We start from the raw sequence: 72,089 nt of genomic DNA on the forward strand, positions 1-72,089 counted from the left end.
TATAGTGTGTAAAAGGTCACAGAGTCCTGACAGGAAACTCTGCACGCTTTGTGTAGAGAACAGGAAGCGGTGCAGACAGAAAAGTGAAACTAGGCAGAGTGCACTGCAGAGTTGTTTTGAACGAAACTATGCGTGACTATGTGTGACGTATGACTGATTATGTTATGCTCGTTTTAGCTTGTGATGATTCAGACCTGTGGATGCTGGCTAGCGTCTGCAGCTCTCCTTTTCCGGGAATGTAGAATAAAGATGATTTTGTGAGCTTTGACCACACTGAGTTGGTGAAAGAACTTAAAAGAAGCGGATTTGATAACAGTAAAAACGGATTCAGCTCAAATATTCAGACAAATATTTACTTTCAAACGAGAAAACTGTGCATGCATGTTTATGTGTGTATTTATAAATGTACACATCAACATAATTTTCATCACAGTAAAAATGTGACACAAAGCAAAGATCTTACTTTTTCAGTGGGGCCTTCCCCTCTTCAACACCCACTACAACCTCCTTTATTATAGGATTCAAATAAATCAAAGAGCATGTGATTAAATAAGAACTGAAGAAGAAAAAACATGACATATCAGGCTGTCCCTTTCTCCTTCTTAGAGTCCAGCAAAACATGTTTGCACTGGTTGCTGTTTGAGAAAATAATCTGTATAACTTGTAAAGTTTTTACAAGACACTTCTCCTTCTCTTTGCAATCTCCAACTCTGGTTTGCAAAAGTCTGAAAGTGTGTGAACTTACAGTCCTCTAAATGTGACACCTACAGAATGTGTTTGAGTTAGCAGGTAAGGCTAAAACAGCTAAATCAAACATAAACATGGTTACCATAGTTATAATAATAAACTTTATAATGTGTTGCTAACATTTTGCTTGTTGTGATGATTCAAATTTGTTCAGTAAACTTCATCAAAATGAACACGTGTCGACAGAGGCATATATTTGGATCTCACATCTTCTTATTAAATGAAGCTATTGTCAAAAAAACCTGAAATCTGGGACTTACCCAAACTAATAATTCATATATTACTTCCACTTACTAATTTAATTAATAGGTTTGTTTCAAATTATTACGTAAAATAAAAAAACCACAATGCACATATGCAAATAACAGTAGCCAGCTGCTGCCACAAGATGACAGCAAACTAAAGGTTCACAGAGAGATTTCTTTACTTTGGGACATTTAATCAATGTGTATTATTACACTTGATTAAATGTTAGAGGATATAGATGAAGCACGAGAGGAGAATGTATGAAAGATTTTGTTGAAATGTCCTGGAGCTGTATGTGAGGCATTCAGGGAACATCGGTCATTTATGTGGAGAGAAATCTGTCTCAAAAGTGTTACAAATAAATACAGTATGATCAACAAATATAAACTAAGATTTAAAAAATATGTGCAGTGATTGATGCGCTCTCAGGCATGTGCTTCAATCCACACACAAATACAAAACATTCTGACCAGACGTACAACTGTTTCACAAACTCTATAAAGCATTCACACTCCAATGGATGCATCAGAAAGAAACTTGGGATTATGATCTTATCCAAGGATATTTCGCCTGCAGACTGGAGCAGCCAGGGATCAAACCAGAAAACTTTCTGATCAAAAGCTGACTTGTGCTAAATCCTGAACGGCAGCCACCCCATTTTAGCCATCCAAGATTAAATGGCACATTCTTTAATTACAGAGTTAGGGGTTGTTACATGGAACTCAAAAGAAATGTTGAACCCATCTCGTGTCCTGTGTCTTCTAAAGCTGTCTGTACTTTTACCTCCAAAGTTCATCAGCAAACAGTTTGCAGGCCTTTAATTATCAGGCTGTACTCAAGCACTTGAATTCAACCTAAAAGCTGTACTGTCATACAGAACCGGGTACCCTCCGCGGAAACTATAGCTAATGTCACAACTGGATCTGATGAGACAGCTATGATTTCTGGACTCAAAGTAAATAATCCTGAATCAATTTATACAACATCAGTTTGTTTGTTTTGCTTTCATAACAAATAGTTTGAGCCATATACAAATACAGAAGTGACAAATGGAAACATATTTACAATCCAAAGTCAGACTAACGGTTTTCAGTAGCACAGTCTTTTATTTACAGTCTGCTTCTCCTGGTGATAAACCTCTATCACATGTTTGGATTAAAAATTAGGCCTATATAGCTGCTTGTTCCATCTTAAGCAATATTTAAAAAATACTAAATTCTTCATTGATTTGAGCTGTGGGGTTTGCTATACACTGGCAGAAAATTGTAGAGTAAATGATGAAAACAAAGAAACCAAATAACAAGATCCTTGAATTCCATCTTTTTCATTAACAGAAACTCCAACAAATTTGTGGCCAATTGATGATGTTTGGGACATGAACAGTCCAGTCCAGCAGGTGGCGGTAATGCGCCTTAAAGCTTTAACCGCCCAAAAAATCCAAAAGAAGAAGAAGAAGAAGCTGAGTTCCCGCTTTATGGCGTTTTTCTCTTAGTTTATTGTCAAGACTGATTTAAAGGTAAGCACCGAGCTAACTGATCCGAGTTTAGTTCATCTTGAGTTTAGCTCCTGAATGAGTCTTTCTGTTGCTCTCCTCGGTGTCTCTTCTCAAGTTTTGTGAATCAGTTGAAAAAAATTCTGACTAAATTGACTCAAGTTGCTTTAAACTAATTTACAGAAAGATATCAGAAAAATAATTTTATTAGAAGAAAGCTTTTAAATTAGCTCATTGTAATCAGAGTTTCTGTTATTTTATTAGCCTGTTATTAAGCGCTACTTAGCATCTCTGTGGCACCTGCACAGTTTATGAATGCAGCCTGCTAACCAAGCTAGCTAGCGCCACCCTTCATCCATATATGGTCACTTCCGGCTCCAAAAGACCCAACATGTTGGCGTTAAAAGTGCTATAATGAAATACATTTATGAGAAACGTAAAAATAAATGTATTCCAGGCTAAAACACAGCTGCCTTTGTCTTATCAGCGCAAAGTTGTGTCGGCCCACAGGGCATTTGATTGTAAAAACTGGCCTCACTCTGAGAGGCCTGTTATTAGAATCATTTCAAAGACTATTTGATATATTCTGATCAGTATTCAGTAAATGAGCCCAATTATCTGTTAGCAAAATAATAAGGATTGGCCAGAGATACCAGAGATGCATTTTTAAAAACAAATACAGCCTCGAACCCTAAGAGGGGATCTGTGTTCTAATTTTATCACATTTAAAAGTACTGCAGATTTTTTAAAGCTCCAAACAAAACTGAAATGGAGGAACAAAGATATATAGAATAGCAGTAGCGGTTTTAGATACGGGCGACACGGGCGGTTGCCCGGGGCGGCATCATGGTGGGGGCGGCATCACGGCTCGTTCTCATGCTGCCCCGACATCATGCCAGCGCATATTGGGAATGGCATTGGTTTTCTATCGCCCATTTGCTGGGAGTAAGGGCACCCTCCGTTTGCGAGGTGCGCCTGCTGCTTGCGGCACAGGGAGGAGAGGGCGGGGCGGCGGGGGATTCTCTAGCTGGCTGGAGCAGCAAAAATGACCAACTTGCAAAATAAAACAAATTACAAACAAACCAACAAACACAAAAACACCAGACATTATGATACAGACTTATCATTTGCACCGATGTTTTTTCAAAATTGAAAAATGAATTATGATGTCTGTTTAGTAGCCGTTTGCATACAACGTTTGCATACAATGCATACTCTGTCTCTCTCTTCGTGTGTGTGTGTGTGTGTGAGGGGGGGGGGGGGGGGGGGCAGAGGGGGTGTTTGCCCAGGGTGCCAAACAGGCTAGGACCGCCACTGTAGAATCGAATAGTCTTTTATTGTCTTTGTACATATTCAGCTAAATCATGGGTGCTCCACACCAACTGTGCATGGAATATAAGAGGAGTATATACAAAGAGGAGAAAGGCACACATTAGAGGACAGAATGCTTGAAAGTAGTACAGTGGACTTGATACAAGTAGAGAATCAGTGTGACTGAGTGATGAGGGTTACTCAGATCATGGCTCAGATTTCTACACCCACTCAGATGGGATAATCTTCCACGGCACACCTGATCATTTCTCATGGCACACGTATATATGCCGCGGCACAGTGGTTGGGAAACACTGTACTCTCCATTGTAATCCATTGATTGTTCTGTTCTCGTTCTTGGCCAGGGCTTTTTTTTAAAGAGGAATTGCTCTCCTGGTACTGGTGTGCCATACTGCTTGGTATCAGTGCTCAAACCTTTTGTGTTTGTTTCAAACAAGTTGTCCACCCAAGGAAGCTAAAATTTGTTCTTTGTGTTGTCAGATGAACATATGAGACACTTTGACTCTTCAGTGCAGTGTGGAGCTTAACAAAGTTCTGTTTTCTGTCCCAGCTGATCAGCAGGAGGAGAAGAGTCTGACGGAGCAGCAGAGGAACACTTAAGCTACTTGGACTCAGCTCAGCCACTGCAGAGAAAACAATGAGCTCAACACAGAAGGTGACAGATACTAGTGTTAAGAAATACTCCATTAAAAGCTGAAGTACTGATATATATTTTTTGCTAAACTAACTGAACCTTGTGCTATATTATTGTAATGTAATAATCACGGGGAAAAGGGTCACAGCTCACAATCATTTCTATTGAAAGCTCCAGTCGATTTTCTTAATGTACAGGCTGTGATCAGCTGACCTGCTGCTCTCTGTGGAACTCAAGGCACACTTTAGGTCGCGGGCCAAACAAGATAAACATTTATTGAACACACTAAAACAATGTTTTTTAAACATAGATATGAATAAAAACAGACAGGAATATTATTCCAGAATAAATAAACTTAAAAAATCAACTTTAACTTTAAATGTTTTGATCTTCATAAAAATATATCCTGTCGAAATTATGCAAGTTAGAAATGTGAACATGCTGCCAAAAACCCAGAAAAAATAAATGAAAACATACACAAGGTTGGAGCTGCATGTAGACAGAGCTGGGGCATTGCTGCAGGAATGGAACTAATAAACTGTGCGGGCCATTCAGTGTCGTACTTTGCCTTGAGTGTATCATTACACTGCAGCTCCATCTGAATCTGCACAGGTGCAGTTTCCACGTAAAGAAGAAGCTTGAAATTCTCTTTTTGTGCTTCACAGTCACCAAAGCGCCGTGCGAACTCAGTGCGCTCAGTTTATCAGCAAAGTGCGCCGACTTGGTCAACAATCATTTTATTCCATACAATTCAACACTTTTGAGCATAAACCATCTGGAGGGGAGATGAGCGCGGGAGGGTGTCCGCCTGATCTCAAAGTGTCTGAGCGTTTCTCACATTCTTATAGCTTCAGCCCCCCTCCACCTAGTCATAAACTGACAGATTTCCTTGCTGACCTCAGAAACTCTTATTGAGAACTTTTTCCCAACTTAGCCAATGGACCTCTCTATGATAAGGAATGTCAGCAAACTCTGAATCTATTTCTCACATAAAAGGATGAAATTGACGGTGATTTAAACCTTTCAGCTCAGATAAAATTTACGGTTTGCGTTACATGCTCCATTTTGAGGACTTTACCACATAGCCTGGTGTATGATGCAGGATTGGATTTCATATTTAGGCTCCACTCAATTTGATCTTTGATGCCCACAGTGATGCAATAACTCCCCTCAAATGCCTTAAACCAGAAGTAACAAGCCTGTTTTGAAAATCTAAGGAGTAGAAAATACAAATATATAATTTTTTTAATGTAGCTGTGAATTCATCCAGATGTCAGCAGATGTTTCATGAGTTGTCCTGGCTGATTTCCATTCTCTACACTGACAGTACACTGTCTTTATATTAGACACTATTAGGGATGGGTATCGTTTAGGTTTTATCCGATACCGGTGCCAAACCGGTACTTTTGAAACGGTGCCGGTGCTTAAACGGTGCTCAAACTGGTGCTTAAAGAATGGAGAACACAAAATTGGTCCAAAAACCTCTCATGTTCAGCTGTCTTTTTTGTAAAAAGATAACAATGTTAGCCTTTTCTGCAGCTATAGGGCATATATGGTATCACTCTTGGCTGGAAGCAGTGCTTAAACAATGGAAAAAACACAAACTTTGTCCAAAAACCTCTCATGTTTAGCTGTTTTCCACTTTTTCTTTGGTCATTTTAGCCTTTTTGGCCAGGGTTAAGGGAGTATCAAACCAGAAGACAGCCGCATGTAGCTATGATGATGTTTGCTAGTTCACCTTATATGCATTAATGTAATAACGTGATTTACTCAACGTAAATTACACATGAACAACATTAAGCTACTCACGCAGAGAAGAACGGCTGCTGCCATCATCATCCGTCATCATTTCTGCTACACTGGCAGGGCTAGGGGCCAGGACTTTCCTCTTCGGGTTCATGTTGCTAACTCCGGGTCCGATAACAGGCAACCCACCCGCAGTAGATGTGCACGGTGTGAGGTCTCGCAGCAAGCTATTAAATATGGCGCATTTCTCGGCTTATAAAAAAAAAACCGCTATGCGTCGGCAGGTGTGTCATTGGATTTGAGTTGTTACCTCCTTTGACAGTATCAGCTTAAAGCACTTGTTGCAGGCTGCTGAGTTTGCATATTTTGCTGTGAAGTACAGCCAGACTTTTGACCGCTTCGCCTTGGGCATTTTTAATCTGTAGCTCTGCTCTAAAAGAACGTACGTACCTGGACCCGCCTACTATCCTCGGAAACGTAAAATGATTGGCTAGAATCTAAAGTGTATCACAGCTCAGGGGAAAAAAAGCACCGGAATGTGCGCTGCTTTTCGGTCTGGTTACTACCGTTTATGTCAGAACCGGTGCCATCATGGCACCGGATACCGGTACCCATCCCTAGACACTATACTGTTGGTATGTGGGTGGAGCTCAGTGAATGAATGTCAGCATCATGAGCTTAAGTTTAAGTTAATCTCTGCTACACTTTATGTAACCTAACTCTGACATGAGCACCACAGTCACTGTGCACTCGTTACACACTGTTCTTTACTTTAAATCCATCACATTACATTAAACTTGCCTGCTTATCCTGCACTAACTTGCAGAGGATTTTACTGCAGTCTTTAAATCACATTGTGAGACATTGTGAGACAAACTGCACACAACAGTTTGTGTGTTTGCTGATGTTTGTTGGGCTGATAGAATCGCTGGATTCGAAATTACCTGCCACATAAAAAATATTACTCCATTTATTCTCACTTGTCTTCTGTATTGTTAACTAGATGTTGAAATACTCCGACCGCAACTTATCAGCACCTGCAGTCGTTCAGATTCTGTGCCAGAAAACATAAACGCTGGCCCATTTTAACCCCTGATTATGGGACACAGTTTTCTGTTACATTTGATTTATTATTATCGAATAAATTAGACAATTATAGAAATATATAATAGGAAACAGCAACAGGAAAAATACAAAAGTACAGACCTGGTAAACATTTATTACTATTCTGAGTGTTAGCATTAATATTTGTGTACAAGCAGGAGAGATGGGCATGATTTTAGAGTGTTTAAACAATGATTAATTATCTTTAACACCAGGTTGGATGTAATGTAGGTGGGGAAAAGAGACCTTTAAGGTGTTTGGTGCCACACTCCACCTTCAGGTTTAAAACTAGTGTTAATGGAGGGAGTTTGAAGCTTCTGTTTGTTTAATGACTGCATTTCACTCACTGCCTCTGTTTGTATCTCTGTCACTGCAGGACCAACATAGACCGAGAAGTCAGAGCTCTCAGGAGGCCGACAAACCTCACAGAAGAAAGAGAGAAAAAAAATACACCTGTGACGAGTGTGGGAAGGATTTTACCTGGAAGTTTAAACTAAAACAACATCAGCTCATCCACACTGGAGAGAGACCGTTCAGCTGTGACTTGTGTGGAAAGTCGTTTTCCTGGAAGAATGCCCTGAAAAGACACCAAGTCGTCCACAGTGGAGTTAAAGCTTACAGCTGTGATCAGTGTGGCAGAGCTTTTACTCGAAGTAGCCACTTACAGAGACATCTAGTTACCCACTCTGGAATTAAGGCATACAGCTGTGACATCTGTGGAAAAACTTTCAGCCAGCTATGGAGCCGAAATATACACCTACGCATTCACTCCGGAGAAGATGTGTACTGGTGTGATCAGTGTGGCAAATACTTTAGAACAGATGCACACTTACAAAGCCACATGTTTACCCACAGTGAGGAGAGACCTTATCAATGTGACCTGTGTGAGAAGACTTTTAAAGCTCCACAGTACCTGAGAAAACACCAACAGAGCCACACCAGAATGAGACTCTACAAGTGCAGTTACTGTGAGGTATGTATTTTTATTTTATTCTTGTAAGTTCAGTCTGACTGTTTGGAACAAGTCTGCTCATTAAATTGTTTTAGCATGTTAGCACTTTTACTGCACCAAAGAGTAGCTCTGAGCCATTATTCAGATTTTCATTTCACTTATGATTTTTGTTTACACGATCATGAGAAACTGAAAATGCTGAAAATTGATATGTTGCTGTTATTTAATCTTCAGGCAGCTTCGTGGTATATCATGGTGTTATTATTTCTGCATAAATGGCCTTTGGTTTACAGCGGCTCATTCCTCTGTCAGGTGTAAATAGAATAAAATAAAACATAAATTAAGTACAAAACCAAACCATTCAGTAATCTTCTCTTATGTATAACAAAGTTGTATCGTTACGTAATGGTATTGCAGTATTGTAGTCGTAGTATCATTGCTTCCTTATAGCTTTAGTACTTTTAAACATTAGTGTTAAAATACCCATTTAATGTTATAATTACAGTGTCGTTGGGGGTAATAGTGTTTTTCTTGTATCACGTCAGCTGAGTGTTATAACTGCACAATTACAGTGTTATAAATACAGTATTAAATCAGTCTTATTTCAGTGTTATAGTAGTTTAGCATGGGTACCTTAAAAACAGTAGTGTGGTATAGGGCTGGGCGATATATCGAGTTTTTAAAAAATATCGATATATTTTTATACGAGATATAAGATGTGACAATATCCTTTATATCGATATAGTCTATGTTACGTTATAATTATAGTTGTGGAGCCACAAGTTTGCCTCTCTTTCGTCCACTTTTGTCTTTACGCAACTTTACTCGACCTCGCCTCTCTCCTTCACTGAACACAACTCACCCTCCTCCCCCATCGCTTCACCTGCAGGCAACGACAAGATGAACACAGCAAATCTCCATTAACGAGTTACTGCGCATCGCCCCGTGCGTGGGGCTGGACAGCGTCAACGTGTTAACGAGCTAACCATGATAACGAGCTAACCATGCTAACGAGCTAACCATGCTAACGCCATGCAGCCCAGAGGGGCTGCACGGCCTAAAATCCTTTCATTCTCTCAAAAGTTGACAGCGCGCCTTTTGTATGAATTCTGGTTGTGCTTGATCACCGCGAACCGATTTTATGTGGTACACAGCGCTCAGCAATCTGTCAAAAAATGTTTTAGTACGACTTTGGTAAGCTACGGAGCTGCACCGCTTGATGGATTGTCGGATCCATTATGGCTACCGAGGAGCCTCGCGGAGTGATACGTACTGTGCTTCAACATAATAGTGCCATATTGTGTGTATAAGGACTAGGGCTGCATGATTTTGCATAAAATGAGAATCACGATTTTTTTGCTTAGAATTGAGATCACGATTCTCTCACGATTTTCTTTTCCAGTATAAATATTTATTGTGCTTATTAACTGCACATCAACTTCGTAACAGTTGAGACTGAACATAAAAACAATAAATAAACATAAAAACAACAAATGTCTCACATTTTGTTGTTGCCGCAAAATGTTGTACTGCTTGAAATTCCGTCTCCACCGTTGCTCGACACTGCGTGTATAGAGCAGGTAGTGCAACAATAGAAAAATAGTTGCGGGACGGCACTGTGTAGCGTTTGTCTAGGGTGTTGATCATTTTCCTAAATCCCTCGTTTTGCACAGTGTTGATGGGAGCCATATCTCTGGTCAGGTGATAAGTAATAGCCTCCGTAATTTCTTTGTGCCTGCGGAAGTTCGACGTGTATAGGGAAGCACTGTATAAGGTTCCTGTTATTGATGTTTGGGTGGTTGACCGGGACGGATTTTCTCCAGTCACTTTCTCGTCATCCCTGACGTGCTCTCCGTTGTATTTTCCCTGTCAATTTTAGCATCACACGGCACAGCTTCTGTATCACGTGGTATAAGGCTCCGCCCTCGCGCTTGTTTTCATGCAGATTACATCCCGGATCAAAATGCGGTACAATCTTTTTCTTTTTTCTTTTTTTTTAAATCGTTGTCATTTGGAAATGAGATCGCACATAAGTATGAATTGAGATCGCGATTTTCTAATTTTAATCGTGCAGCCCTAATAAGGACCATAAATGGCACCTGTTAAGAGAAATGGTTACGAAATGGATTTCAAACTCCAGTCACGCAGTAGAAGTTGGGAACAGAGCAGCTGTGACATCTGTCTATGTTATTATGCTCAGCGTCTTTTAGTTTACATTTTGACTGCACAATTGTGAGCTCTTTGTTATGCACAAAAACAACATAGTTTTCTTTTATTTATGGAGCATTATTATTTAATAAATGCTCATAATTTATTTTTGAGTAATTTTTTTCATGTACACCTATGCTGTATGTTCATAAAAGTGCCTGTGTGACATCTGGGACACAGCTTTGACTAAGAACTCTCTTTTTGTTCTTACTTTATGGCTTCAAAAAAATATTGAGGTATATATCTTATATCGATATATATATCCAGCTAAAAAATATCGAGATATGAATTTTGGGTCATATCACGCAGCCCTAGTATGGTAGTACTTAGGTATAAGTCAGATGTTACTTTAATATTAAATAAGTATTCCTGTAGTATTATGGTGGTAGTATTGTAGTTATTGTAGCCCAGTAAACTGAGTGTGTTAACTGAAACAGTAAAATGTAATTGGACGTCTGCAGAGATATTTCAGGCAACTTTCAGGATAAAAGTGTCGAAGGACTGACTTACACTGTCTTTGTGTCTTTGTTTAGAAGCAGAGCGACACAGATGGATCCACTTCTCAACCCTGTCATCGCTGTGGTGGTGGGAAAGACTTTCGTTGTGACATCTGTGGAAAAACTTTCAGTCAGCAAGCCAGCCTGAAAATACATCAACGTAAACACACTGGAGACAAACTGAAAGACTGCAAAGAATGTGGGAGAAGCTTCCCCACATCAAGTGACTTAAAACGACATGAACTCTTTCACAGTGGGGTCAAAAAGCACCTCTGTGATCAGTGTGGGTCATCCTTCACCACTGCAAGTCACCTTAAAACACACAAACGAGTCCACACAGGAGAGAAACCATACAAGTGCAGACACTGTGACAAAATCTTCTCACGTTCAAGTAATCGCAATGAGCATGAACGTACACACATGGAAGGAAACTACAGCTGTGAGCAGTGTGACAAGAGCTTCAGTAATCTCAGTTCATACTCTGCACACAAACGATCCCACGTTACTAATAAACTGTTTCACTGTTACCAATGTGCCAAAACATTCACTTCATTATCTGCTCTGTGCAAACATCAGCGTGATCACGCAGGGCTGAAATCGTTCCCATCACAGGACGACAGTGAATCTGAAGAGAGAGAAACATCCTCTTCTGGTTTCAGAGTCCAACTTAAAACCCTGGAGATCAGGCTCCACAGAGTTCAGATCGGCTCTCCTTAAAGATCTAATGAGGCTATGAATCAAAATGTTCCTGTAGTTCAATGTTAATCTTTATAAATTGTTCTTCTGTAGTGTTTGTGTTCAGTGGTTACGTTTTTTTTCAGTGGTTGGATGAAAAATCAGTTTCCTGTTCTCAAGTTTTTATTGAATGTATTTTATTAAAGTTCTTAAATAAAGTTAAAAAAAAATGTTAAATAAAGAATTGGTTTAACGACAAAGATTTTGAGCCATGATGTCATTTCCTGTATTTCAGAGTAAAGACTGAAGTAACAAATGGAAACATGTTTACAGTCATGGAATAAACACTGATGGGTCATCTGTAGGAAGTACTATTGCTGACCTGACAGATTCGACCTTGTTTACAGAGAAAGAAAGGAACTGATTACATGTGTCAGCAGAGGCTTTCAGGGTTGTTTAGAGTAGAGCTGATAGTCTTAAAGAGAACATGGGGATTATGACAATTTACAACAATGATCTGAGAAAAACATCTGTTTCTCTCATTTTCACTGTATTCTGATCAAATTTCCAACATTCTTTTAACATTTCAAACGAAACCTGCCAATTGTCTTTCTTCCACTTTCACTCTGCTCTTCTACACTGACGCCTGACCCTCACAGGGTTTAGGGTCTGAGTACAGGTTTCCTGGAACTGCAAAAGCAGCTCATCTGGGGTGGATCCAGTAAGTAATCTTAAGGTCGGTAAAGATTTTCTTTTTAAAAGTGGAGGAGAAGAGAGCAGCGGCGAGGTGGAGCGCGAGCTTTAAACTCATGCACAAGAGAAACTGTCACGGACCCGGTTCCTGGGACTCGGGGTCCGTGAACGGTGTGAACCTTTTATTGTTATTGTTATCATTATTATTGCGTGTATGTTTGCTGCACTGTGCTCTTGTGTTCCATGCTGGTGTGTGTGTGTGTGTGTACGTGTGTCTGCGGGTGTGGCTGGAGGATGAAGGACAGCCACCTGCAGGCCTGATGGGTGTGGCCCTGCCAGCTGCTGGTCACGCCTAGGTTCCCACACACCTGCTTCTGATCAGGCTCGTCGGGGGAGCTACTTAACAGAGCAATGGAGCTTCCTCCGGCGCAGGATCGTTGAGTTAGACTCCATGTCAGTGTCGCAAGTACTGTTAAGTGTATGCCTGCTGGAGTGGTGCCATAACGGCTGCGTCTGTTGGTTTTTCCTCAGGAGAGCGGAACACGGGACTGCAGGACGCACGGGGTGTGCGTAGGCACAGGAGCAGAGAGCACGGAATACCAGCACTTGGGAGAAGGCACGACACGGAGTTGAGGGAACACTCGGGAGACTTATTGTGTGGTGTATATTTACCCCCACTGTAAATAAATGCACTGTTAATTGCACTAAGTCCAGCGTTTGGGTCCTTTCTCTAACATTCCCCACGGCTTGCCCTGGCAAACCGTGACAGAAACAGGTTTGTGATGAGAGAACACTGAATCCCACATTTCCAAATATAAAACAGATAAACCATATGATAACACCAGGTCAAGAGTGACTGATGAACACTGAGAAAACCTCCAAACATCAAATCAATTTGAGCTTAAACAGAAACACATTAAAGGTAATCTTGTTTTTTATATTAATCACCAGAGGTTGTCGCATAAAAAGAGACGACGTCTGTCAAAGTCAGGGGTTAAAAGTGGGACGGTGTTTTTGTTTTGCTAACTCTCCACGACACTCTAAACTTCAGGCTGCTCATCTACAGTCAGCCTCCTCCATTGCCCCTTGATGCCCACTCACACTAGTCAGCTTCTACGACAGGTGGGTGGGTTAACTGCAGTTATTCTAGTTTTGCATTTTCATTTTTTTTTTCATTTTTTCATTTGTTTTTAATTTAGTTTAGTTTCACTTACTTTCTATTGTGAGTTTATGTATTTCAGTTTAGTTTAGAGAGCAAGAGAGTAATAATAACTAACTGAGGAAATAAAAGTAAAACCCTTCAAAGTGCTGCAGAGAAAGAAAAGATTTCACTCTTGTCAGTCACCTTAAATGATAAAAACTGGACTTCACCACAGGCTCTAACTTGGCTGTCCAATTTAAAATCACTTAAAACCAAGGTCAGTAATAACAGGTTAAAGACAAACTTCCAGGTGTCCCAAACATAAACATCCAGGCCCATGTGAGGAGGACTCACAAGGACCACTAGGTCCAAACACCAACACCTCTGTTTTCTTATCATTAGAATTTAAGAAGTTTAAAGCCAACTAAGCTTTAATGTCATCTAGACATGTCAAGAGAGGTTTTATGGAGAGTCCATCCTTCTGCTTTAGCGGCAAATAAATTTGACAGTCATCAGTGGAACAATGAAAAGAGATCCCATGCCTTTTAAGGATGAAACCCAAAGGCAATATATACAGTACAAGCCCTACAATTGACACCTTTGGGACGCCACATGACAGAGAAGCAGACGATGATTTGGAACCGAGAAGCTGACAGAGAAAGTTCTGTTTGCCAAATAAGACTAAACCAATTAAGTGCAGTGCCACCAGTAACCACTAGATCATTTAATCAAGATAATAGGATGTTTTGGTCTACTGTGTCAAAGGCAGAAGTCAGGTCAATCAAGACCAGAACAACGTGGTTACCAGAACCACATGCCAGGAGGATGTTATTAAAGACCCCTAAGAATGCAGATTCTGTGCTATAAAGGGTTTTAAACTGGATTCTGGATTTATCAGAAAATCAGTTCAGTTAGATCTGTTTCAGGGTGGCTGAGTGGTCTGAGGTGCTGTGTTTAGTGCTCACTGTCCCCTGGAGGTGTGGGTTTGAAACCCACTTCTAGCAGTTTCTGCTTCTTTTTTTTCTCGGTGTTCACATCTCCTCATTCCTGAAATGGTCTGCTCACATTCACGTCCAGTCCAAAAAGGCTAGGCAAGCGCCTGTACCGTCTCCAACAACTCAGGAAGTCAGCAGGTTTTTCAAGTGGTCCTCAGAACTTTCTATTCAGGCGCTGTGGAGAGCATCCTCACACAGAACATCACTTCCTGGTGTGGGAATAACTGTGTCCAGGATTGAAAAGCAGAGTGATCCGTGCGTCAGAACGCTGCTGTGTTACAAATGCAAATACAGTATGATCCACAAATATAACTTCCCTACAGGACATTTACACCAGGAGATGTTGGTCCAGAGCATCTCTGTCACGGTTCTGGGTGATGTTGACCCAGCTTTCTGTTTCTCATGTTTTGGTGTTTTTCTAGATTATGATTTATGATTTGATTTATCAGTGATACTGTTTTGATTATGATTATTATTTAGTAGGTTTTGGTCAGTGTCAAGTCTGTCTCTCTCTGTCTAGTCCGTGTCTTAGTAAAGTGTGTTTTGTTTCCTGTTTTACTTTGAAGGTTCTTGTTCCTGTCTGATGTCAGTGTTCCAGCTTTGCTCTCCCTGTCTCGTTAGGTCTTATTCCTCCCAGCTGTGTTCCCCTTCTGTCTCTAATTCCTTGTTGACTCCTCAGTGTATTTAAGCCCAGTGTGTCTTTGTGTCAGTGTCGCTTTGTTAACGTCTTTTACCCTCTCTCCCTCTGTGTGTTCTGTTTGCCAACCTGTCTAGTTATTCGGTACTCCCAGTTTAGTTAGTGTTTTTCTGTTCTGCCTCTTCCCAGCAATAAAGCTCTGTATTTTGAGTCTCTTCCACCTCCTCGAGTCCTGCATTTTGGGTCCTCTCCTCCTGCCTGCCTACACACAGACATGACAATCTCAGATATTAAAGGACTGGTCCCATCCCAGTAACAAAATGTTTCAACTTCTGCAATCAGGCAGAAGGTTCCACACCATCGGGGCAAAAACAGAGAGACTCAAGGAGGAGCTTCTATCCTCAGGCCATACGAGTCCTAAATCAGAACATGCCCCCACTCCCCTCATAGCATCAATAAGTGACTGAAACAAGACCTTATATCAATCTGTTCACACTACCCTGGTCGCATTACTGTTTACACTTCTCTGGTCACTCTGTTGAATGACTCTGTTTATATTACTCTGGTCACTTGTTTACTTGCACTGCTCTGTCAATACGTTGCTGTGCTAATATGGCACACGACACTTTAACACTCTATTTGCACAATGTACATTTTCAGATTTTTGATTTAAAATTTCCAGACTTTTAAAATTAATTTACTTATTGTATATAATGTCTTTTTTTTTTGTACAGTAAAAGGAGCAGTTCAGCAGACATTTCACTGTTTGTTTTTGTAATTTAATGACTATGCATGTGACAAATAAAAAATCTTGAGTCTTGAACGTTATGCTCTCTCTTTCTAGGCCCTGCCAGTACTCTCGCTCCAGCATTTTGGATCAGCTGAAGGCTTTTGAGGGAGTTTTTATGACATCTGAAAATAGCAAATTACAGTTGCCCAGGACTTGCATGAACAGTTCAACAGCAAAGCCCCAAATACCAAACAGGCTCATCAGGGATTTGAACCCAGGACCACTTACACCCAAAGTGAAAAGGGTAAAGCTTCCTTAGGCATTTTCCAGGTCACAGCAGAGGTGTTCTTGCAGGCCGAGGAGTGAGGTGCTGAGGCTGCTCCTGCTGCTCTCCAGCGAAGCCCAGGTGGCTGCTCTCAAACCTGAGCACAGCAAAGGGGAGCAGCTTCAATTACACGTTTCTTAGATTGTCACAAATAAGCTTTCGTCTAATTTTCAGATGATCACTTTTAATTTTAAATTAAGAACCAATTTAGGTGGGTTATTTAGAGCTTCCAATGAGGTGCATGTGTTTAGATCATGGCAGACAAAAAAAGAGTACCTGAAGAAAAACCCTGACACATGGAGCATGCACCCACCTGCAATCAACACAGTGGCATGAGCATATAGTCATACAGATGAGCATGACAGCGTCAAGCTTTATAACCAGAAACCTTACACCACAAATTAAGTCAAATTTTGACCCTGAAATCTGAATTTTGCAGTTAAAATCATCACATAATTTTCATCTGTAATATTTTATTTCACTTGGTACATAAGTTACATGTGTGCATAATGCACTGAAAGAGATTCGTTTGTGGTACTGAAGTACTAATGTTTACTGATGTTTATTTTTGGCCCTTTTGTGTATCAGTAAAACTGATGTGCGTTTTTCCACATGCATATTGTTAATGTCGTGTGAGAGAGTTACACGTTTATAATATATGATACATATCTGTGTACTGTAGTAGTTCTGTGTACAAGTTTGAATTAAATTCTCTTATTTAATCTAAAATAAAACTCTGTGTTATCTTGTTAGGCCAACATGAATAACAAATAATTACCTTAGAAAAACCTTTTGGACAATTCAAATGGTAAACAATAAGAACAAGGCAAACGACATCCTTCATATCAGATCTGTTAGCTGTCCCTGTATGAGGTACAATGGGAACATGTGTGCAGCTGCAGAGATTCTTTCAAATGGAGCCTAAACAACACGTGGCAGCTGAGAGGCTCTATAGGCAACAAGTGGACTCGTCCAGGATTTGAACCCCGGACCTCTCACACCCAAAGCGCGAATCATACCACTGGGCCAAGGAGCCACACAAAGACTCAAGCAAGTCTTTTTACACAAAGTCACACATCAGAGCAACTAGATGAAGAAGAATGTGTGAAAGATTGTCTTGAATGCTCAGAGAATCATCTGTTTGTGTGCTTGATTCTAGATTTTATTCTAGGATTAATTCGGTAGAGATTTATTGGACATACTGTAAGGACACATTCTATTTAACTTGAATTCTCAACAACAACGAGGGCTAGCCCTAAATAAATAAAGTTAAAATAAATCATATCATACTAACTGCTCTGTGTGTACTTTTTTAAAGAATCTTTCTACATCTTCTATCATTTGAATATAGCAGACATGCTTTATAAAAGCCTAGTATATATTATTTTCTTTATTCCCTTAAACAGAAAAAATTACAAGTATGTAACTAGTATAGCAAGTTGAGAGTCATACTGTACCAAAAGAAAACAAACTTAAGGAGTCACCACACAGTTCTCCCTGTCTGCTTACAGAAACATGATACTAACAAGACAGTAATCATTGAAACATTCCAAAACTTGTCAGATCTGCTTTTTTCTATGTATTATTGCTATAAATGTGCAATTGCTTTTATGTGTATCATAGACAGTATTTGTAATGTAGTACCCATTAACTGATATATTCCTACGTACAAAGATGTTTGTTTCAAATGCTGATTTGAAACAAACACCTGTTATGTGCATCAAACCCATTGCTCTAAAAGTAACTGTGGAAATTGACCAGCTGTTGATAAAGAAAGCTTTGCAGATCTGCACTGCCCTGTGTAGTTGCTGAAATACAATAATTCACAATTTTAACCGGACTGAACTAGTTATCGTTTCACCAGATAACAGACTCAGTTATCAGTACTGACACCTCTATTACAAAAACAAGATTGATATTTGTTAGTCTGACCCAGTGCCATCAGAATATATTCATTATAGCTTTTTATCAGCTTGGATTTAATTTTAATATTTAATTAAAGGAAATGAATCAAATAAGTAAATATAATCCTAACTTTGCTAGAACTTCTTAAACACTAATAAAAATATATAACATGATTCACAATCCACTTATGACACGTATTATGAAGTGTCAACCTAAAAGAAAAGCGTGTTTTGTCATGGTCATAACAATAGCTGATGGGCTTCTATTCCTATAAAGCAGACTAGACAAACAGAAACCATCCATCCATTCACTTCAGCTTATCCTGTTCAGGGTCGCGGGGGGCGCTGGAGCCTATCCCAGCTGTCATAGGACGAGAGGCGGGGTACAGCCTGGACAGAAACACTTGGTTGAAAACAAAAGTGAAAGGGCGACTCACATCTGACTGTGTTCCCTGTGGGTTGAATTACTTTGTATATAAAGTATTTGCAGCATTTTTAAAAACCTATTGTTCCAAATTTCTCTGTTTTCTCAACTTTTTCTCAAGCTGAGCACTTGGTCCACTTTTACAAGCGATGGCAGCAGCAGCCTTTTCCAGAGGTTTTAGTTTTAGTTTTATGCGCAATAAACATTAATTGTGTCATTTATTAATTCATACTTTTTTTATTTTCACTTTTTAAAAATCCACTACAAAGCCTCTTCTGGTTTAGTTGTGTTTAGTGCCGATGTGGGACAGTTTCCAATTTCGTTGTACTATTGTACCAATTATGAATGTGCAATGACAATAACGAATTATTCTTATCTTTATCTTATCTTATATCTGATCTCTGATGCACTCCCTGATGTACCCACAGTGTCTGTGCATTTAGGTGCTAGTATAGCTAGTATAAATCCATGCTCGCACATGCATATTCTGAATATAGTGTCATGGTCTGCGGTGGGTGGCTGGAATTTCCATAGGGCTCCTGAACCTACCTGGGATCCGCCCCTGGGCAGGGCCAGCTCCTGCACACCTGGAGCCTATTGCAGGCAATCAAGCCAGAGGGATTTAAGCCACACATTGATGTTCATTCACTGCCAGTTCGTCATCAACACATGTTGGTAACAGGCCTAATACTTCAAGTTCGTGCTGTGATTTATCTTGTTAACCAGACTCTCTTGTGCTGCAGTTGCTGTTTTCACCTTGGCTCATGCTCCACCTCCAGACTCAGGATACCAAACAATCATTTTGAAAATCCCTCTGTGCCTCACCTGCCTGCCCTCCTGCCATCACACTCCATCTGAAGCCCCGGATCTCAGGTCAGCCTTTCTACGCCACTCAGCCCTCCCTGGATTCTCTTACCCCCCTCTCAACACTCCATGTCCCCTACTGCAAGTAAGAATTGCCACTCCTACAACTTGCCACTTCAGAGCTGCCTCCACTACCTCCCTAACTCCACTGTCTTCTCTCTTCAGTGTGACTGTTCCCTGCTCAGCTCCACTCTGCATCCCGTTCCCTCGCCCTAGCCACGTTTCCCAGGCCGCGCCTCGTCAAACACCACGTCTTATTGTTTTTTTGTCTTTGCTACATTTTTTGCACTACGCCTAATAAATTGTCGCATCATCTGCTGTCTCAGCTCTGGGTTTCTGCACCTGAGTCCTTTTCAGTACAGGCCACTCAGCCCTCGTGACATATAGTCTCTGTTTCGTTTTGTTCACTGTGGAAGGTCTTTCAAGGTCACAGTAGTTCATGTAAAAGAAGTTGATATTTTCATGTAAGCAGAACGTGACTTTTTGAAATTCAAATGAAAGAGGTGCTTTGACTCAAAACATATTGCAGGCAGATTTTCATGCAACATCTCTTAAACTTAGAAAGTTCTCTTTGTACATTTCTTTACAAATCTTTATTTCCTTAAATCCTTATTGATACTTTCTCATGTGTTTCAGAAACTTTGATGGCAGCAGCACAGTTGACCATGAGTGGTGTCACAACTACCAAAGGCTTAGTTATGATTTTGCTGTCTGCTCCATCTTTCAAGTTCACTGATAAACAAGGGCAAACTGGTAAACTGACTGTTAACTTTCTTGTTGTTGTTGTTGTTTTAATAAAGAATGTAACTTTTAATTAACCACCTTTACCATTAAATCATGACCGTCCGATCACTGGTTAAGCTTTTCTCCTTACTTTTAAAATGCTCATTTTGTCCCAGTTACATGTTTCACATGCATGTTTGTTGACGTTCTTTCTGGTTTTGCAGGAGGAGCTGAAGGGAAACGTTGTAAAATTACAAAAGGAAACAGCAAGAAGGAAGGTGAGTCTGTCAACATCCATGTCGTGGACATGGATGTTGACAGACTCCAAACAGAAAAACATGCTTTGCTATGACAACCAAAACAAAACAAAAAAAATTCCCATCATACAAAAGTCTGTTTGCACTCTTTACACTACATACTTTTGTATATTTTGTTACATGAATTTGGTTTATTTTTGTCCTCCGGGCTGAAAATTATTTAGACAAAGCCTATGTTCCTGCTGTCCTTGATGTTGTTAAACGTCTCATGGGTCCTTTGTACAAACTTTTGAAGTCAGTGAAATGTTTTACATCACTGCTTACACCAGTGCTGGATTTAATGGATGACCTACAGACTTTCGTGGGAGCCGGCAAGGAGTACATGAATAAGTACTTTAAGACAACAGCTGCAGAAATCAATGACAATGAAGAGAAACTACGCAGAGTTATGGCAACACTAACAAAAGTAGAAAAGAATAAAGAATAACTGTAGCATATTATTCAGCGTCTGTCTCTGGTAAATGTTCTGTGAAACATCTCTTTCATACTGTGCTGCTTCTAAATCAAAGCTAACTGTACACTTGATTTATAAACTTTGATGAGAAAAAAATCTTTTCTTTCTTTCTTTCTTTTCTTTGTTATATCAGGTCTAATGCGAACACAAAACACTAAGCTGAGATTTTCTCTGTTTAGAAATCACATTAAATCTGACAGTTGTTAATGATTCATATGTAGAAACACTTTCATGTGAATAAAAACATTCAAACTGTTATTATTGTGTGCTTTTGCAAATTGTGACGTTTGTAAGAATAGAAGCGGTGGCTGATTCTTCTCTAGTGTTTGTGTGTGGATCAGTGTTGTTCAAGTTACTTGGAAAAAAGTAATTAGTTACTCATGACTCATTACTTCTCAAAAAAGGTTATACCGTTACATTACTGATTACTTAATTTCAAAAGTAATTACTTACTTATTACTTAGTTACTTTTTGATACACACCTGAATACTTAATAAAGCAATAGACCTTTCAGCCCAATTCTATTTTTATGCATAATCCATCATATAAAAATGCAGTCAAATGGAAAAGTCTCTTTTTAAAAATGGTTTTACTATTTTTAATATTTTAATTTTAGGGAAATCGCATCAAGCAAAAATGTAATTCTATACAACAGTTTTTGAAAAAAAAAAACTATTTGAAAAAATCTATTTTCACCTGTTTAGCAGGAGTGGGGCCGGTGGTCATATCAGTGGGAGGATCCGGTGATTTCTCTGTGAATTTCCGTTCCCATGGCAGCGTGCTAGGTGCTTGTTCAGATTTGAAGTTTAATTTTTCACGTGAAAAGACCCAGGAAAACCGAGTTAACGATGAAAAACTATAACAAAATAACGCTGAAAACCGATAAAAACCCTGAAAACCATACGTTTCACACCTGAGCCTCAACTCTCGCGGCCCGGTACCAAACGACTCACGGACCGGTACCGGTCATGTTAAAAGATATTTTTCTCAGATCATTGTTGTAAATTGTCATAATCCCCGTGTTCTATTTAAGACTATCAGCTCTACTCTAAACAACCCTGAAAGCCTCTGCTGACACATGTCATCAGTTCCTTTCTTTCTTTGTAAACAAGGTCGAGTCTGTCAGGTCAGCAATAGTACTTCCTACAGATGACCCATCAGTGTTTATTCCATGACTGTAAACATGTTTCCATTTGTCACTTCAGTCTTTACTCTGAAATACAAGAAATGACATCATGGCTCAAAATCGTTGTCGTTCAAACAATTCTTTATTGAACTTTTTTTTAACTTTATTTAAGAACTTTATTTAACAAAATACATTCAATAAAAACTTGAGAACAGGAAACTGATTTTTCATCCAACCATTGAAAAAAAACGTAACCACTGAACACAAACACTACAAAAGAACAATTTATAAAGATTAACATTGAACTACAGGAACATTTTGATTCATAGCCTCATTAGATCTTTAAGGAGAGCCGATCTGAACTCTGTGGAGCCTGATCTCCAGGGTTTTAAGTTGGACTCTGAAACCAGAAGAGGATGTTTCTCTCTCTTCAGATTCACTGTCGTCCTGTGATGGGAACGATTTCTGCCCTGCGTGATCACGCTGATGTTTGCACAGAGCAGATAATGAAGTGAATGTTTTGGCACATTGGTAACAGTGAAACAGTTTATTAGTAACGTGGGATTGTTTGTGTGCAGAGTATGAACTGAGATTACTGAAACTCTTGTCACACTGCTCACAGCTGTAGTTTCCTTCCATGTGTGTACGTTCATGCTCGTTAAGACTACCTGAACGTGAGAAGCTTTTGTCACAGTGTCTGCACTTGTATGGTTTCTCTCCTGTGTGGACTCGTTTGTGTGTTTTAAGGTGACCTGCAGTGGTGAAGGATGACCCACACTGATCACAGAGGTGCTTTTTGACCCCACTGTGAAAGAGTTCATGTCGTTTTAACTCACTTGATGTGGGGAAGCTTCTCCCACATTCTTTGCAGTATTTCAGTTTGTCTCCAGTGTGTTTACGTTGATGTATTTTTAGGCTGGCTTGCTGACTGAAAGTTTTTCCACAGATGTCACAACGAAAGTCTTTCCCACCACCACAGCGATGACAGGATTGAGAAGTGGATCCATCTGTGTCGCTCTGCTTCTAAAGAAAGACACAAAGACAGTGTAAGTCAGTCCTTCAACACTTTTATCCTGAAAGTCGCCTGAAATAAAGAGCATCTCTGCAGACGTCCAATTACATTTTACTGTTTCAAATAACACACTCAGTTTACTGGGCTACAATAACTACAATACTACCACCATAATACTACAGGAATACTTATTTAATATTACAGTAACATCTGACTTACACTTAAGTACTACCACGCTACTGTTTTTAGGGTACCCATGGTAAACTACTGTAACACTGCAATAATACTAATTTAATACTGCATTAATAACACTGTAATTGTGCAGTTATAACACTCAGCTGACCGGGATACAAGAAAAACTATTACCCCCAATGACACTGCAATTATAACATTAAATGGGTATTTTAACACTAATGTTTAAAAGTACTAAAGCTATATGTAAGCAATGATACTACAGCTGTAACACCATTACGTAACGATACAACTTTGTTAACCATAAGAGAAGATTACTGAATGGTTTGGTTTTGTACTTAATTTATGTTTTATTTTTAAATTATTTACACCTGACAGAGGAATGAGCCGCTGTAAACCAAAGGCCATTTATGCAGAAATAATAACACCATGATATACCACGAAGCTGCCTGAAGATTAAATAACAGCAACATATAAATTTTCATTTTTCATGATCGTGTAAACGAAAATCATAAGTGAAATGAAAATCTGAATAATGGCTCAGAGCTACTCTTCGGTGCAGTAGAAGTGCTAACATGCTAACACAATTTAATGAGCAGACTTGTTCCAAACAGTCAGACTGAACTTACAAGAATAAAATAAAAATACATACCTCGCAGTAACTGCACTTGTAGAGTCTCTTTCTGGTGTGGATCTGTTGGTGTTGTCTCAGGTGAGGAGGTGCTTTAAAAGTCTTCTCACACAGGTCACATTGATAAGGTCTCTCCTCAGTGTGGGTAAACATGTGGCTTTGTAAGTGTGCGTCTGTTGTAAAGTATTTGCCACACTGATCACACCAGTACACATCTTCTCCGGAATGAATGCGTAGGTGTATATTTCGGCTCCATAGCCGGCTGAAGGTTTTTCCACAGATGTCACAGCTGTATGCCTTAATTCCAGAGTGGGTAACTAGATGTCTCTGTAAGTGGCTACTGTGAGTAAAAGCTCTGCCACACTGATCACAGCTGTAAGCTTTAACTCCACTGTGGACGACTTGGTGTGTTTTTAGGGCTTTCTTCCAGGAAAACGACTTTCCACACAAGTCACAGCTGAACGGTCTCTCTCCAGTGTGGATAAGCTGATGTTGTTTTAGTTCAGACTTCCAGGTAAAATCCTTCCCACACTCGTCACAGGTGTTTTTTTTCTCTCTCTTTCTTCTGTGAGGTTTGTCGGCCTCCTGAGAGCGCTGACTTCTCGGTCCATGTTGGTCCTGCAGTGACAGAGATACAAACAGAGGCAGTGAGTGAAATGCAGTCATTGAACAAACAGAAGCTTCAAACTCCCTCCATTAACACTAGTTTTAAACCTGAAGGTGGAGTGTGGCACCAAACACCTTAAAGGTCTCTTATCCCCACCTACTGGTAGTAGTAACACATTACATCCAACCTGGTGTTAAAAATAATTAATCATTGTTCAAACAGTCTAAAATCATGTCCATCTCTCCTGCTTGTACACAAATATTAATGCTAACACACTCAGAATAGTAATAAATGTTTACTAGGTCTGTACTTTTTTATATTTCCTGTTGCTGTTTCCTATTTTAAATTTCTATAATTGTCTAATTTATTCGATAATAATAAATCAAATGTAACAGTAACTAGCTTGGTTCAGTGAAAGATGATGTCAGAGTCTGACTGTAACCTGAGGGTTTTTTTATACTTTTACTCGCTACATTAAAAAAAAAATCTGTATTTTCTACTCCTTACATTTTCAAAACAGGTTTGTTATTAAACTGATTTGTATTACATTAGACTGCTGATTTATTGTGAATGAATGATATTGTTTTATGATGCATTATACTGCTGAGGTATAAGAAATACTGTTTTCAGAGAGTCATGGCCTTATTTGTCTGATTAGAAGAGAACAGAGCATACCGGAGAGGTTTTCTGCCCCATCTCATCAGGAGGAGATAAAACAGGGAGCCAAGGCCGTCACTTAGGCGCCGTAAGAGAGAAAGAATGTGAATGTTTAGGTTTTTATGACTAGGTGGAGGGGGGCTGAAGCTATAAGAATGTGAGAAACGCTCAGACACTTCAAGATCAGACGGACAGCCTCCCGAGCTCATCTCCCCTCCGGATGGTTTATGCTCAAAAGTGTTGAATTGTATGGAATAAAAGATTGTTGATTGAGCATTTATACAGCGAGTATTGTCCTTCCTTCAGCCCAAAGATCAAAAGAATTGGGAGATTTAACAATGGACATGGCATGTATGATGCGGTGAAGGCATTTCAAGTGAAGCTGTCACAAATGCACCAGTGCAACCTGTCTCACTTTCCCTGTTGCCAAGTAATGTTGAACCAAGTCGGCGCACTTTGCTGATAAACTGAGCGCACTGAGTTCGCACGGTGCTTTGGTGACTGTGAAGCACAAACAGAGAATTTCAAGCTTCTTCTTTACATGGAAACTGCACCTGTGCAGATTCAGATGGAGCTGCAGTGTAATGGTACACTCAAGGCAAAGTACGACACTGAATGGCCCGCACAGTTTATGAGTTCCATTCCTGCAGCAATGCCCCAGCTCCGTCTACATGCAGCTCGAACCTTGTGTATGTTTTCATTTATTTTTTCTGGGTTTTTTGGCAGCATGTTCATATTTCTAACTTGCATACTTTTGACAGGATTTATTTTTATGAAGATCAAAACATTTAAAGTTAAAGTTGATTTTTTTTAAAGTTTATTTATTCTGGAATAATATTCCTGTCTGTTTTTATTCATATATATGTTTAAAAAACATGGTTTTAGTGTGTTCAATAAATGTTTATCTTGTTTGGCCCGCAACCTAAAGTGTGCCTTGAGTTTTGTCCCCTGTGCAATTGAGTTTGACACCCCTGGTGTAGAGGATGGAAATATGCCAGGACAACTCATGAAACATCTGCAGACATCTGGTTGAATTCAGTTGTGTACATCCACAGAGAGGAGCAGGTCAGCTGATCACAGCCTGTACATTAAGAAAATTGACTGGAGCTCTCAATAGAAATGATTGTGAGCTGTGACTCTGTGACTGTGATTTCAAAATCCCTGGTAGCCCTTCGGGCAGGGACTGTTCAGTTTTTGGTAGCCCAAAATAAATTTAAGTAGCCCGAATAAAAAAGAGAGCAATTTTTTGATTGATGTTTTGTTTCCTTTACAATATTACACATTAAAGTATAATATTGTAAAGGAAACAAAACATTAATCAAAAAATTGTTGAAAAACAAATTACAACATTGTATAAAAATTACAATCATCAGCTCAAATACTTGGTTCTAATTGAACAGAAATTTCAATGAATTTGTAAGAACTGTGTAGAACATGAATCAGTCTGTGTCAGATCCTGAATTTGAAATTTCCACTGAAGTCACGGGTAAGAGGCAAGTGGAACCAAGATCTAGGCCATTTGCTTTTTGAAGTTTGCAAAGACTGCTAAATTGTGCCAGTGGTAGTTCACTCTTTGCAACATAGCACACTGTTTTAAATGGATTTTCAGGTTTATTTTTAGTATGTTATTTGCAATTGGTGTTTGTTCCAGGAAAGATATTGCAGACTGAGCAATAATGCATTTCTTGCATTTCTCATGGGTTCTAATGGGGACCTTTCTTAAAATTACTGGTCCCAGTAACAAAGGCGCTTGTCGACTCAGAAATCGAGGGAAAACCAACAACACACCCGGCAGAACATTATGTTATTTACACGGGTGCACATAAGTGGTCCGCATGTGCGCATTCGCTGTCAAATTAAAAGACGCGCACCAGATAAGAAGTTGCAACGTGCGTTTGCGTCCATATAAAAGGCAGTGTTTTTGCCCACTAGAGTGGGATTTTCACGGCACATTCTGCACCACATCTCTGTGCGTTCATCATTTGTTTGAAGCCAGCTCACCTCCTGCAACCACTTTTCCGAGAATACGCGCTTCTTTTGTGGTTCGGACTCCTTCTGACATTTCTTTGGAGGTGGAGGAACACCAAAGTAATTGCTTAAAGGAGCTTCTTCGACATCTTTAAGAGTCTGTCTGTCCTCCTCCAGAAAATCTTATGTATGCAAACACGCGTTGCAACTTCTTATCTTGTGCGCGTTTTTTATTTTGACAGCGAATGCGCACCTGCGGACCACTTATGTGCAGCCCTGGTTATTTAGCTCGTCATAATGCAGCCACAGAAATTCTTTTGTCCATGAAACCATAAAGCTGCACTTTCTTTTTGCCTTATAGTCTGATTTGTCATAACTTTTCCGTTTTGTGGTTAGCTTTTCTTTGGCTGTCCCTTCTTCACCCTGACCTGTCTTATTTGGCTCAGCAGAACTAAAATATATATCCTGCTGCTTTTACACTCACACTCACATAACGCTCAGCGATTCTCTGCCCGATCAACCTCTCACATGTTTAAGCTTGCTGCGGGAGATTTCACTTGTCATGTTTGCATAGTAAGCTAACGATTGATAAGACGATGTCAGAGGAATTGGTGCGCAAATTATCATCACTCACCAATCAGTGCTGTCGCTCTCTGTACACAGTTTGCGCGATTGCAAAGTGAAAGCAAAAAACAAGCGCAAATTCAAACGCGATTTCAATATGTCACATATTGACAGTGGCCGATGCCAATGACATAATTACCCAGCTACATTTCCGAAAGAATGCAAAAGCATTGACATATATTTTCCTTCCTACGATAGCCCTACGGGCAGGGCAGAGATAGAGTTTGGTAGCCCGACTGGAAAATTCGCTAGCGTCGGACGTCGGGCTAGCGATTTTGCAAGCCCTGTACACATATTTCTAGTTAAAGAAATTTCAGAGGTTTATCCCTCAAAACTATAAATGCAAATAAGTTGCACATTGTTTCCAACCACAGGAAATTTGTTTTGAGTATTTTTGAGATTTTTATATACTGCAGGAAAAACAAAAATAAATATTACAATGCAAATTTGCAAAACAAACAGCATGTGCATCAAAATAAACCATTGCCAACAGTGCAATTTGAGTTCTAAGCATCCAAGAAACAATACAGAAAAGAATAAAGTCAAACATGACTTTTAAAAACACCAGTATAGGTATCGCTGAAGGCAGGTTTTGGCAGGTAAAGTCGGACATGTGATAGTTCGCGCTGACATCCATTCTAACGTAGGAAGTGCTATGAAGCGTGTTTCTGGTACGTTATGTTTTTTTGCTGCAAGTGCTTTTTATGCAATTTCTGCAAATACATATGTGGAAGGAAACCGTGACCAAGGGCAAGCTGATGGCATAAGATGTAAGTACAACTCCTCCTAAATAAAATAATTGTGTTAGCTTAAGTGCATTTAACCGGGATTTTAAAATTGTTACGCAAAACGGAGCATTCCTGCTCCAATAGGCCTTAAAGGGTTAATGGAGTATTTCTTAACACTAGTATCTGTCACCTTCTTTGTCGAACTCATTGTTTTCTCTGCTGTGGCTGAGCTGAGTCCAAGTAGCTGAAATTTCCTCTGCTGCTCCGTCAGACTCTTCTCCTCCTGCTGATCAGCTGGGACACAAAACAGAACTTTGTTAGGCTCCACACTGCACTGAAGAGTCAAAGTGTCTCATATGTTCATTTGACAACACAAAGAACAAATTTTAGCTTCCCTGGGTGGACAACTTGTTTAAAACATACACAAAAGGTTTGAGCACCGATACCAAATTCAGCAGTATGGCACACCAGTACCAGGAGAGCAATTCCTCTTTAAAAAAAGCCCTGGCCAAGAACGAAAACAGAACAATCAATGGATTACAATGGAGAGTACAGTGTTTCCCAACCACTGTGCCACGGCATATATACGTGTGCCGTGAGAACTGATCAGGTGTGCCGTGGAAGATTATCCTATCTGAGTGGGTTTAGAAAGCCATGATCTGAGTAACCCTCATCACTCAGTCACACTGATTCTCTACTTGTATCAAGTCCACTGTACTACTTTTAAGCATTCTGCAACCTGTCCTCTAATGTGTGCCTTTCTCTTCTTTGTATATACTCCTCTTATATGTTATTTATTCTTACTGTCTTACTATTTATATTGTTTTCCATGCACAGTTGGTGTGGAGCACCCACAATTTAGCTGAATATGTACAAAGACAATAAAAGACTATTCTATTCTATATATCTTTGTTCTTCCATTTCAGTTTTGTTTGGAGCTTTAAAAGATCTGCAGTACTTTTAAATGTGATAAGAACACAGATCCCCTCTTAGGGTTCGAGGCTGTATTTGTTTTAAAAATGCATCTCTAGTATCTCTGGCCTATCATTATTATTTTGCTAACAGATAATCTGGCTCATTTACTGAATACTGATCAGAATTTATCAAATCATCTTTGAAATGATTCTAACAACAGGCCTCTCAGAGTGAGGCCAGTTTTTACTGGGGTTGCCAACCGTCCCTTAAAAAACGGAATCGTCCCGTATTTAGAAACAAAAGTACACGTCCCGTATTGAGCTGAAAAGGGACGCACTTTGTCCCGTAATACAGTGAGAATCAAAAGTGGTCTATAAGTTTTAATGTAATTAACGTTTTGTTTGAAAACATAATTCCCAGCCCCGCTCCTGCTTTGTGACCAATGAGCTGACAGCACACTTATGACAATTGGAGTATGACAATTCAGATTACTGCTCATCTCATTGTTTGAGGAAAGGTCGCTTGCGGAGAAAATACCGGAAGACAACAGATGACCACAACAAAAAGCATGGAAACAAACGCCGACACTGCGGTGCAAGTCTCAGACGACAGTACACCTGAAGCTGGGCAAACACTGTGCGATTTTCAAACTGCACGATTGGCTCGCATGGGTTATAGGTTCGTAGGTCACGATGCAGGGTCTCACACTATATCGCCCGATGCTCTGATGCGACCTGAGTGCTCACACTGTGCCTCCATAAAATGAAGGTTATAACAGAAAATCTGTCGCTCGCTCTCCCTCTCTGTCTTTCACTCACACAGACACACACCACCATCAACTTTGCTAAACTGCTAATGAAAAACATGATCAGGCGGCTATGATTGAGCAGCAATGTAAATCCAACTATTTTCACGGTTGTTGTGATCGTGATAATTTGGTGATGCCACATCGAAAAGGCTCGGATGAGCTTTCCAAAGTTCTACAAGTTGTGCCTCCATCGCTTGTGTCAGATCACACACTGCACAGCCGTGCTGCTCCGTCTTTTTCACCGACGTTTACGTGTTTGCGCGTGAGCAGTGTGAGCGGCTGTGGTGACACCCTCACGAGCGATTGATGATCGGGAGCTGGTCGTGAGGTGTTAATCGCTTCTCGTTACCCCACGTATACAACACGATGCACGATGAAGGCCAAAATCGGGCCGATCACCAAATTGGTCGCACGACTCAAAGATCGGCTCAAAATGGGCCAAAAATCGCACAGTGTGAGCCCAGCATAAGACCAGCAATGTTTGTTCCTCTCAGAGAAAAACAAAAAGGCTGCAAAAGTACAGGGAAGAATGGGAAAAGGAAAACACCTGGCTGGAAAAGTGCACGATAACACCTATAAAGCGCACTGCACTGTGTGCCGGCGCACTTTTTCCATAGGCATGCTTCTAATGGTGGGCACATGAAGAACATGAGGGGAACCCTTAACCAATTTTTGTCCACCAGGCCACGGCAGAAGCAGATATGGTATGTAAACACTGGTTTGTTTGTTTTTAAACCCTCTGGTTAAGGTTAAAATGGGCATGTGCAGTGAATATCAGCGCTATGTGGCCAGAAGTGTGATAATATAATTTATTTTGTGTAATAAACAACTGCAAGGATAGTCAAAGGAGCTTGCAAAGAAAAGCGTCTGGACTTCTTTAAGTTACTTGAAGACGTTTCACCTCTCATCCGAGAGGCTTCTTCAGTTCTAAGGTCAAATGGTGGAGAGTCCCAGATATAACCCTAGTGGGAGTGTCCCCCCACAGAGGGACAAAAGGACCCCCTGATGATCCTCTAATCGCCTGAGCCAAGGTGTGGAACTGGGTGTGGGTCCCAATCAGCCAGAGTTTCGGGTGGGTTCATTGTGAAACCTGGCCCCACCTTATCATGCGAATTCCTGAGGTCAGATGGCCCAGGGTGTGAGTGGGCGTTAAGGCGTCTGGGAAGGGATCTCAAAACTGGATTATAGATGGCAGAGAGTTGGTGTCGTAAACCACCGCCTCTGTTCAAAGATGGTCGCTCACAGTGGACATAGATGGCTTCTTTCACTCCTCTTTCAAACCATCTGTCCTCTCTGTCCAAAATGTGAACATTGGCATCCTCGAAAGAGTGTCCTTTATCCTTAAGATGCAGATGGACAGCTGAATCTTGTCCTGTGGAGGTCGCTCTTCTGTGTTGTGCCATGCGCTTGTGAAGTGGCTGTTTGGTCTCTCCAATGTAGAGGTCTGGGCATTCCTCGCTGCACTGTACGGCATACACCACATTGTTAAGTCTGTGTTTTGGCGTTTTGTCTTTCGGGTGAACCAGTTTTTGTCTGAGTGTGTTGCTGGGTCTGAAGTACACCGGGATGTCATGCTTGGAGAAAACCCTCCTGAGTTTCTCTGATACACCGGCTACATAGGGGAAAACACAGACTTAACAATGTGGTGTATGCCGTACAGTGCAGCGAGGAATGCCCAGACCTCTACATTGGAGAGACCAAACAGCCACTTCACAAGCGCATGGCACAACACAGAAGAGCGACCTCCACAGGACAAGATTCAGCTGTCCATCTGCATCTTAAGGATAAAGGACACTCTTTCGAGGATGCCAATGTTCACATTTTGGACAGAGAGGACAGATGGTTTGAAAGAGGAGTGAAAGAAGCCATCTATGTCCACTGTGAGCGACCATCTTTGAACAGAGGCGGTGGTTTACGACACCAACTCTCTGCCATCTATAATCCAGTTTTGAGATCCCTTCCCAGACGCCTTAACGCCCACTCACACCCTGGGCCATCTGACCTCAGGAATTCGCATGATAAGGTGGGGCCAGGTTTCACAATGAACCCACCCGAAACTCTGGCTGATTGGGACCCACACCCAGTTCCACACCTTGGCTCAGGCGATTAGAGGATCATCAGGGGGTCCTTTTGTCCCTCTGTGGGGGGACACTCCCACTAGGGTTATATCTGGGACTCTCCACCATTTGACCTTAGAACTGAAGAAGCCTCTCGGATGAGAGGTGAAACGTCTTCAAGTAACTTAAAGAAGTCCAGACGCTTTTCTTTGCAAGCTCCTTTGACTACGATGACCTGGATGACTGAGAACCTTCACAGACAACTGCAAGGATAGATGATTACAACAAATAGATGAGTAATACATAAAAGTAATACATAGATAAATAATGATGATGAGTTATGATGCGTAATCATGGGAACAAGTGGGTTTACAAACGGGAGCAAAAGCTGAAATAATGCCTCTACTGAACCCAATTGCACTAAATGCACTAAATGTGCACTGTTACAAGAATATTTTTCTTTCTATTGTTTTCTATTAATTTATATAATTTTAAGTTAAGCAGGACAGAGTTCTTTTAAAGAAAGATTTACTTTTATTCTCAAAAGTTAAGTATGACAGGCTTCTGTTTAAGAAAGAGACCTGTTTTATTGTGTTAATGTTGTCATTTTGAGCTAAAAATAAATACCTAAATGATTTTTGTTTCCCATGTGTTGATATCACAAAGAATACGCATCTACTTAAATCAAATTCAAGTCAAATGGTTAAAAAAATAATTTCACACACAAAAAAAGAGCTAAAAAATTCACCACACTGGGAAGGGTGAAGACAACTGGGTCGCCCGGCCCTGGCCACGAGGTGTCCCTTATTTATTTCTCAGGGTGTTGGCAACCCTAGTTTTTACAATCAAATGCCCTGTGGGCCGACACAACTTTGCGCTGATAGAGGCAGCTGTGTTTTAGCCTGGAATACATTTATTTTTACCTTTCTTTTAAATGGATTTCATTATAGCACTTTTACCGCCAACATATTTGGATTTTTTTGGCGCTGTAAGTGACCTTATATGGATGAAGGGTGGCGCTAGCTAGCTAGCTAGCTTGGATAGCACGCTGCATTCAAAAACTATGCAGGTGCCACACAGTGACACAGAGATGCTAACTAGCGCTTAGTAACAGACTAATAAAATAATAGAAACTCTGATTACACTTAGCTAATATAAAAGCTTTCTTCTGTTTTCTTCTCAGTGTTTCATTATCATTTGTTAATATTTTCTTTTAAATTAGTTTATAGCAGCTTGACTTGATGTAGAGGCTTTTTCTTTCAACTGGTTCACAAATAACTGACAACAGAGACCGAGGAGAGCAACAGAAAACTTCACTCAGGAGCTAAATTCAAGATTGACTGAACTCAGATCAAAGTTACCTTAGTGCTTCACTTTAGATGAGGAAGAAAAATAAACTAAAACACAAACGCAATGAAGCGGGAACTCTGCGGCTTCTTCTTCTTTGGGGTTTTTCTTTGGAGGTTAGAGCTTAAAGGTGCATTACCGCCACCTGCTGGACTAGATGGTTCTTAAACTAAAACTAGACATTTAAAAGTATTTTAATAAACAATAAAAACAAAGTTAAAATATGTCAGTGTGTTATATTCATAAACATGAACATCAGACGGCTTCAGCTTACCCTTACCCCCATTTATTTAAGAGGTTTTGCTCTCTGCAGGCTGCCACAGTAAATAAGTATGTGTTGTTTTGCCTGATTTAATAAAGGTTACACTTACTAACTCCTCTATCAGCAGATCCAAGTGTAGCCATAATTTTCCCGGAGGGTACTTGGGTTTGGAGTCACAGCACAGTTTTCAGATATAATTAATGGGCTTGAGTACAGCCTGATTATTACAGGCATTCTGTCTCTATGAAGACATTAGATCTTACATTAACAATAAGCCTGCAGCTGCAATATGGAGGCAACTAAGAGTTTTGATAAAAAATTTCCAAAAATCTCATCCAATTAATTCTCCTTTACAGATTGTATAACTTTCACTTTTTACAATAAGAATTCTCCAACAAATGTTTAGAAGAAAATGATTTTTCTTTCATTTGTTTTGATACTAACTGAAACCACAAAACTCTAGTTTCACACCCCAAACTAACCAACTGTAATGCTTCTTTTCATCAGCACAATAGTTTTCAGTTTTCAATTTCACATTGGTCTATATTCCCCACATCCCGTCATGTCCTTATCCTCGTTGGGAATCAGAGAAATGGATATAATCAATTCATTAATTGAATTCCACGCTTGTGTTCATCCACAGCAGCTGGACAATAAAGTTTATTGTGACCCTGATACTGCAGCAGAAAAGACTTTTCTGCTCCAAGTTTCTGCGAGCAAACGCTCAACTTCTCCCAGCGTGTTGAGCTAATGATTTGTTGGTGTTTTTCTCCAAACACTCGCTCACTCTTCTCTCAATGTGTTCACAATAAACTGTGAACAAATACTGAGGAGAGCAGCAGAAGACCTCATTCAGGAGCTAAACTCAAGATTAACTGAACTCACATTAAAGTTTGCTCGGTGCTTACCTTTAGATGAGCCCACAAACCACGAGACACTCTACTGTGGCAACACCACCAGTTTATAAAGAAAAAGAGACGACAAAGAAAAGTTGTTTTGAATGACTAGCCTGTGTGTGATCGTGCATGGCCTGGGTCCTGTGGGACATGGTCATGGAGGCAGGTGTTCTTGGGCGCCTGGTGCAGGTCATACAAAGGGGTGGTCGGCCACTAGTGGAGTCAGCTGCCCCTGGCCTGTGGTTCTCCGTGATTCTCAGCCTTCATCTGGGGGAGCCCCATCTGGGCTCCTGGGGGCCATTATTGCAGCTTCCCACCCTCATTATCAAATACAATTGTGACAAAGACACACACTCATACTCTCTCTCTCTAACAGAAAGGCCACAAGATGATTGATGATTTATGTATCTGTGGATTTATCTCACATGTGCAGCGGTTGTCGATACATTGAGTTTTTCTATTTGTAAAACATATTCGTAAAAAATAAATCAAGAGACACAGTGAGACGTAAACTGTGACAACACGAGCTTGACACGGGGTCTCATATTTTGACTGTGAGTATAGAGGATTGTAGCTCAAGTTAACATGGAAAGATAAGAGGTCTAAAGTCTCTAAAACTTTTGGATGTTCAGTCTCTGACAGAAGGTTTGGAGACAAAGTTAGTTTTGAATTTGTGAAACAAATATTTTATTTACAGTTTCTCATACACAAGGCAGATAATATTCTTCATGTACATTATTTTTTACAAATACTGGAAGTACAACAAACTGAAACAAAACACATTTCATGAATTCATCTCTTAATGTTTCATACAAAACTTCTGAATGTGTTCTCTCTGATTTCCCAGTATGTGTTTTGGATTGACTAAAATGTATTTACAATAGCCAGAGTTGACTGAATCCAAATATTTCTTAAATCCAAATTCGCCCCCCATTTACTGGAAGAGATCAAATCTGAGACTCTGTTATGTTGAGCTACATGAAGACAAGAAGATTCAAACTTAATACAAAAAATCTGATATAAATCACAATATTTGTAATCAAAGGATCATTAGCTGCTGGCAAGGCTCTCCACTTGCTCCTTCAAAACCTGTGTTGTGAAAACACAAGTTGTTGTTGTTCATACCGGCAACAGGGTTGAATTCATAATTGCCGTTGCCTGGTGGCATCAACCAGCCAAACAACTGGGGTGAGGTGGGAAAGATCCATTGAGGTCCAACCACAAAATTGCCCACAGCCTGATAATTTTCACCACTTCTGATTAAATTGATCTCCAGGTGCTGGGTGTACTGCTGCTTGAGTGGGGCTGTCCAATACAAAGTTCTTGTTTCAAATTATACTCAATACATTTCAAATGAAATTAATGAATGAATTACCCAGATGTCTGAATCAAAGTTTAATAATAGGAGATACTTACATGAAATGAGACACCCTGATTGAGATGCTGAGGATGTGACCTCCTACTAAACTTTCTCCTTCTGTTTTGAAACCAAGTTTTTACCCAAAGATGAAAGAAAATAGAAAACATCTAATCAGTACAATGAAGACAAGATTGAACACGAATTCAATTTCTTATGTTCAGTAAGCTGAAAAACACTCACCTGTTTGTAGGTCAGTCCTGTCATCGCTTCCAACTATTTAATCTCTCTTGGCTCATGGTAATGTTTCAAATGAAACTGATGGACAAGAATATTTAACTGTCTCTCTGTGAACACCACCTGGGCCGTTCCTTTAGGTTTCTCTGGAGCAGTGCTGGGATCGTGCAGAGTGGCAGTGATGTTGCCATATTGGCTTCTTGGGACAGCAAAAACCTGTTTCTGCTCTGACACAGAGCTGGAAACAGCCTCAGAAGTATCACCGGTTTTGTTGCTCAGCTCCTTTTTAAAGAGCACTCTCCACCCGTGTAGCGAGTTCTTCCAAGGGACGACTCCCTGCAAGGGAGACAGGGACATTTCTCCCATTGAAACTAGACCAACAAGCCAAACAATTCTTTGTGTCATTTTCCCAAAGTCACACATCAGAGTAAAAAAAATGAAGAATGTATGAAAGATTGTTTTGAAAGCTCAGAAAGTCATCGGTTTCTGTGTTTGATTCTAGTTTTTACTCTAGGATTAATTCCACAGAGATTGTGCACAGTGTGATGTAAAAAAGTAGAAGCTAAAAGTAAAAATAGTAATATAAAAAATAGTATTTTATATTCAATTCTCGATTTAACAGGAATCCAGTGGAGAAAAGTCAATATAAGAGAAAATGCTGTCTTTCTGTTTCCTGCCAGTTTTTCTCTGAAGCTAAACGCTTTCCGTGGAGTTTTTAGGACATCCTGATAGTAACAAATTACAGTAATCAACAGGGAGGTGGCAAAGTCTTAAACAACAAATGGGCTCATCTGGGATTTGAACATAAGAAACTCAAACTGAGGATCATCCCCAAAAACCAACAAGTCACAGGAAACAGCCACATTCTCCTTTTTAAAATCTCACATTTCAGTGCAACAGTTTCCAACAATGGAGGCCGCGACTGAGTTTCAATATTACTCTAATTTATCTTTCTGCGTCACAAAATAAACTTTTAACATACTTTCAGGCGAGAAAGTAGCCGTATAAACGTCAAATATCTATTTGGTTTATCAAGACATCGCATATTTGCAAAAGTGCTCTGACGTTTTCGGAGACGTCTGTTACCCAGTCATTATCGTGATGTGCTCGTGCCGATCCACATCACGTGGGTCGATACTTTCAGTTCTTTTGTTCATATTTAACAAAATAAAAATGCAGACATATGTGTGCACATTAGTTTTGACTGCTAGTGAAAATAGTTTTCTTTACAAATTACTGTCTCACTGAACTAACAGCCAATCCCTCAACAAGTTTGTGCTCTCTGCTCATATTGCCTTCATATAAAAAAAAACTCGGGTACATGTTATTTTATATATTATGCTTTGTATGTTGTTCAGTATATTTCTATGCAAAACGAGGAATTTCAATTCACAGCAGTATATTCACAGTTGAAACCAGATGTTTACATACACTTTATGGAAAACACAAGAACATTTTTTTACTGTACAACATCAATTTAGAGTAAACTTGTTTTGTTTTAGATAAATAAATATTGAAATATATTTTGAATTAGTTAAATGTCAGAAAGAGAGACAAAGCTGTCTATTTTTATCACTTTCATCAAATTTAGGAGTACATATACACTAAGTTTATTGTTAATTAATAAGAAAACTGCAGACGATTCTGAGCTGAAGAAGCTTCTGATTGGTTAGTAGAGTCCATGTGAGTAAACTGGTGGCACAGCTGTGGGTGCATATAAGGCAAAACACAGAGCCTGTTTCTTTGACATGGGGAAATCAAGAGATGTCAACCAAAACACCAGGAAAAGAATTGTGGAGCTCCATAAGTGTGGCTCAATTTTGAATACAATTTGGTGCCATTTGCAATTAAGAAGTACAGACAATTTTCTCTTTACTCTTAAATTTAACAAACATGTTTTTATATTTATCTATCTAAAAAAAATAAACATTTAGTCTGATTTGATGTTACAATTAAAAAGGTTTTTGTGTTTTTATCTAAAGAGTGTAAATATCTGGTTTCAACTGTATATTGATGATGTTGGTGTTTGGCTTGATTGTCAGCACAGAAAGGGAGAGAGAGGAACAGAGAGGGAGAGAGAGGAACAGAGAAGGAGAGAGAGGAACAGAGAGGGAGAGAGAGGAACAGAGAAGGAGAGAGAGGAACAGAGAGGGAGAGAGAGGAGCAGAGAGGGAGAGAGAGGAACAGAGAAGGAGAGAGAGGAACAGAGAGAGAGAGGAACAGAGAAGGAGAGAGAGGAACAGAGAGGGAGAGAGAGGAGCAGAGAGGGGGAGAGAGGAGCAGAGAGGGAGAGAGAGGAACAGAGAGGGAGAGAGAGGAACAGAGAGGGAGAGAGAGGAGCAGAGAGGGAGAGAGAGGGAGAGAGAGGGAGAGAGAGGAGAGAGAGGAACAAAAAGGGAGAGAGAGGAACAGAGAGGGAGAGAGAGGAACGAAGAGGGAGAGAGAGGAACGAAGAGGGAGAGAGAGGGAGAGAGAGGAGAGAGAGGAACAAAAAGGGAGAGAGAGGAACAGAGAGGGAGAGAGAGGAACAGAAAGGGAGAGAGGGGAGCAGAGAGGGAGAGAGAGGGAGAGAAAGGAGAGAGAGGAACAAAGAGAGAGAGAATGGGAGCGAGACGAACAGAGAGGGAGAGAGAGGAACAAAGAGGGAGAGAGAGGGAGAGAGAGGGAGAGAGAGGGAGAGAGAGGAACAGAGGGGGGAGAGAGGGAGAGAGAGGACCAGAGAGGGAGAGAGAGGAAAAGAGAGAGAGAGAGAGGGAGAGAGAGGAACAGAGGGGGGAGAGAGGGAGAGAGAGGAACAGAGAGGGAGAGAGAGGAAAAGAGAGGGAGAGAGAGGGAGAGAGAGGAACAGAGGGGGGAGAGAGGGAGAGAGAGGAACAGAGAGGGAGAGAGAGGAACAGAGAGGGAGAGAGAGGAACAGAGAGGGAGAGAGAGGAACAGAGAGGGAACAAGAGCAGGTGAGACACACATGTTAGTCAAATGGTTGTTTGCCAAAACTCATCAGAACATGTATCTCGTACCTAGTGTAACTTTTTAGATACCATTTGTTACTTTTCAAATTCTATATTTATTAAGTTATGCAGGCTTGTTTGCACAACAAGGCTAAATAATTATCTAAACTTTTATGAATCTAAATAGTCTACTTTGGTAGAATTAAAAAATAAGTGTAGTGCAGGTCTATGATGATTTTTAGTGTTACTATCATCTAGTTTTGATCCTGGTTCTGTTTTGGTTAAGTCCTAAGTAGTCCTGATTTTGAACTGTTGTAGTCCTGTTTTAATTCCAGATCAGTTCTGGGTCTGGTTGAATTGGGGTTTAGTCCCCGTGTCTTGATACAGCCCGACTTTGTTCTGCCTTGCTGCTTAATTAAAAAACTAGTTTAAGGTGTCCTGCATATGTGATATTTATTTTTTCCTATATGAAGTCATTCTTTTTTGAACAAAACTCCAAACAGAGCCTATTAATCTATCAGTTGTTTCTACCCTCACTTTATTTCCTTTCGCTGCTCAGCTCTCACACAGTGGCTCAGCTATGCTCCAATCCCTCCATATTGTGGCCAATCACATGCGAGGATATAGGATAATATCATTGTGTGAAAAACAGAGAGGGTGATGGACGTGACAGTCAAGTGCGTCAAGTCAAGTGAGGAGGGCTGTGCGAAAGCAAAAACACATAAATATGCCTGACATCCGTAAACGAAGCAGCATCTGGCTGCAGTTTAAAGACTTTTTTGTCTCGACTTGTTCTTGGTCTCGTCTTGGTCTCGATACCCTCTGGTCTTGGTCTTAGTTTAGGCGGTCTTGACTGCAAGTCTAGTTGCACCAGTGGTGCCATGAGCAGTATCTATCTGCTGCTCGTCAGCTGCTATTGTTCCTTTCCCCTTTGCTGTGTACTGTGCTGATGCTGTTTTCAAAACCTACCACACTCATGTACAGTATCAGTGTCACACTGAGATATTTCAAAGATAATAATAACACATTTTATTTGAAAGCGCCTTTCAAAACACTCAAGGTCACTGTACACATTAGAATATAAAGCAACATAAAAGCAAGCAGTTTACACAGTCATAAAAGCATAAGACATAAACTAATTTAAAAGAGCAGAGTGGAGAGGTTATTGGGATAAGCTATTTTAAACAAGTGAGTTTTGAGTTGGGACTTAAAGAGAGAGAAGGAAGAGATATTTCTTAAATCAGGAGGTAGGGAATTCCAGAGTCGTGGAGCAGAGCAGCTGAAAGCCCTGCTCCCCATGGTGGCAAGACGGGGGGAGGGGACGGAGAGTGAAAGGGAAGAAGAAGATCTGAGACAACGAGATGGGGCGGTGATCTTAACCAGATCAGAAAGATATGGAGGGGAGAGATGATGAATAGCCTTAAATGTGTACAAGAGTATTTTGAAATTGATACGATATTTGACCGGGAGCCAATGAAGCTGCTGCAGAACAGGAGTAATGTGGTGGATAGAAGGGGTCCTGGTGATGATACGGGCAGCAGAGTTCTGGACACGTTGAAGCTTGTGGATGGATTTTTGAGTATAAAAATAACCTGAATAAATACAAATAAAGGGAAAGAGCTGTCCAAACCTCTGTCTCTGACCATCTGTGTTAACACTTGAAATCGGAAACATGTAAATGTAACAAACATGTTAAAACATAAGAAATCAGGAAGGGGCAAAAAAAGCATTTTGCTAAAAAAATATTTAGAGCAGAAGTTTTTAAAATGAAGATATATTGCATTTATTTACAATTAAAAACACACAGAGCAGAAAGTGTGTTACTGTTTTACATCCACAGACACACAAGAAAAGAAGCAACATGAGGTCAAGTTATGGCAATTTTATTTGTGTATTTCAGTACATGTATTCAGAATAGAGTTTTTAAAAACAAACAAACGTCCCAAGTAAAGTTTGGGGGGATTTTTGTGAAAGAAAGGTTGAGAGAGGGGGAAGGAGGAAGAAACTATTGATCTCCTTAAACTTGATGATGCTGGGTCAGTTTTTTCTCAGCAGTCTGCTCCAGAATCCCCTCCTGTCCTCGGCTTTCTTTTCTTTTTCTTTTGCCTTCAGCTCCTTTAAGGTTTTGTTTAGCTGCTCCTCGGCGCCTTTAAATTTTTCTTTCAGCTGCTGTTTGGCCAGTTTGACTTTCTGTTTGAGGAGCTCTTTCGCTTCCTTTTTGTGCTTTTGTATTTCTTTAAGTGCATCTTTGCAGTCTTTCTTGGTCACCTCAGAGGCTGTCGTTTCTTTCTTGAATACCTTCACCTCAATTTTCTCTTCTCCAAGTTCTTCTTGCACTTTCATCAGTTCCTTCTTCAGAGTTTCACTTTCCTGTTTTGCCTCCCATTTTCCATGTGTCTCTTTTTCTGTTGCTTCCTCTGTTTCCAGCAACTTCTTCTTCATGTTTTGAGTGTAACTCTTTGTATTTTCCATTTCTTTCTTTGCTTCCTGTATTTTAATTTTCTCTCCCTCCAACACTTTATGAGCTTCCAACAATTCTTTCTTCATATTTTCAATCTCATTTTCTGCCTCATGTTTACGTTTTTTCTCCTCTTCAAGTTGTTGCTTTACATGCAGTAATTCCTTCCTTAGTATTTCAGCTTCAGCCGTTACATTTTCAGCTTCTTGTGTTGCCAACTGCATTTTCCTTTTTTCCTCTTCAAAAGCTTCCTGCACCTCCTGTAATTCCTGCATCACATTTTCTGCCTCCTTCTTTGCAGTTTGATATTTATTTTTAGCTTCTTGTGCTGTGGTTTTCTCTTCCTGCAATGCTTTTTGAGCTTCCAACAGTTCTTTCTTGATGTTTTCATTCTCATTTTCTGCTTGTTGTTTTCTCATCTTCTCTCCTTTAAGTTTTAGACCCACATGCAGTAATTCCTTCAATACTACTCCAGTTTCAAACTTTGAATTTCTAGCTTCTCCTCTTGATTTTTCTGCCTCTTCTTTTAATTTGACATTTTCAGCCTGTATTATTTGAAATTCTTCTCGTAGGTTAATCAGCTCAGACTGTACTGTACTGTATGGTGACGCACTCACCAATCCTCTTCTCGATCTCCCTTGATTCATTTTGGCCTTTTAAACAAAGGAACCAACGTATTGTAGAGAAGTGAAGTTTTCGAAGTGTTTTTTTCTTCAACTGTCGTCTGTCCTGCACAGAGATGCTGCTGTAGATGTGTCTCTAGCTGTGTCTGGATAAAATGAAAAATGCTGTAACTAAGTGCTTGTGTTGCGCAGTTCTACGAAACATTCCATTCCATGCAAGCTCCGCCCACATGGTCAGGAATGTCAGGTGCTGCATCACCAAATGCTGCTCCCGTTGCCTAGCAATAACAGCTGTTTACTTTTTGGGGTCTGGTTGATTATTGAATAAAGAAACATGTCCAAGTATTGCAACCATGGTGCTGAGGCTCAGTGCATATTCTAGCCTGCTGTGTGGGTGGGCAGCTAGAAATCACTGGTGGGCAACATGAGTGAGGAGAAAACTGGAGCAGACAAGCAGGGACCTGCAGGTTGCTGGTTTGAGTCTCTGTTCAGATGCTGGTGTCTCCTCTCTCTGAGATGCTTGCAAACAGTCCCAGATAAAACAATAAGGATAATAAACAAACACATGACTAAGCTAACAATTATGACACTGATATGTTTCATGTGTAGCAGGATGGCCTCTATACAGCAGTCACTGCAAGCATCCACATCAGCACACTTACTTTTCTTTAAGCAGGCGTGCTGGGGTCCTCCTAAGGAAAGTTTGAGAACTTCATTTCCTTCATGCTGGTGAACTTTTTGCCAAATTTTTTTCATCAAAGCTTCTCCATCACTGACAGGGATTGTTTGGATCTTCACACTCATCTCCACGAACCCTAAAAAATGAGTTTCACTTTGCTCATATAAACCAGGAGTGTCTCCATATTCCACATAGTGTTTTGCTTTTCTTTCACAAATGTGGGGATTAAATTGTGTTAAAATGTACAAAACAGTGATGTCATGTTTTGTGACGAGGACCCAGGCAGAGAGACTTGATGAATTTAAGAATCTTATGATTTAATAAAGAAATTTGCAGACTTGCACAGAGATGGTAAAATTATGATGACTGATAGCGGAGACAAAGATAACAGACGACGAGGACAGGGAGGAACAGGGGTTTAAATGCACCAAGGAGACATTCAGAGACAACTTGGGACAACTGGAGACATTTAAGGATGCAGGGACTGACAGAGATGGGGAAGAAGTCTCATCGTGACGTGTAAAGTTTATCTTGCCTGGCTGGACAGCTCTCTGGGTGCTCAGCACCCCCAAAGCTCTGATCCTAGAATCGCCCCTGGTTCAGTCTAACACGTGTGCCAGTGAACCATTAAACGTCGGTAAAACTATGCAGGTTAAACGTAACTTTAACCTCAGCCAAACCGATTTGCTCAGTTGTAAATAAAACAGCGAAGTAAACGTGACCCGACGGACAAAACCCGAGTGAATTAAGTCCAGCGTTTAACCACTGAGAGCTAAAACTAAGGTGAGGTTTCAAAGCTGTGTGCTGGTGATTGGACATTGGATGCATGCAGGTAAACTGAGGGCCTGTTGAGCTGATCGCTGGTGTCGTGAGAAACACGTCAGCTCGTTCTTTATTTTACAGAAGCACAGAGATACAAGACCAGGCAGAAAGAGACGATCGTTCGGTGAAAATGAATCTGCAAATGCAACATGTGGAACACGGAGAGTGGAATATGTAAACAAACCGGTTAACGTAACCCCCACCCCCTCCAAAACAAACGAATACACACAAAATAGAGATTGACAGACCGCGTGACCTTCGCGCATTGCATGCCGGTAACTCGTGGCAAAACAATCCAAGTACCACATCAAATGCAAGCATTTGCAGCACCGCAAAACGTTCATTCTCCGGTTCCAATACCTTCTTGCTTTTTCTTTGCCCCCCAAAAAAGTTATGTACAAAACGAAGGAGAACAATGCTGGACCGTACAAAGACAGACTTGATGAAAAGTCAAAGAAAAGATACGAGGAAAAAATCAAAGGAGTGAAAGGTTTAGACCCTTACGAGCACACAGAGTGGACAAAATACGTTAGCGTGCTGCCCAACTTTCACCACGCTCATATTTATAATTATACGGTTCTTGGAGTGAGTGCATACACTCATGAAGTTCAGTAACTTCAGGTCACTGCAACAAGCCCAAGTACACTTTACCGACGGATGGGTACAGGACCTTGAAATGCACCGTGTAGAACGAAAGACCATCGTACGTATCATAAGTTTACCAGTCTCACAAATTGTCTTCATAAATACACATTCGTTAACCATTTATTAATAGGACCTCTGAGCTCAACGGTAATTATTTAGTAGTGGAAATAATTTCTGGTTCGCATTACAGAAATGTAGCAGTGACAATAATATTGTATGCTGTAATCGTACTGGGCAATTAGTGATACAAAAAAACCTGTTTTATCCTGTGAATAAAAGTATACGTTTTTGTCAATGTACCATGGTAATAACAGAAGCGAAACGCAATATTGTGTCAGGACAATTCACTATTTATGCACAATAAACAAAGGAGCATAGCGCCACAATTTCTGTTCAACGCCAGACTTGCTTGTAACCTATATCACCAATTATGTTATGAAAAATGACGTATTAACTACTACAAAACACTGACCTTTGTGGAAATGTTTGGAGCAGACTAACCTGTGAGCTGGAGTGTTCTGGGACGTTATATTTGGTCTTTGAATGGCTGCAATCCAGGCCATCTGTCGCCTCTTTTTACTTCAGAAACATGGCTCGAATAATTTCTCTTCAACGATGTAATCCGATAAAAAAACGATCTCTTTACCCGTCGGCTTCCCGTGGCTGTCTTGCGACCGGCTATTGCAGTTAATAATACAACCGCTTCTTGACAGTTTTTTGTGTTTCTTTTTATCGCTGTGTAACTGATTTCAATTGAAAGCCTGCGTGCGCTAGTACCTCTTGCCACGAGTTCCCAGAATTCTTTGCGGTTTTACCCTTGAATGACGTCACATTTTCAATCTCTATAAACAGTTAAGCTGTAACACCGGGGCTGTGAGCTTGGTGCACTCTGTCAGCTGACTGTTAGCAGAGCGAGTGACATCTCTGAAAACATCTGAGCACTTTTGTAAACATGTTCTATGTTGACAACCTGACCATACATGTGAAGATTACACCGCGATATTCACGGCTAAAACATTATTAAATGTGTAGTTGGTGACAGAAAAACGGGGTATTAAAACTACACCACCACCATTGCTGCCTGTGATTTGAAATGCATTCTGGGATACATGGCTGCCCCAAGGCTGTATCCTTAAAGGTTGCATTTTAAGGCCGATTACATCACAGCGGCGCGCCGAAGGCTGTCCCAATTCAAAGGATGCTTGAAATGCGGCCCTCAAATGCGTCCTTCTTTTCCCTGAATTTTAAGGATGTGGCAGTATAAACTTCGTGGCCCAACATATCCCACAATTCATAGCGCGGCAGTCGGTGTGGATAATTTTGCCGGAGACGGCAGAAGTGGAGCGGCCGAAGAGTAACTGTGAAAAGTAAGTACTGAATATTATGTCACTTATTTATGTGCAAATGTTTAATAATGAGGAACATTAAAATATTACTGTTGGCCACATGTCGGCAAAGTTATGTGACATTAGTGATGTTTGTACGTTCAGCTTTTACTTGGTTTTAAAGCCTTTAAAATATAATAATACAATAGTCGTAATTTTATGGATAATTAAAGTCAGTCATATATCCACAAACACAACAAGCTGAAAGTCAGTGATGCTGCTCGGTTTGCAGTCCTGAATATCACGGCACAAGCAGGATTCACTGCACTGTTAATGTTAGCTATCTTATATTGCTGCCTCTGTTCGGTGGTGTCAAGCTAAAGGGACTTTAACGTGTGTTTGAACGAGCTGACAGTTCACTCCTTAAGCTGTAAGAAAAATGCTTTAATCACAGGAGTCACACATGTGTCCACTGTACCATCTGGGAACTCTTCTTGTTTAGCACTGGTAATACCACAAACACTAAATCCTCCTGTTTGTAGCAGTGTATACACCTGAGACTGTCACCTGTCTGTCTGTCCTGCACTCTCTCTCTGTTTCTTTCTCTCTGATTGTGGAATAAAAGTATGAACATGTATTTATAAGTTACACTTGTGTTTGAATCCTGCAGCTTATCACACATTTGATTTCCATGTGTGACAACTGCAAGTGTCCAGAGTGAGGACAGACTGAGGGACCCACTGCTGCACATCATCTGTGAGGCTTTGCACCCCCGATGATCCACCAGGACAAACTCAGCAGTGTGTGAGGAAGAGGAGGAGGAAGAGCCAGCAGCAGCTGACAGAGAGAATAGACAGACTGTTCCCTGTTTGTGAAGGACTGCTAGGAAAGTTTAACATAACTAATTGTCTGTCCTGAATCAGTCTTATTAGGTAATGTTCAAATAATTTTATCATCCCAGTGTTTTCAGTGTGGGAGAAAGTACTCAGGGCCTTCAAGTTACACACTATGAAAGGCAGCAACAAGTTTAATGTTCAGAAACCTAAAGTATGTATCAGCAGCAGAATGGAGCTAAAAATAAATGTTTGTTTCAGTTCTATGAAGCTTTGAGTATTTTGGATTAGTATTACTGCTGTGTTTGTTGCATCATATATATATATATATATATATATATATAATATTGGCCATATTATATTTACATTACCAAAGTGAGATGACTTCAGTCTCATGAACAACATTAGCTAATTGTTATTTACTAGCTAATCTTATGTGACTGTTCAGTACAGAAATGAAGCCCAACAATCATGTTTTACAGTCCTGTGGTCTCAGCCTCAGATACTTATCAAATCACACAGAGCTCATGTAGAAACAAATGTACAAAGATAAATTAGCTAAAGCTATCCTCTCAAGACAGATTTTTTTTCTGTGAGTTAGTTTGAAATTTCTCTGTGAGCCAGTAAATCAAAATGAATGATCAAAGCTGTAAAACTGAGGGCTTATGCACAGTGGATGAACCAATCCACCAATCAACTCGTTCCAGGAGATGTCCATCTCTTCCACCTGGGGAAGGAACTGCAGCAACGTTGCTGAGAAGAAACGGCAAGAAAAACATCTGTCTGCCTTTCTGCCAGCTGACAAAAAAATAAAAAATAAAGCTACTTTACAAAGCTTTCTCTGTTTGCTGCTTTGCTCTTCACCTCTCTGGGCCTCTAAAATCTGGATATTTCATATCTCTAGTTTTTTCATAATCTTACGCTCTTCAGAATACTTAACCTTTTTTCTGTTTTCCTCTGTCCGAAAAATATATTGAAGCACATACATTCAAAGATATTTGAACCCTTTGAATCATTACGTTCATGGATCTTTTCTTCTCTTCACATTCAAATTCTTAAAGTTATGCAAAAATCAGGTCAATTTAACTTTGTCCTCGTCTCCTTGTTAGATGTTGAAAAATCTCTAAGTAATAAAAATTGATAGTTTTTCTTCAGAGATCCTAAATCCCTGAAAGTCACTTTAAAAAAGACCCTATATAGTCCTTCTGTGTAAACTTTGTCTCAATGTAAAAAAAACAAACAATCAGGCTTCTGGTTTCTAAAGTCATTAAAATATCATTAAAATAAGCAGAAAACATGATTCTGTCTCTGCTGCAAACCTCCATGTGTATCAAAACTGGGCAACCTCTTTTCCAAAAATACAAAAATAACGATAGTAATTATAATAATGTGGCTATATTTTCTTCTCTAGTGATGTAAACGTTACCAAACTGGATAAAATCTGCTCATTTTTGTTATCAGGGACCTAAAAATCCTTATTATAGGAGAAATTATTCCCACTTCCTGGTGCTTTGATTCTCTAAAGCAGTGGTGGGGAACTCCACAGACTTGCAGCTACAGCAAGTTTTTATTTTTCGATAAATCACAGAGTGATGGAGCTGTAAAGGCAGGTTTCATCACAGCAGAGGATTTCATTTAATGTGCATTCTTTAGGTTTATATCTGCAACCAGAACTACTCAGACTGCATTGTGAGGCGGCTGTGCACGACCTGCATTTATGTTAAATTAAAGTGCTTAATGCGAGCGTGATTTCCCTGTGCAGATATGAATGAAACGCTGTACTGGTGTCCAGCACTGGGGGCCAGTTCCTGATGTCCATCGTGGCCATGGCCTCTTTGGAGCGCAGCAGCTTACAGATGAGTGACTCACCTGCACAATTAGAAAGAGAAAGACAGAAGAAGAAATTAAGCTCCCTTTTTCCCCCAGAGGAGATCAGAAGTCAGCCAGAGCCATACGAGTCTGGAATTAGCTGGGAGCGAGAGCTTGAGCCCTGGAGTTCTGACTGAAAGAGAAACCGCATCGGTTTAACAGACAAATTAAGAGTCTGACCTCGACAATCATCTTAACAGTGGGCAGGGTGGTGGAGATGTTCTGAGGGTGAGGCGGTCGAACTGTGATGGGAACGCAGCCGGCGTAGAGGAAGCCGGCGTACAGGCAGCCGGCGTACAGGCAGCCGGCGTACAGGCAGCCAGAAAAGGCTGCGATCAGGTAACGAGGTTCTCGTTTGGCTCTTGGCGAAGGCGGTCGCACTTTTCTCCTCTCCTTCTTCCCCTTATCTTCCCTGCTTAGCCTCTTGTGTCCTTGTCTTGTCTCGTGTATATTACTTTCCCTTGAACAGTCTCTCACTGTCGTTCTCTAAAACCTAAAGAGAATTATGGATTTGATCAACTGGTCTCTGAATGCTATTGACACCCTTTTCTCAACGAGAAGTCTGGGTTCGGGAGAGCCCGAGTGCCCTGGAGGGACTTTCCCTGCCGGATACACGATGGACGGGTGGCAGAACTGGAGGATCATGTGCCTGGCGGGACTGTCGATCGAGGACGCTGAAGATATCTACCTATTCGGAACCATGATAACAGGGTTCTCGCTGATCGGATCTGGCTTGGCCCTGGCTTATCGGAGAATTAAGAGAGCGGAACCGGCTGTTCAAACGCTCTTGCTTCTTCATCTGTAGTACTTACACATCGGTGTATGTTCCTTGTGTTTGCTTACATTAAAATACCAGTACTAATGACCAGAGCATTACAGTCGTCAAAAGATGAATCTTCTGACAACATTACATCGAAGAACTTCTCTGCAAATCCAAACTCCTTGATAAGGCCTTTAGCTGTGGCCTTGACTAACTTATTCATGTTATTATTAAGAATTTTTAGGTATTCGGTGCATCTATCTTCAGAAAGTACCAAATCCGTCAGACGGTTGATAACTAAGTCTAATTTTTCTGGATCCAGAAGATTTCTGGCATTTTTGTGCAAATTTTGTGCGATTCTCGTGGCTACAAGAGTGCTAAATTGTTTGGCAATTAGCCTATCATCAGGTGACACTAATGTTTCTGACGGTTCTTCCTCTGGGTTTTCAGAGGTTGCTGGCTGACTTTGACCCTCTGTGGGTTCAGTGTGAGACACTGATGCCTGATCACCGAGATTCATTGCTAAGTGCTTCAGAATAGTGTCGTCAAAAGATGAATCTTCTGATATCATTACATCGAAGAACTTGTCTGCAGATCCAAACTCCTTGATAAGGCCTTCAGCTGTGGCCTTGACTAATTCAACCCCGCTATTTTTTAGAATTTCCAGGCATTCGGTGTATCTCACTTCAGAAAGTACCAAATCTGTCAGACGGTTGATAACTAAGTCTAATTTTTCTAGATCCAGAAGTTTTCTGGCATTTTTGTGCAAATTTCCTGCGATTCTCGTGGCTACAAGAGTGCTAAATTGTTTGGCAATTAGCCTATCATCAGGTGACACTAATGTTTCTGACAGTTCTTCCTCTGGGTTTTCAGAGGTTGCTGGCTGACTTTGACCCTCTGTGGGTTCAGAGTGAGACACTGATGCCTGATCACTGCTTGTATTTGAAACCAGGTCCGGGTCTTCTGCACTCACACAGACTGGCTGATTGGTGAGATCAGTAACTGGACTTGACTGTGATGTAACTAATGTTTCTGACAGCTCTTCCTCTGGGTTTTCAGAGGTTGCTGGCTGACTTTGACCCTCTGTGGGTTCAGAGTGAGACACTGATGCCTGATCACTGCTTGTATTTGAAACCAGGTCCGGGTCTTCTGCACTCACACAGACTGGCTGATTGGTGAGATCAGTAACTGGACTTGACCGTGATGTAAACAGTCTGTCGCTTGTTTCACCAGCATCTGGTCCAATCATAACTTCTTCCTTTGATGGGGTCAGCACTCTTACTATATCTTCCACGGCGCCAGAAATTTTGTCATTTATAATAGTTTGGGTTAAAGTTTCATTCTCCAACCAGAAAAGAAGGTTTTGTAAGAACCTTTCCACTGAATCTTCTACGAGCACATATGGCACCTCAGGAGCAGAGGGTACATTACAGTCACCGTGTGAAGTCTTAGAGAAGTCAGACTCTGAGAGACTTTTACCCATTTGCATCGTGGGGGCTGGATATGTTGACTCGACATGGGCGTACACATTTTCTGTCAACTCCCTTGAAAACATCTCCTTACTTGTCAGGCCAAGGTGTCCTGCCTGGGTTAATTTACTAAACAGTTTATTCAGAACCGGCACGACTGTTGTAAATTTGAGCGGAGAAGAACTTTTAACTGTGGTTTCTAAGGTTGGTGATTTTCTGGGAACTTCTGAGGGATTCATGTGTTCGCTTTTCCTGGAGTCAGCTCTCTCACTCTCCGGGGAGTTTGCCTGTTGTCTCTGAAAGGTCAAAAATCCTTTGCTTTTCTTCAAATGATCTTTCAGCTCACTGTTCATTTTTTCAAATTCCTTTTTAGCAAACCTGAAGAAGTGTTGTTTTACTTCATCTGGTTTCATAATTAGGGCGCATGATGCAAAAAAGTCTTTCACCTTTTTGATCACCAGGTCCACATCAAAAGCAGGTTTGGGTGAGCTACACTTCTCACTTAATGTGATATCTTCTGCATCAGGATACTCAATGTTAGCAATTAACAAATTTACAATGTCAACTGCAGCTTTATCTGCATCATCTTCATCATGTAAATAATTCAGATTGTTGAGGATTGTTTCAACATCACTTTGAGCTTTCTCCTCAGCTTCTGCAAACTCATCACTTTCTTTTTCCTCCACGGTTTGCAGTTCTATGTGACAGTCCTGGTCATCTTTACTTATCTCTCTGTCTGTACTCCACCTCATGAGAGCCATACTTATTTCTTTAATTGTTCCCATCTCAGAGAGCTTGGATTCAAGACTCTCATCACTTGAACTAAAGGAAGTGGGTAAAGCCCCCCTCATGAACAGGCCGCTCAGCTTACCTTTATATGTCTTCAGACATGAGAAAGCATGAGAAACCATGCATCTGAGGTTTTTTATGTTTGTTATTTTTCTGGTGACATAAATAGAATCCGGGTTTTCTGGGACTAGAACCCAACCCGAGTTGACTTTATTTGAGATCTCCTCCTCAATCATCTGTGTCAGCACCACAGCGCTTTCACACTCCTCATGGGTGACATTAAGAGCAGCAGCAAAGCTGGTTGAGAAAGAGTCTCCCAATACGGGGCTTATTTTTGTCACGGCTATGCTAAGGTATGTCTGGAATGATGCATCATTTAATTGGTCCTGACCTCCTAGAAGTAAAGTTTTTATGGTGCTTGCACTAACTGACTGAATGACATCAGTAATCATATCAGCCAGTGCTACTTGGACATCGGAGTCCCAGATCCCATTTTCTATCAAGCCCCACTGTAATCCAGAGAGCCTATCGAAACACCCGCTGATAGCAGGTGAAAAAGGCTCTGAATTAATGGGGGTAGGGGTTCTAACACTGGATAAAGACATTGTCAATGACTTACTTTCGCTACAATTACTTTGGAAATCCGTTTTCAGAAAGCTTTCAGAAAGGGAAGATCGCGGTCTGTACATTTAACGTACGACAACTAAAAATGCAAAATGCAAGATTCAGGTATAAAGCCCGCTGTTTCACCCCTATTTAGGGACTCAAGTGGAGGTCACGTGCTGCAAGATCAAAGGCACGTACTGTAAGATCAAAGCAGAAAGGAACTGAGCTGTGTGACGTCATGCCGCGAGTGTTCACCTACATGCACGTGCACACAAGTGAGCGATCACTAATAAATCACAGACGCATCAACAGTGTTTTAGCTTCAGCGCTGGCGTTGAAGTCGGTGTTGTCAAACTTTCAATCATACCTGCAGCCAGTTCTTTGAAGCTCTCAAATGGGTTGAATGGCGGCTGTTTTCCACCATCATCGCAGAGCATTCCTCCAGCAGGTCCAACGCCTGATTCAACAAAACCCGCGACTCCGGCAGCTGTGCTCCGAAGCAGTTTGCTAATGTGATGGCTAACTAGCTAATGTGATGGCTAACTAGCTAAAGAATCCTAACATATATGAGGTACTTAAAAAACAAAGGGAACGAAGGAGGAGGAGGAGAAGTGGAGACAGCGATCTGACTGATTGGTTCATCTGAGGCTCTCAGTGGTTCCCTGTCTCAGCGAGATTCACAACACTTCTTGCAACAAACTCCCGTAACCATGGTTACAGGAGGACGCTCTGTTTGTGGCAGTCATATCATAGTATGACGTCACAAAGAGACGTTAATAAATATCAATTCATGCAATTTAAACACATTTTTTTTATTTTACTATTAAGGTGTATAATGGTTTAATATGGCATGACACCCTCGCTGATGTTGATGCCTAGGAATCTGAAGCAGCTGACTCTCTCCACCTCTGCTACTGCTGGTTTCCTGTAACCCACGATAAGCTCCTTGGTTTTGCTGATGTAAAGCACCAGGTTATTGTCACAGCACCGTGATGTCACGCCTCTCACCTCTGTCCTGCATGAAGTCTCATCTCCATCAGAAATGCAGTCAATGAGGAGATTAGACTTTATTGATCGACGGCAGGAAAATTTGTGCGTTACCTCAGCTCAGGTAGAGATAGCAGAAGAAAATCCAAAAATAGAAATAAAATATAAACAACTACAAAATAAATAACATAATACACTATATACAACAGTAGCATACACAAAATTTTGAAGAACGTTGAATTCACTAAAGGTTTTAAAAATAATGCTGTAATCAGTTTCGTTACAGTTGCAGTGTTGTCTTCTGCTACTGTAGGCCACAGCAGCAGCCGACAACACAGGTTGAGTAAATGGGAGTGAGTGTTTTCAGACACAGAAGAACAACTTTAGATTAATCAAATAAAAATGTTGTAGGAGCCATATGAGTTGTTCCTTTTTGACTAAGTGGGTTGGTTTAAATGGACTCACTGTATTGGTGCACGGGTGTGGGGCGTGTCTCATGGGTGTGGTAGATGATAAATGTGGTTGCACTCACCTGTTCACAGCACCTGATGTTGATGAGCAGAAAGGTAGGGTGAGCATGAGGCAGAACTTTTTGTTGACCGCAGCTTGAATAATTTTGATGTATTTTAACTGGAACTTGATGGTTTTTGTATATTTGTGCACTAATTGATGCCATAGGCCAATGTTGTAATTTGGCATAGTAGTTAGTGCAGTTATTGGTGAGTTGTAGTTATTTGTTTGTGCAGTCTTTGCATTTGTCTAATAGTTAATCCCAGGCACTGATTTGTATATTGGACAGTTGCATGTGGAATAAAAGGAGCAAATGGTACAGAAGTGTATTTTATGTGTTCATTGTTGCGCGTCATCGGTGTCCTCATGTTTAGCCTGCCGCAGCCATAGGTTGGAGGAGCCGCAACAAATTGTCAACAGAAAAGTTTGTAGGTTTTATTGGATTATTTCTATATAGATGAGTTTTATTAGTGAGAGTTTTATAGTTTGCTGTTGCCTTTGTCCACGCAGCTTTTAGATTAAGCCTTTGGCTACACAAAACAGATTTCTTTCAGGAGTCTTGTTCCCCTGTTAGATTTCAGCAGTACAGCTGCGCTAGGCGTTGTACTAATTTGCTTTCTAGTTATTGTGCATCAGGCGGCTGAAGCCTTTGGCTTGGGAGTACCGCCGCAGTTTGTGTTTAAGACAGTTTGTCTTCCTCACAGCTGACGGTATGGAGGTACATAAATACCCACCGCTAGTATGTACGGAAGACTAGGTTGAGTTAGTTAGGTTTAATAGGCAGATAGTGGGGGATATTGCTCCTTTTAATTGTGTGTGTCCAAGGTTTATTGAAGGGAATGTCATCAAGTTGATGTGTTGGAATGAAGCTGTGTGGCATAGGTGCAGTTCAGAGTTTGGATTTTGTAATGTTTTGAAGAAAAATGGAGACACACTAATTAATACAATGTGGTGATGTGGATGGAAAGATAAGACAGCCAAAACCGACTGCTAAGGCTTTGGAGAATCAGATTGAAAGGCTTCAAACAGAACGTCACACTAAGATTAATAAAATTAAAAATGTCATAAAGGTTATTAAAGAATTAAAGCAATCTGAAGATAATGTTTCCACTGTTCAGGCTCAGTTAGAGAATTTGTCTGTGTTGCTTAATGAGACAACTCATCTGCATGAAACCTTGCTTCCTTTGCTTCCTCAAGAAGAGCAAGAAAAACAAACTGCTTGGTTTGTAAGTGTGCGGGCACATAATACTGAGTTTATGGAAGAGATAAAGAAATGGCTTCATGATGCAAAGGGAAACCCTGAGAGTAAAAATCAGGTGTCTGAGCTTGATTTGCCACATTTAAATCCACCTGGTGTTGATGCTTCTGATGTATTACTTACTGGAAAGGGTTCTGGTGCTTCTAGGCACACCGGGAATGTTAGTAAAGGTGCTGTGATAGATGATGTTAATCCAAGTGATAGCATCTCTAATGTTGGAAACAGAAGTTATAGGAAAAGCAAATCATCACTCAGTAGCTCTATGGTTTCATCTGCCTTGTCAGCACGCATAATGGCAGAGGCTGATATGGCTGCCCTTCTTGTTCGACAGAGGTTGTTGAAAGAAAGGCATGCTTTGGAAGAACAAGAAACAGCTTAAGAAAAGAAAGGAGCTGCTTGACTTAGAAACTGAAAAAGCAGCTTCGGCAGCAAAGGTGAATGTTTTAAAAGCTTCTGAAATGTCCCGAGTCTCAAGTGCTGTTAATGGTGAATCTGATGGAATGAATTCGTATTTAGAATGAGAGCAGGGGCGGTTAGGCGTTTTAAATCCTAATGCTCTGACGTTCAAACCTGTGTTACCAGAGCGACCATATCAGGGTGTTGATGCAAGTGATCATCAAGCGCATGTATTGGATGTAAGGCCCAAGGTTAAAAATATTTCTCAGCCTAAGGTCGTTTCGTTGGAACAGTATGAGACGAAGTTACATCAAGTATTTCCAGGTGCAGTTTGGACTACTCAGATGATGTCGCAGTCTCACGCACAATCAAAACCTCTTACACATACAGCGCAAGGTAGTGAGGGTCATGGTCATCTAGTCACAGTTTTGAAGAAACAAAATGAAATTACAACTTTATTGGCTGAGCAGCAGTCTGTTTTTGCTACCAAGGCGTGACATTCAGTTATTTGATGGTGTTCCTTTGCAATATCAAACATTTGAGAGCTTTTGAGCACATGGTGGAGAGTCAAGCTCACAGTGCTAAGGATTGTTTATATTTTCTCGAGCAATATACTAGAGGCCATCCTAGAGAAATGGTCAGAAGCTGTCAGTATATGCCTGCTGAGTATGGATATGCTAAAGCTAAGTCTTTGCTCCAAGAGAACTTTGGCAATTCGCTGAGAATTGCTGCTGCCTACATTGAAAGGGTCAGTAAATGGCCACCTATAAAATCTGATGATGTGAAGGCTTTGCAGGAATATGGATTTTTATTAAGGCAATGTTGTAATGCAATGGGAGACGTTGAGTCCTTGCATGAGTTGGATGTCTCTGCTAATATGCAAGCAGTTATAAAAAAGTTGCCTTATAAGCTCAGGGATAAGTGGAGGAATGTTGTCTGCGATCTGCAGGAGAGGTTTCAACGTAAAGTGGTTTTTTGCGATGTTGTTGAGTTTGTCGAAAGGCAAGTTAAGATCGCAAGTGACCCATTGTTTGGAGATATACAGGATCCTCCAACAGACATCAGAAAAGAGGCGAGGAATGGTAAGTCTCAGTTTTACCCTAAGGCTAAGCGGAGTAGTTTTGCTACTACAATGGCCAAGGTGGAAGGGAAGATTGAGCCAGTGTTGAGGCGAGAGAGTGGTTCAGTTGTGACCAAGGTTTGCTTGTTTTGTGGAGCAGGGCATATGTTGGATTTGTGTCCTTCATTTGAAAGAAAGTTGCACTGTGAACGATTATCTTTTTTTGAAAGAGAATGGTGTGTGTTTTGGTTGTCTGCGCATTGGGCACAGAAGCAAGGACTGTAGGAAACGTCTCTTGTGTAAAGTCTGTAAACAGAAACACCCCACACTCTTACATATCCACTCCAAGCAGAGGGAAAGTGTTTCAGTGCAAACTATAGGAGGGGGAGAACCACCAGATGAAGGTCCTTCATGTGCAGTGCAAAGCAGTGGTGTTACTGGGGCCGGTGAGCAAAATAGTGCTCTGTCCATAATACCAGTTAGAGTGAAATCCAAGAAAGGTAATCAGTCACTGATAACCTATGCTTTTCTAGATCCTGGGAGCTCAGCTTCATTTTGTACTGAAGGGCTCATGAATAGGCTGAATCTTTCAGGAAGGAAAACTGGCATTCTGTTGCGGACAATGGGTCAGGAGAAAATGGTCGGTAGTTATGTTGTTTCAGATTTGGAAGTAGTTGGTTTGGATTTAGATCACTACTGTGACTTGCCTGACTTATTTACTCAGAAAAGCATGCCTGTTCATCAATGTAATATTCCCCGACAGGAAGATCTCGATAGATGGCCACATTTGCGCCATATTATGATACTGGAGATGAATTCCGGGGTAGACCTGTTGATCGGGACCAATGTGCCCAAGGCTTTAGAGCCATGGGATTTTGTTAGAAGTCAGGGTGGAGGTCCCTATGCAGTAAAAACTATGCTGGGTTGGACGGTGAATGGTCCTCTCAGAGAGGATTGTAAGACTGACAAGCATTTCCGTGGCAAGATTGGATGAGCTGTGGGAACGTCAAATGAAGGCTGATTTTCCCGAATGTATTCAGGATGAGCAGTTTGCTTTGTCTAGAGAAGATCAGCAGTTTATGAAGTCAGTGATGGACTCTGTTAAGTTGGTTGATGGTCATTACACCATTGGTTTACCTTTTTAGGTGCAATCGGGTAAAAATGCCAAATAATAGGAAGGCTGTAGAACAGCGAGCTATGAGCCTTAAACGGAAGTTTATTAGGGATGGTTCATTTCATGTCGATTACACCAGTTTTATGACTGAAATCATTTCTAAAGGGTATGCAGAGAAGGTGCCTGCTGAAGAATTTGATCGCTGTGATGGAGGATTGTGGTACATTCCACATCATGGGGTGCATCACCCACAGAAGAAGTAGTTGCAAGTTGTCTTTGATTGTGGTGCTTCATTTCAGGGAGTGTCCCTGAATGGACAAATTCTGAATGGCCCAGTTCTACTAGCTTGCTAGTACAAATGTTCAGAGACTGAACATTTGGATGTTCAGTCTCTGACAGAAGGTATGGAGACACGTAGAAAGTTTTGAATTGGTGAAACTAATATTTTACTCAGTTTCTCAAACACAAGGCAGATAATATTCTTCATGTACATTATTTTTTTTACAAATATTGGAACAACAAAATTACACAAAACACAATTTCATGAATTCATCTCTTAATGTTATATCCAAAATTCTGATGACGTTCTCTTTCATGACTTTTTAAACTACATCAATTCATCAACGTCAAAGACTTGATATGTTACATTAGACTTACTACAAGCTTGCTGAACATAAGGATTCCTTTCAGGTCTTGTTCTGATCAAGTTCTAAATGTTATGTGTCAAAGATTTATGTTACTTTATAAATTATGTGTAGAGTTCTGAGGTCAACCAAGTCTTTAATTTTTTATTTTTTTTAAAACATTTATTTATTGGTTTTAACCACCGTGTATGTATGTGTATACATATGTATGTATGTGTATATATATGTGTGTGTGTGTGTGTATATATATGGAGAGAGAGAGAGAGATCTCTCTCTCTATCTCTCTCTCTCTCTCTATATATATATATATATATATATATATATATATATAAAAACCCACAACAGAAACAACATAATAATAGAAACAAAAACAAAGCAAAGCATAACAAAAGCGAAGGACAGATATACAAATCAAGTTACAGTTTCAGGCTGTTAAGTTCTCCAGAAAGTTATAGAATTTTGACCATATAGCCCATAACTTGTCCAGTTTATTTCTTAATATATAAGTTATTTTCTCCATAGATAGTATAGATGTCAATCCATTAAGCCATTGAGATAGTCCACATATTTTTTTTGATTTTTCCAACACATAGCAATACAGCGCTTGGCTTCCAAAAGTCCAATCGTTAACAGAGCTCTATTGTTTGCAGCAGGTACAAAATTATTCAGGTATATATTTAAAATACATATTTTGGGATGAAGTGGAATCACATCACCAATAATTTGACTCAACAGATTTATTACCTTTCCCAAAAAATTTTCACATGTGGACACTCCCATATACAGTGAAATAAAGTGCCCCTGTCCACTCCACACTTAATACAGGTGTCTGGGATGTTTGAGTTAAAATGATGCATTTTTGATGGAGTAATATATTGTCTTGTTAACCATTTATATTGAAGTAGCCGAGATTGCACAATAATTGTCTGACTCTGGGCCAAGGAGCATGATTTATACCACTCATCATCAGATATATCCATTTGCAAATCCTTCCTCCAAGCCTCTAAAATAGACTGTGATGATTCTTTGGAATTTTCCATAAATAATTTGTACAATGCAGACACTTGGCCTCTCCGATTTAGATGCTTTATAACAGTGTTCTCTAGATAGGAGTAGGTGGGGATTTCTAAGCTGTTACCTTGTGTGGTTAAGATAAAATTTCTTAATTGAAGAAATTTAAAAAAATGTCGGACAACGAATGTCTAATTTCTTCAAAAGACATAAGAGTATTATTCCTAAATATATCAGACACTTTTCTTATACCTTGATCGAACCAAAATTTAAAACCTGCATCCGCCCTACCAGGAAGAAAGTTGTTATTTCCAAATATCGGAGTGAACCTAGACAGTTGTATCATTTCTCCCAAGTAGTTATGTATTTCAAACCAGATCATTATAGTGTTTTTTAGAAAGGGGTTCTTAGTTTGCTTATTTAGTATCTTCCTGTCGGCTGAGTAAAGATATAAGTTGGGGGGAATTTTGATTTCTGTAGACTCCATAGAAACCCACACTGGAATTTGCTCATTAACAAAATAAAACATTGCCGCTCTGATTTGAGCAGCCCAAAAATACCACTTTAAATTTGGAAGTTGTAAACCCCCTCTTTCATAAGGGAGGTATAATGATGAGATTCTGAGTCTTGGTCTTCTGTTATTCCAAATAAAGTTTCGGAATAGTTTTTGCAAATCTAAGAAGAAAGAGTTTGGTGGGGAGAGAGGTATTGATTGAAAAAGGTAGAGATATTTTGGCAAAATTGACATTTTTAGTATATTAATACGACCAATTAAAGATATAGGTAGTCTTTACGTTTAGGTGTATTTAATAAAAAGGCTAAAAAGTGGATTTGGTGGTTCCTTTGAAGTGGTTTTATTTATGATCCTAAGTCTGTTATTTATCATGAGTTTATTAATGATAAAATTTGTACGTCTTCCAAATAGTACGAGTTTTGTTTTGCTCAGATTCAGTGTTAATTGACTATAGAAAAAGTCTTCAATTTCTTAAATTAATTTTTCTAGTTCATTCAGAAGTTACTTCCACAATAACTTTGTATCATCTGCAAACAATATGACTTCTGTGTCTTTGCAGTTACTTCAAATTAAGACATGTCAACACAAACACCTTTACCCTCACTTATCTCTCATGGCCCTGGTGCCAACTGTCTGCATTGATTTGATAATTAATCAGAGGTAGCAGGGTGTGATACAGGAACTCTAAAAGACACATTAGCGTATGTTTAGTGGTCACTGGGTGAACTAGGTGCGTCTCTAATTCTGAATGAGCCAGAGGGGGCCAGATGCATGTGTCTATGGGGTTTATGACGGGCGTTGGTGTGGCTCATTAGCCTTGCTATTGTTTTACAATGTAGAGGTGAAACTACCATTTGCTACCTTATAAACTCAGTAATGTTCTCTACATGATTACAAAGATCTAAATTAGAGGTGTAAGTCATTGTTTGTATGTAATATTGGTATAATTTGGCTTATATTAAAACATTTTATACATATCAGGTTTCAATACTCACTGAAATAATGCAGATTTCATGCAACATATATTTAAAATGGAGCTGGATTTGCTCTGATACATTTGGAATTACAAGCTATGTGTACAAATTTTCTGATAATAGAAAGTAAATTAAACATCGGTGCAAAGATCAAACTGGTTGCTTGTCTGAAACAACCAGAGCAGGAGGTTAAATCAAAATCATCTAACACAGATCTAGTTGACATGAAAGCAGAACAAGCAAAACTGTTCTCAACTCACCAGTGAGAAATATCCATAAAAATCATGATATACACCAGTTTGTCCTACTGACAACCTTTGTCCTACTGAAAGCGTTAGGTCCAGATGAACAGAATCAACTTTGTGGGATTTCCTGACGTGGATGATTGAGCACGCATCAAGGTATTTACAGAAGCCACAGATTCTATTGAATTCTAATATTTCTAAAATCAATGGGTTTTAAGATAAAGGGCCTAATGTTCACCCCATGCCTACAATTTACTAAAAGTACAGAAAACGGAACAGATCAGAATCCTGATATCCTGCCAGCTCAGTCATTGATACTAGCTACTACTTACAATATCTGTGATATTGAACATTAACTGTTGTAAGGCTCTCCACCTTGGCTGATGTGTGAAGAAGAAAGCACACACCCACATGAGAAACCAAACACGAGATTTCATTACACTTTTTAACAAAAAATGTGTTGAGACTCAATAAAAATGACGCATGGAGAAAGTATTTCGTTTTAGCAAAGTCCTCATTTATTGGAAGTAAAATCATTACAGATTCATGTTGACTTTACAACAGTTACACCATATAAAAAGTGGACTTTATCAATCACTTACACAAGCCTTAATCTACCCCACCAACTATGACCAAGCTAATTTTTCCTTGTTTTGTAAAAGTGTAAATGACGAAGAAGTTCACTGAGTTTTATCAAACCTGCCTCTGCGTTAACTTTTAAATAACTTTACATTAAAATGAAATCATAAAAAAATAAAATTAGCATCCAGTATATCAGAAATGCCTATCTTAAGGCTTCAGAATGATAGTTGAGAAATGAAAGAGATGTAACAGTAGCCACAGCCATCTTTAGCTGTTAGCAAGGCTCTCCGCTTTCTCTATAAAAACTGTGAGGTCCGGTGTTGTTCATATTCCATGCAGTGCTTAAGACACCAGTGTTGCAATCATAATGTCAGTTGCCTGGTGGGATCGACCAGCGAAACATCTGGGGTGAGTTGTAGAGGGTCAATTGAGGTCCAGAGACAACATTGCCCACAGCATCAGGATAGTGGGCCTGATTATTTGCACCCTTTCTCATGAAGCTGATGTCCAGTTGTTTGCTGAGTGAGGACGCTCCCTGAAACTGAATCACAGACAGATGCACAGTCAGTAAAACCACAATACAGAGTTCTTGTTTTAAATTATAAACAATACACTTCATCTAATTAAATGAATTCCCCAGATAGTGACTGAATTAAAAACAGTTCTGTTTAATAATTGGAGATACTTACATGAAGCGGGACGCCCTGATTGAGATGCTGAGAATCTGGAATCCTCCTAAACTTTCTCCTTCGATTTTGAAACCAAGTCTTCACCTAAAGATGGAGGAAAACGGAAGAAATTTAAAGAGTACAATAGACCGAAAATTCAAAACGAATTGAGTTCCTTATGTTCTAGTAACCTTGAAAAACACTCACCTGTTTGTAGGTCAGTCCTGTCAGCTCTGCCAACTCTGTCATCTCTTGTGGTTTAGGGTAATGTTTCTGATTAAAGTGATGGACAAGAGTTTTTAACTGGCTGTCTGAGAACAGCCCTCGGGTCCTTCCTTTGAGCACCTTGGCCTTTTCTTCCTTCACACACGTAGTACGTGTGACAGTGTTGCTGCCCTCCTGGTTTCTTGGGGCACGAAAAACCAGTTCCTCCTCCGTGACGGAGCTGGAAACAGCTTCAGCAGTCTCAGACATGTTGCTCATCTCCTTAGCGAGAGCTGCCTCAGCCCATGCTGCAAGTTCTTCCAAGGGAAGACTCCCTTGCAGGCTGCTGCCAGAAATCCACAAGTCTGTGAGGATAGAAAGACAGAGGCTAAGTAAGCACAAGTATATATGGTCCACATGGGTCACCGTGGCTACTTATGTTTTGGCACAGTTGAGTTTTTTAACAGAAAATAATACAAAAGGGAACAACTGATGAGCCTTAATCAATTTCCCACACACACAATTTCACTTGATTTTACTTGCTGAATTATTAAAATGTGCCACCAGATGTTGCCAATTAGAAAGTTTAAAAAGGGACTCAAAGCCCAGATGGTCCTGAAGTGGACTCTCTGTTCAGCTGTGGAAGGAGAAATGGTGACTTCTGCAATCAGGACTTACAACACAGAGTGAAAGGGTATTTTTGCTCAAAGATGTCTTCGAGGTTAGCCAACTCTGTTCATATTAGCTCACTAGACAACAATGCTGAGTACATACCTGGAGAAAAGTGCATCCCATAATCTTCCATCTCTGAAATCCCATTGATTGAAACAGGAAAGCTGGAGAAAGTATCTCTGATGAAAGGGCTCCAAACCAAGCAGGAAGGTGAATTAAGACTTAAGAGCAATTCTCCTGGGCTTTTAAGGACGTTTGTGGGTGTGGGCAGGAATGTGGGGTGTTGAGCTTCTTCTTTCGTGAATCTCTTTACAACCAGTCAGGCTGTTTCTACCAACTGGCATCATTTACATTTGTTTAAAATACTGTTTCTCAGGTCTGAAAAAAAGTACAGTTAGAAAGCAGCCATACAAATGAGCTTTACCAAATCCTTCCACCTCACACTTTATAAAATATGAAACACTTAATGCCTAAAATTATTTTATCTTTTAAGCACTGGTACTTCAAGAAATGACAAAGTGTGATCTCCAACTTGGGTACAGAATATCTACTAAAGCTGGCTTGAAGTGTGGGGTGAGGGGCTTCTCCTTTTCCCAATTTTGTAAATAAGTCTCTACAGTAAATCGGAACAAGATGGATTTGATGCGTTTCTCAGAGTAACAAAGGTTTTCCTCAGCTGCAAATTCTGTTTTTTTGCTTTTATTAACATTTTAATGTAGGAACTGTTTTCTTTCTACTGAACTAAATCCACCAGCTGTGTCAGTGTGCAGGAGGAAGCACACATCAGCCTGTGATGAGAGACTTGAGCTCAAAACAGGTCAAACTCTTCCTTTGGTTGGTGGGTGTGACATGACACAGCGATTTTTCTGAGTCTTTTTTTTAACAGTATTTAACAGAAGCTTTATTTCATTCTACCAGTGTCCTCATTGGAGGAAAAGTCATTGCAGATAAATGTATTGGTGACTTTGAAAGAAATATTTGTGAGGACATCACTGGCTCCCTCACTGGTGTGCTCATGTTTGAGCAGCACTTAGCAGCTAATTACTGAAATGAACTCACTGCATGTTTTGCATCAATTAACTCAGTATTAGAAAGAACTTTCCACTCACATAGAACATTTTTGCAAAAACATCCTCACGCTAATTTGACCTGCAGCCGTTCAGTTACACCTCTGTGTAAACCCCCACAGCAGCTTGTTTAGGCAAAAAAGGTTTTTGTACTCATGCAAACCATTCACAAATGTGGCACAGAATATCACAATGACTGCTGACCACTCATTTTGTCTTTATTAACTTTAATAAATTAGTCTGTCTGTAAGTGGCACGTGAAATTAAGTCAATTTATCAAGGTCTGCATATTTAATCGTGTGTTTAAAACAAAACAAGGTGGTCTATATAATATGAAAAATATATTTAATAAAACAAACAAATCTAATGTGTTTAGATTGTTCTGCTTTCATGTCAACTAGATCTGTGTTAGATGATTTTGATTTAACTTCCTGCTCTGGTTGTTTCAGACAAGCAACCAGTTTGATCTTTGCACCGATGTTTAATTTACTTTCTATTATCAGAAGATTTGTGCAAATAGTTTATAATTTCAAATGTTTCAGAGCAAATACAGCTACTCTTTAAATATATTTTTGCATACGTTCTGTATTATTTCAGTGAGTATTGAAACCTGAGGTTCAAAATGTTTTAAAATAATCCAAATCATACCAATATTACACACAAATAATGAATTACACCTCTAATTTGGATATTTTTGATCATGTGGAGAACATTACTGAGTTTATAAGGTAGCAAATGGTAGTTTCACCTCTACATTGTAAAACAATAGCAAGGCTAATGAGCCACACCAATGCCCATCATAAACCCCATAGACGCATGCATCTGGCCCCCTCTGGCTCATTCAGAATTAGAGACGCACCCAGTTCACCCAGTGACCACTAAACATACGCTAATGTGTCTTTTAGAGTTCCTGTATCACATCCTGCTACCTCTGATTAATTATCAAGTCAATGCAGACAGATGGCACCAGGGCCATGAGGTAAATTCGGGTACAAGTGTTTGTGTTAACATGTCTTGATTTGAAGTAATTTCAAAGACACAGAAGTCATATTGTTTGCAGATGACACAAAGTTATTCTGGAAGTAACTTGAAACTTCTGAATGAACTTCAGGTGAAATGAGTTCACCTGAAACCTTGGCTGAATATGACCTACACCCGTTTTCACACCTTGGCTCGTGTGACTAGGTAGAGGATCGTTATGGGGTCTATTGTCCCTCTTGGGGCAACACTATATGGCTTAAATCTGTGACTCTCTACCACTTTGAACTGAAAAAGCCTATCAGATGAGAGGTGAAACGTCTGCAAGCAACTAAAAAGGTCATTTTCTTTCTAAAATCCTTAGACTACGATGACCTGGATAACTGGGAACCTTCCCAGACATCTAATAGAAAATGAATTTAAGAAATTGAAGACTTGGTTTTTCTATGATTTAACACTAAATCTGAGCAAAACAAATCTCATACTATTTGGGAGTCAAACAAATTATATCATTAATAAACTAATGATAAATAACAGAATAAGGATAATAAACCAAACCCACTTTTCTGCCTTTTAATTAAATACTCTTAAATTTAAAGGCTTGACTGACCTCAGAACTCTACACATAATTTATAAAGCAACAAACAAATCTTTGACCCACAACATTTAGGACTTGATCAGGGCTTGTGTGGAACCTTCTTTAAATCTCAGTGATTCACCGAGATAGAAAACAACTTGAAAGAGTGAGTGGTGAATCAAAGAGAAGAAACTAACGTAAAGTGCACAAAAGAATGTTAAACTCAGCGATACATCTAGTGAGCAGCACTTCTCTGAGTGAAACCAGCTTCTTGATGTCAGAGGTCAAAGGAGAAAGACCAGATGACTTCATGCTGATAGGAAAGCAGCAGAGACTAAAAATAACCACTCATTTAAAGCAAACTATACAGAAGACCATCACTGAGAGCACAACATGTCAGAACTTGAAGCACATGGGCTAGAAGCAGCAGAAGACCCCACTGGCTACCACTATTGTCAGCTAAGAACAGCAAACTGAGGAAACAGACTCACAAATATTAGACAATAAGAGATTGGAGAAATGTTTCCTGGTCTGACGAGTCTCCATTTCTGCTGTGACATTCTGGGTCAGAGGCTAAACACAAGATTTCATGACTTTCACTTTTTAACATCCTATCAAATATTGTAAATTATGATGTTAGAGACTCAATGAAAGCAAAACAAAAATGCAACCAGTATTTAATCATAGCAAAGTCCTCATTTGTTGGAAGAACATCTGAAGACAGTTCTTAGCGCAGGTTCTTAGGGGACACACTCATCACAAAAGCGTACTCTGACCTGGAAGTCTTGGTTGAATTCATTGACAACCAGTTGCAGTACTCTGGTAGCTTCACGCATACCGATGGATATATGTAGTAATCTGAAAGTGATCGGGGGGTGTTACGTAGAAGCGGTGTAGATTTGCAAGAGGTGATCTTGGAACTAAAAATGGCCATGTTATAGGCTTTCAGTGTTTCCTTGTGCCCGTGGCTCTTTACGACACCTTTGAGAGTTACCTGGAGGGAGGAAGTACTTCCAATGAAAGAATTGAATACTGGAGGCATTTTCTTTGCAGCCAGTGTCTGGAGTTCTGGTTATTCTTATTTGCAGACATCAGAGACAATTGGTACTTTGATGGTGGGTTTCCGGACAAAAAACTTCTTCAGTGCCTATGCCTACCTTAAAAAACAAAGAGTACATTTCAAATTCTTTTCAATCTAGTCGCAGGGTGGGTAAATTGCATTGTTCTAAGGAAAAGATTTGAGATATTCCACAAAGGGTGTCCACTTGTGGATAAATCTTGCAGAACTACCTTTCACTGTGAGTGATATCTTCTCCACCCTCAAGAATGTCCGGACAGTATTAAGCAATTGCAATGCAGATGGAGACATGGGAGATTTCCAAAGAAGTAAAATACAGCATCTAGCAAGAAGGGAACAAAAAGCTAAGATCTTAGTTTGCTGGGGAGTTATTTTAAGGGGGATCTTTGGAACTCCAAATATGGCAATTAAAGGGTCTTCTCGGATCTGACTTCCAAAAACCCCTGAAAGTACAGAAAAGAAATCAGTCCAAAATTTGTTCAAACTTGGACAGAAGAAAAACATATGGCTTAGATTGCAAGGGGAGGTGTGACATCTGTCACATTGGTCTATAATTGAAGGAAAAAAATTTAGATAAATGGGATTTTGAGAAATTGACTGTATTTATTACTTTAAACTGTATAAGCTGTAGCCTAGCACATCGTGTACTTGAACGCATGATGAGATTCACCTTATCCCACCTTATCCCCACCTTATTCAAACAGTTCAACACCTAATTCACGCTCCCAGGCGGTTCTGATTTTACCTGAAGAATCAGATTTGGTCACCATAAGCACACAAAATATATTTGATAGAGGTGATTTTTGATTAGGCCTAACAACCAGAAGGCCAACCCATGATGGATCAGCAGGGAGAATTGGGAAATTTGGAAACAGTGATGAGACAGTCTAATTTGCAAATGGAGAAACAAGTGAGAAGGAGGTAGGTTACATTTTGAGGATAGTTTCACAGAACTATCCGCAAGAAAGACATCATCTTTGTAAAGGGCTCTCATGGTTTTTATGCCTCTTTCGTGCCATGTCAAATAGGCGCTGTTGGTAGTGGCAGGGGGAAATAGATGATTCCTTAACAATGGTAATCTGGTAGAGGGGGATATGAATTTAAAATGCGACCTGAACTGAAACCATATCTTAAATGTAGAGAGCACTACGGGATTTGAAGCAACACTACTCAGTGATGAGTAGATAAGGGAGGCAGGTGGAAAAAATATGGAAAAATTGATTGAATTTCAAGTTTACACCAAATCAGGTCAGGTGAATTTAGCCAGTAGGTCAGCTTATGAATATGTGAAGACCAGTAGTACATTAAAAAATTTGGTAGGGAAAGACCCCCATTAGAGGTAAACTGTTGTAAGAAAGAGAGCCTCAGTCTAGGGGCTCTTCCATTCCACAAAAAAGAAGAAACCATCTGGTCCAGGGACTTAAAAACTGTTTGGGCAGAAAAAGGGGGATACACTGACATAAAAAGAGAAATCTGGGTAGCACATTCATTTTGATAATATTAATCCTGCCAATTAGTGACAGTGGGGGTGAATTCTACCTCTGGAAATCTAATGCAAATTGTGAGACCAGGGGGGCACAATTCTCAGAAAACAGTAAAGGCAAAGTTTGTGTAATGTTAATTCCAAAGTACCTAAAACCCGAGGGGCTGAGCTTAAAAGGAATGTCAGACTGCTCAAGTGTTAACGCTAAAGAGTTTACAGGGTAACATTCACTCTTGAGTAAATTAATTTTATAGCCAGAAAAAGAGCTGAATTTTTCCAAGACAGATAAAATTGGAGGAAGACTACATATGGGGTCAACTACATACAAAAGAAGGTCATCTGCGTACAGGGATACCTTAAGTTCAACACCTGCACGGATAATTCCATGAAAGGAAGAGAGGGATTTCAGAGCAACAGAAAGAGGTTCTATGGCTAAAGCAAAGAGAAGGGCAGAAAGAGGACATCCCTGTTAAGTGCCACAGCATAGTGGGAAATACTCAGATTGAACTGAGTTGGTGATGACAGAAGCCTGAGGGGATGTATAAAGAAGTTTGGTCCAAGATACAAACCTTTTTCCAAACCCTAACCTATTCAGTACTGCAAAAAGTTAAATCCCATTCAACCCCATCAAAGGCCTTTTCTGCATCTAGAGAAATGATCACCTCAGGAGACGTGGGACAATGAGCAGAAAAAATTGTGCTTAGCACCGTACGTGTGCATTCTGTTCCTTTGAGATAATCTGTGGGAGAACGGCCTTGAGCCGAATTGCAAGTAGTTTTGCCAAAATCTTAATCTACATTTAGGAGAGACAGGGGCCTGTAGGACTCACAGGCTGTAGGCTCTTTGCCTTTCTTCAGTAAAACTGAAATAGATGCCTTCGTTAAAGTGGGGGGCAGCCAGCCTTTTCTCAGAGATTCATTATATAGATCAAGAAGGAGAGGGGCTAGCTTGTCTTTAAATTTTTTTAACAACTCAGCTGGAAATCTGTCTGAGCCTGGGGCCTTACCGCTCGCATACACTTGATTGAGCCAAAAACTTCCTCTATTTTAACAGGAGCGTCGAGCTGCAACTTTTTTTTTTTTTAAATGAACATATAAGGAGAGGCGTCCACCAAGTATTTCCTGCCATGGCGTCCACGTCACCATGGTAATGGCACAGCCAGATAACAACATGAGATTTCAAAACAAATGTACATTTAACGAGTTACTTTTAATGAACCTCAACATAATTACTTTTTTAATTCTTTGTTATTTATCATACTCCTGAATAGTATGAGTTTTGTTTTGCTCAGACTAAGTGTTAACTGATTATAGAAACAACCGAGAATTCAGTTAAATTCCTTTTCTAGTTCATTCAGAAGTTGTTCCAAGTTACTTCCACAATAACTTTGTGTCATCTGCACATAATATGACTTCTGTGTCTTTGAAATTACTTCAAATCAAGACATGTTAACACAGAAACCTTTATTTATTTCTCATGGCCCTGGTGCCATCTGTCTGCATTGACCTGATAATTAATCAGAGGTAGCAGGGTGTGATACAGGAACTCTAAAAGACACATTAGCGTATGTTTAGTGGTCACTGGCTGAACTGGGTGCGTCTCTTTAATTCTGAATGAGCCAGAGGAGGCCAGATGCATGTGTCCGTGGGTTTATGACGAGCGTTGATGTGGATCGTTAGCCTTGGCATTGTTTACATTGACTTATGTGGGTGTTTTAGTGTCAGAGACTTTTACAATGTAGAGGTGCATTTCAAAGGTGAAAGCTACCATGTGCTACCTTATAAACTCCAAATGTTCTCCACATGATCATAAAGATCTTAATTATGTAAGTCATTAGTTGTATGTAATATTGGTATAATTTTGCTTATTTTACAACATTTTTAAAGATGCTGAGTTCAATTGATGTAATTTCAGTTGCCACTTTTAAACTGTTTCATTTAATAAAGTTAATGAAGACAAAACGAGTGGTCAGTGGTCATCGTGATATTCGGTGTCAGATTTTTTTTAATGGTTTGTGAGAGTTTGAAAAACTTGTTTTGACCTTAAAAAGATGCTTTGGGGGTTTACACAAAGGTGCAACTGAATGCCTGGAGATCAAATTAGTGTGAGGATGCATTTGCAAAAATGATCTATGTGAGTGGGAAGAACTCACATGTTGAATTTATTTATTTTTTGCTAATTTAAGAGCAGTTAAAACGGACACTAAAGTAATGGGTAGGAGGTTTAATTGAAAGTAGAATAGTAATTTTAGGCATTGCAGTTTTGAGATTTTATAAACTGTGAGCTGAAAGGATTTGGTAAAGCTCATTTGTATGGCTGCTTTCTAACTGTACTTTCTGTTTTCAGACCTCAGAAACAGCATTTTAAAGAAATGTAAATGATGCCAGTTGGTAGAAACTTGGTAGGGTAAAGTGGCTAACAAAGGAAAAAGCTCAACCCCCCACATTCCTGCCCACACCCACAAACCTCTTTAAAAGCCCAGGAGAATTGCTCTTAAGTCTTAATTCACCTTCCTGCTTGGTTTGGAGCTCTTTCAGCAGAGATACTTTCTCCAGCTTTCCTGTTTTAATCACTGGGATTTCAAAGATGGAAGATTATGGGATGCACTTTTCTCCAGGTATGTACTCAGCATTGTTGCCTGGTGAGCTACATGAACAGAGTTGGCTAACCTCTAAGACAACTTGCAAAAATACTCTTTTACTCTGTTGTAAATCCTGATGGCAGAAGTCACTCTTGGTTCTGAATAATGTACAAATATTCCACTTTTTTGGGAAACTGTTGTGTTTCAGGCTCAGCAATTTACCTTTTTAAAAACTTTTTTTCCTGCTGTCTCAGAAGAGAAACACACTACAAATATCCGACCACTTTTTTCCCCAAGTTTGTGTGAAACTGTCGTGTTTAAGACTCATCAGTATTCCCTTTTTTATTATTTCTGTTACAAAGTCAGTCGTGCCAAAACATATCAGCAACTGACCCATGTGGACCATATAGACTTGTTCTTACTTGGCCTCTTGTGTCTTTACCCTCACAGACTCGTGGAGTTCAGGCAGCGGGCTTGAAGGGAGTCTTTCCTTGGAAGAACTCTCTATATGGGCGGAGACTGCTCTAAGAAAGGAGATGGGCAACAAAACCTTTGCTACCTCTGAGACAGTTTCCAGCTTTGTCTCAGAGCAGAAACAAGATTTTGCTGTCCCAAGAAGGCAGGATGGCAACATCACTGCCACTCTGGACCATCCCAGCACTGCTCCAGAGAAACCAAAAGGAAAGGCCCGGGTGGTGTTCACAGAGAGACAGTTGGATATTCTTGTCCATCAGTTTAATGTGAAACATTACTATGAGCCAGGAGAGATGCAACAGTTGGCAGAGATGACAGGGCTGACCTACAAACAGGTGAGTGTTTTTCAATTTACTACAACATAAGAAATTGAATTTTGGGTCCATTGTACTCATGAAATGTTTTCTGTTTTCTTCCATTTTAGGTAAAAACCTGGTTTCAAAACAAACGGAGAAATTTTAGTTCACATCCTCAGCATGTGAATCAGGGCGTCCCACTTCATGTAAGTATCTCCTATTATTAAACAGAATTGTTTATGATTCTGTCATTATTAGGGTATTTGACTGTATTTAAAAAAGTGTAATGCCAATAATTTAAAACAACTATTCTCGTTTTACTGACAGTCCCCTTCAGTTTCAGGGAGAGAGACAGCCCCCGTTCAGGGAGCGGTACACCCAGCACCAGGTAAATTCAATGAGAATGGGTGCAAATAATCAGGCCCACTATTCTCATTCTATGGGCAATTCTGCGGCTGGACCTCAATGGACCCTCCCCGACTCCCCTCAGATGTTTGGCTGGTCAATGCCACCAGGCAACGGGCATCACAAATACGAAACAGCTGTTCAAAACCCAGCAAAAATGGCCACTACGATCGAAGACTGTCTCTGAAATTGGAGGCACCAAACCCAAACATCGTCTCTCC

General features: G+C 40.1%; 2 protein-coding genes and 1 long non-coding RNA gene across 6 annotated transcripts; 2 read left to right on the top strand and 1 right to left on the bottom strand.

Annotated features, from left to right (window-relative positions):
* Positions 1-4,382: 4,382 nt before the first annotated feature.
* On the top strand, positions 4,383-11,893 carry LOC148101259 (uncharacterized). 2 transcript variants are annotated; one of them, XM_087845965.1, is made up of 3 exons: positions 4,383-4,472; positions 7,678-8,274; positions 10,995-11,893. In XM_087845965.1, the coding sequence occupies exons 1-3, from the start codon at positions 4,455-4,457 to the stop codon at positions 11,673-11,675; spliced, it is 1,296 nt and encodes a 431-aa protein (XP_087702091.1). In that variant the 5' UTR covers positions 4,383-4,454; the 3' UTR covers positions 11,676-11,893. The 2 variants fall into 2 exon arrangements, with proteins under 2 accessions (XP_087702091.1, XP_087702090.1); XM_087845964.1 differs by lacking the exon at positions 4,383-4,472 and having other exon boundaries at positions 7,630-8,274.
* A 7,109-nt stretch (positions 11,894-19,002) lies between these two features.
* On the top strand, positions 19,003-19,636 carry LOC148101260 (uncharacterized). The gene is made up of 3 exons (XR_015719553.1): positions 19,003-19,153; positions 19,226-19,431; positions 19,512-19,636. It is a non-coding gene; the product is annotated as an uncharacterized LOC148101260 (long non-coding RNA).
* Positions 19,637-22,199: 2,563 nt separating this feature from the next.
* On the bottom strand, positions 22,200-33,614 carry LOC148101261 (uncharacterized). Of its 3 annotated transcripts, XM_087845968.1 has the most exons (4): positions 33,527-33,614; positions 28,576-28,679; positions 23,823-24,419; positions 22,200-22,989 (listed from the first exon to the last, which is right to left on the bottom strand). In XM_087845968.1, the coding sequence occupies exons 2-4, from the start codon at positions 28,591-28,593 to the stop codon at positions 22,309-22,311; spliced, it is 1,296 nt and encodes a 431-aa protein (XP_087702094.1). In that variant the 5' UTR covers positions 28,594-28,679; positions 33,527-33,614; the 3' UTR covers positions 22,200-22,308. The 3 variants fall into 3 exon arrangements, with proteins under 3 accessions (XP_087702094.1, XP_087702093.1, XP_087702092.1); XM_087845967.1 differs by lacking the exons at positions 28,576-28,679; positions 33,527-33,614 and adding an exon at positions 25,084-25,207; XM_087845966.1 differs by lacking the exons at positions 28,576-28,679; positions 33,527-33,614 and having other exon boundaries at positions 23,823-24,467.
* Positions 33,615-72,089: the final 38,475 nt, after the last annotated feature.

This window comes from Neolamprologus brichardi, chromosome 9, assembly GCF_056152115.1.
Source record: "Neolamprologus brichardi isolate AB-2024 chromosome 9, ASM5615211v1, whole genome shotgun sequence".
Taxonomy (NCBI): domain Eukaryota; kingdom Metazoa; phylum Chordata; class Actinopteri; order Cichliformes; family Cichlidae; genus Neolamprologus; species Neolamprologus brichardi.

Excerpts from the sequence above, each read along its gene's own strand:
- LOC148101261 (XM_087845966.1), bottom strand. The coding sequence starts at position 24,467 with ATGACTGCATTTCACTCACTGCCTCTGTTTGTATCTCTGTCACTGCAG. Across the intron at positions 22,990-23,822 it reads ACAAGTGCAGTTACTGCGAG|AAGCAGAGCGACACAGATGG; the intron begins GTATGTATTTTT and ends GTCTTTCTTTAG.
- LOC148101259 (XM_087845964.1), top strand. The coding sequence starts at position 7,630 with ATGACTGCATTTCACTCACTGCCTCTGTTTGTATCTCTGTCACTGCAG. Across the intron at positions 8,275-10,994 it reads ACAAGTGCAGTTACTGTGAG|AAGCAGAGCGACACAGATGG; the intron begins GTATGTATTTTT and ends GTCTTTGTTTAG.